A 70916-nucleotide genomic window follows, 5' to 3' on the forward strand; every position below is an offset into this window, starting at 1 on the left:
TTAAAGTTTTTTTTATTTAATTCGACTTGATCAAATATTCGCTCCTAATTTTTTTGATCTATTAAATAAATTTTTTCTTGTATCATTAGACTAACCAACCAAACAGACATTAATAATTTAGTCAATGCCTTATTTGTAAAATAAATGTTTAAACTGTTTTTTTTACTTTATATGTTTAAAGTTTTTTTTTGGGTTAAGAAAGATTTCTAATATTTTATTTCGTTATCATTTTAAGATCAAATTATTAACCTTAACAAAAAAACTCATCATCTAATGAATGCATGACACACAATCAAAATTTTAATTTTTTTTAAAATCTTAATTTTTTTAATTTTCTCAAACCCCTAAAAACGTCTCCAATCAGTGGCCGATGTATGTATACTTCAAGGTAATCACGTGTCGACCCTGAAATCTAAAATTTTTATGTTAATTATTTATTTTACTGAAGATGCCTACCCTGAAATTTTATTTATACATAAGTGTCTACCCAAAAAAATATTTCTAAATCTGTCACTACTTAAAGTCTAAAGAAACCCTAAAATGCTAAAAAAAAACTATTCTCGTATTTCATATTTTATAGGATTACTACAAAAATAAGTGTCTAACTTATACCTCAAAATACAATTTGGTGTTTGAAGAATTTTTTGTTAAAATAGGTGTGTAACGTTTTCTCTGTTACACTTTTAGGTGACTACTGTTATATTTTTTAATTTTCTAATTTTTTAATAATAACAATATTATTTAAAAAAAGAAAAAAAGAAGAAAAAAATCAAACCACAGGTGCACCCTCTCGCGTCGTCTCTCTCCCTTCCATCCCACATCTTCGATGGTGAAGGGTCTAGGTTTTGTTCGGAACAAGATAAAAATTTCAATGGTGGTGGCCGTGTAATATACGAAGGGTTGTAGCCGTCAAAATCGCTGGAAAACAACAACGAAAAACCTAGAAATCCAATAATCATTCGTGAAATTTTTCACAACGATTAGCGTAGTTTTACGGTGGGTAGGGGGTTGGGTTTTGGTCGCGATGGCAATACGTTTCTCATGGTGTCAACGGTGACGACCACATATTGACGTTGGTCGATCAACGGTGGAATATGTAAATTTTGGGGTTTTTTATTTTTAAATTATAATATTATTTTTTTAAAATAAAATAATTTTGAAATTTTATATTCGTGATAGACAAATATAACGATTGTTATGGTCTAGACACCTAAAAGTATAACGTTGAAAACGTTAGATACATATTTTTAACGAAAAATTCTTTATACACCAAATTATATTTTAAAATATAATTTAAACACTAAAACGTGTATTAAGCCTACGTCATAACCGAATTAACTACCATTGCCCACCTCCTTCAGCCAAAATTCCCTCAGGTGGCGTTTGGTTTGCTGGAATGTTTATGAGGGAATTGGAATATGTGAAGGAATTGGAATCTGTCAGGAATTGGAATTCAATTTCATATTCTGTTTGGTTGGCAGGAAATGAAATTGGAATCTAATTTTATATTTTGTGGTTCGCAGACATGTCAGATGAATTTGATTTCAGTAATGTAAAATGAAAGAATTGACCTTCTTGTTTTTTGCTTTATTTTAGTTTGTTTTACAACTTACATGTAGTAATATATTATGAAAAATTAAAAATATTAAATTTTCATTTTATTGATTGATTATTCATTTTAATAAATTATAAAAATCATGCTAATAAATATTATAAGTTAAAATCATCGCAATCAAAATATGTTAATAAGTTACCAAAAGATAGAGCAATATTTCGATACATTCCAATCGGAGTATGTTAATTAGTTACCAAAAATATACCAAAAACTATTTTTATTTAATATATGAATTAGAAACTCGACCCGACACAACACAAAATAATAAAAAAATTATTTTTATTTAATAAAAATATTGACTTAGTTGAAAAAAAATTATATATAGAAGGTATTATTGTAATTATTCCTAAATATATAAGGTAAAATTATATATTTTTTCGGGTCGGACCGGTTTTTTTCACCCTAAACCCGAACCCGACCCAACCCGAATATCACACTTAAAAAAACCCGACCGACTCGATCCGAATATCACACTTAAAAAACCCGACCCGAACAAAATAAAGTTTCACCCGACCCGATTATATGAATTAGAAATCTGACCCGAGATAATAAAAAATTATTTTTATTCAATAAAAATAGTGACTTAATTGAAAAAAAATATATATAGAGGGGTATTATTGTAATTATTCCTAAATATATAAGGTAAAATTATATATATTTTTGGGTCGGGTATTTTTCACCCTAAACCCGAACTCGACCCGACCCAAATATCACACTTAAAAAAATCGACCCGATCCGACCAAAATAAAGTTTCACCCGAACCGACCCGAATATATGAATTAGAAACCCGACCCGAAATAATAAAAAATATTTTTATTCAATATATGAATAAGTTACCAAAAGATTGATGAGGGTAGTATGATCAAATTTCAATTCCCTCCAACAAGAGAATTGAATTCCATCCATTTTTTTGATGGAATTCACTTTCCCTCATTTGATGGAAAGTTGAAGCCATGAGAGATTCTAATTCCCTTGAAAAACTTGAACCAAACATGAAAAAGTGGTAGAATTAGATTCCAATTCCTCCCAATTCCAAGAGATTTCATCCAACCAAAATCCACCTCAATTTTAGTTACCGTAATGTCCTTCGAAAGAAGTTATTGTCTTGAGTACTACGTATACCAATGAATTAAATTTGGTAGGCAGACAGTAATGTATTGCTGTGATTTTTCGAGTGTTTTTTTGCTTTACTTTTTCTCACACGTGGGTAATTTGCATTTACACATTGTTACACGTCAGACACAAATGACTATATTAAAATAGTTTACTTCATCATACAAACTACACAAATTCAATTACAAAATCTTTAGAAAGATTTTGTGTTTACTATTAAATAATTAAAAAATTTAAAATAAATAGTATCTTATAATTATCTCGAATTAATAAAAAAAATATTTTACTTCATTAATTATACCCCATTATCTAACTAATTCTTAGAACTACCGCCACCTAAAATTAGCTTCTTTTAATATTATTATAACTTAAATAAGAAACAATTAGTTTCAAATTTTAAACATGAATTGAGCTATTTATTTGAAAGGATTGGTCTTATAATGGGTTTGTATAATATTTATTTTATTAAGTCGATAGATAAATCAAATATTCGTGTTATATCTAAAAATATTATTATAATATTCTTTTTAATTTTTATATTTCGAGTGCAATTTTAAAATTTTAATTTTACTTTAATTATTCATATCATTCTGATATTATTACCCGCGTAACATTATTTTCTATTTACTTATTACATATTTATCTTTTCAAAAAAAAATATTATAGGTACATATATAACTATATTTATTTAACATGAATATGGTTACATATATAATTTATTTTTATATTTCGTGACGCTTATACTTTGGTTAATAAAATTGAATTTTTTAATGTGACATTAACACCATTAAGTTGGCATATCACATGTCATTTTCTATAATAAATTAATATCATACTTAATATTAGATTTTCCTTTTGATCACCCATCATTAATTTTTTTAAACGTAGATATTTTTTTTAATTTTCACATTATATTTTATGGGAATAAAAAGAAAAGAAAAGGTTATACTACATTATCAATTTATCATCACAAAATAAATAATTTTGTTGGATTCGAGATTTGAACCTTGTACATTTCATAAAATGATTCAAATGCTTAGCCATTGAATTAGGATAAAAAATTGTTCATGTTCCACCAAAATTATTATTTAGCTTGTATAACTGTTAAATTAAAGACTAATTAATTTTCTAATTTTATTTGGTAATAAGAAAATGGTTAAATAACTATTTGTATATTTTTGTAAAATTAAACAGAATCTATAATGGGTGACTAAAAAAACGTAACATGAAGTATGGTTTTAAAAGAAAATAGTTGGGTGACTAAAACAAAAACGTGAGAATAGATGAGTGACAAAAATAAGTAGTTTACCCAAAAATTTATTCTCATCCGAATTACAAGTTGGTTTGGCTTATAAAAGGGCTTAATCTCATTGCTTAGTTTTAACAACAAAAAATCAAAACCGTCCGTATTTGTTTGTTGGGAATCAAAATTTTGCACAACTCCATCAGGTCCGTACGTTGACATTTGCATTGTTTTATTGTTCTTCATTTTTTCCCCCAAGTGGATCTTCTTTTAATTTACTAAAGTATTCGAAATCTTATTTTATGGTTTGGGGTTTACTTTAAGATCGAATACACTTTTCACATTAATTTCTCCAGTTTCTTGGAACCCTCTTCGTTTCTTTCTGTTTTCTTGCTTGTTCATCAAGCTACAGTCGAGTTAGTGATCTTTAGAATATGTTCCCTGCACTCCGAAAAGTAGAACTTTGTCGGTTTTGATACCCAAAGAACAAATTTTTAAGTTTCCATTAACTTGACGTTTAACACTGTTTTCCCATTTGTTTGTACTCTTAATTCTTCTTCTTCATAAATGGGAACTCATTAATTAGTATTTCTTGTCAATGGAATCATTCTTTTCTAACCCCTTTAGCTTTTCTGAATCCCCATTGATGGATGCCCATGCTTGCATGTATTTTTACTCATTTTATTTGTAAATTTGTATCTTAATCCTATTAACACGAGAAAATACACTACACATGTTTGATAAATTGTCAAGTAAAAGTAAATTAATCACATTTTCCTGTTTAAGAACTATACCTGGAATCCACACCAAGTCAAGACTGATGATCAGTTAATTTACTTTCTATTATGTTTTTCATTCTGTCTCGGTAATTACTTTAGATTCAGAGACTTGAAGATAGACTAATTAAGGTAATTATCAGAAAATTAGAAAAGAAAAAATCTGAAAAAGGAATTGTGTGTGATTGGAATATAAATTTTTCTTTTAGTAAACAGATAGACAATCTCATACTTTTTATGCAACTTTTTGTCTCCTTTTCTATTACAAGGAAACATGATGTCTTTAGGGTAATTTCAGCTGATTGGTTCTGGTTAGCATAAATCTCAAATTCTAAGTTTCACATCTATATAAAGGCTTGGAAGAGTGGAGATAAATTAGCTATCCATCACTTACATCACCCTAAACAATGGAGTTGAAAGGGGAGTATGTTAATGGGGTTCGTGGAACCGAGGAGCAAGATAATTTCGATCCGAGTGCACCTCCTCCGTTCCAGATTGCCGATATCCGAGCTGCCATACCAAAGCACTGTTGGATCAAGAATCCATGGAGGTCTATGAGTTATGTTTTGAGGGATGTCCATGTGGTCTTTGCATTAGCAGCAGCTGCAGTCTACTTCAATAATTGGTTCTTTTGGCCAATCTACTGGTTTGCCCAGGGAACCATGTTTTGGGCTCTCTTTGTCCTTGGACATGATTGGTAATGATGCTTAACATATTGTTTTAAGTTTTAATTTACATTTTAGATCAGTTATGATCTTAATCTGGTCTCGGATTTGCAGTGGCCATGGAAGCTTTTCGAACAATGCTCTTTTGAATAGTGTGGTGGGACATATCTTACATTCTTCAATTCTTGTTCCTTACCATGGCTGGTAAGTTAAAGTAGGTAAACATTTGTTGTTTACAATTGCAACTACATAACATCATCATTCGGAAATCTTGCAGGAGAATAAGCCATAGAACTCATCATCAGAACCATGGGAATGTTGACAAGGACGAGTCATGGGTTCCGGTACATCGTTTTCGACCTCATTTTCTCCCTTATAACTCATGATATGTGTCGAGTTTCAAACTGATCATTCATACTTTGATTTCTAATCTCAGTTGCCTGAGAATCTTTACAAGAAACTGGATGGGCATACGCGGTTTCTGCGATTCACTGTCCCCTTCCCTCTATTTGCATACCCCATATATTTGGTGAGAAAGCTTGTTTTAGTTTTGTTAACATAATGGCCACTAAGGAGCTAAATTTTCCTACCTTTGTTTTCTTTTCTTTGCAGTGGTATAGAAGTCCAGGCAAGGAAGGATCTCATTTCAACCCTTATAGCAACCTGTTTAGGCCACAAGAGAGGAAACTTGTGATGACTTCGACTGCTTGTTGGTCTGCAATGGCTATTCTACTCGCCTACTTATCATTTGCAGTCGGTCCATCCCTGATATTTAAGCTCTACTGTGTTCCCTACTCAGTACGTTAGTCGGACCTACTCGTTAGTCGATAGAGAATGGTCGTACGGGTCAAAGACTGAGTCATGAAGTTTCTAGTCCTGTTTTTACATGCATAGGGAATTTCTAAATGCTCAACCATTTTGATTTTAATTTCGTAGATATTCGTGATATGGGTGGATTCAGTGACTTATCTACACCACCATGGCCATGAGCAGAAACTTCCATGGTACCGTGGCAAGGTAAAGAGTATACCCTACCTAAATACATCAATTTCACAATGTATGTATGTATTTATGTATCTGACAGGTAAAAACTCCAGAGATGGCAATAATGAGTTGAAGCTTGATTTTGTTGTATATTTGATAGGAATGGAGTTATCTCAGAGGAGGGCTTACAACAGTGGATCGTGATTATGGTTTATTCAACAACATCCACCATGACATTGGCACACATGTCATCCATCATCTCTTCCCTCAAATTCCTCATTATCACTTAGTTGAAGCTGTAATGTTCTTAAACAACATTCATATCATAAAACAGCTTGATTTCAAATGACTAAAAAAAAGTTTATTTGTTTTAGTCCAAAAGATTATTTTTTTTTGGTTTTGCAGACTAAAGCGGCGAAACCGGTGATCGGAAAATACTACCGGGAGCCAAAGAAATCAGGGTTTGTCCCAATTTATTTGATGAAGAATCTAATCACAAGCCTTAAACAAGATCATTATGTGAGCAACAATGGAGATATAGTGTATTATCAGACTGATCCACAACTATATGAGACTCGATTGCTTTCGCGTGCCAAGTCTAAATGATCTTTACGTGGTTGCTCGAACCTAGAATTTCTATATAAAATAAAATTCCCTTTAATCACTGAAGTCATTTGATGGATTTTGAATACAATTTTTTTGGCATTTAAAGATCTTGTATCCTCTAATAATGATAATAATAACAACAAATATTTGGTGAATTGGCGAGTTACGTTGCATTCTCAACGTGAGAATTCATTCTCAAATTTTAAGCACGAGTTTATTAAAAGAAATAGTCACAATCACTTTACACAATCAATTAATTTATCTAACACGGTGACACATATATTATAATGTACCTGAGATGAACATAATCAAATAAATTGATAATTAATTGAAGAAAAATAAAATTTCAAGATAGACAGATGTCTATCCTGAATACCATATGCATCCACCACTTATTTTAATGCATATCAAGTTTCCATGAACATTTCCCGGATATTTTACAGTACTTCATACATTTTGGAAGTAAGATGAGTGTTAGGAATGGAAAGAATGCATGAAAATTGAAAATTGGTGCATCTGACCTTATTTTGTGCAACTGTGTACAATAAGCCTAGTCAAGTTAAGCATAAACCTTAAATTCTATAAACATCATAAAAAATTGTTGTATGACAAAGACAACACTACAACGAGGAAGAAATGGGTTCACTAGTTAAAATAGGGATAGAAAACATAAAGCTAGGTAAACCCCATAGCTTAGATGTTGACCCAAGTAAGAAAATGAGGATACTAGTTTCTATGGTGTTGGGTTTTTGTAGAAATCTCCATTTTCTAACATTTTTTTTACTTGACCATTCTCTCTTTCTCATGTTGCTTCCTCCATCAACTTTGAATTCTGGTGTTATTATAAGCCATTTTAAAGTGAAAGAAAGAGGTGGAGAACAATCCCAAACTAAGAGAAAAGAGAAAGCTTAGTTGGAGAGACCAAGAAGTCTCCTTTCTTATTGTTTTAGGCAAAGATAGTGTACCCTTATTCTCAGTAAACTCATGTGAACTATAATGTTAAGTACTTATGAGTTAATAAGTATGTGTAACACCCACAATCCGTACCCGACCCGGATACGAGTCTGAGGTGTCACATTGACTTTTCAAACTTTGACTCTTGACGAAAATCAATGAAATTTTAAACTTTCATTAAAATAAAAGTTATTACTTTACATAAGTAGACCAAAACAATACAAAATCGATCAGAGCATTTGTAACTAACATATTTCTTACATGCCAACACACTATACACAACAAAATACATACTTTATCAGTTACTTCCGATCTGGTCTTCTAGCAGTGATGTTGTCCTTGCCACTCCTATTTATGCTCTTCTTGATTCTTGGTACCTACGTGTAAATCACTTACACGCTAAGTCACAGACTTAGTGAGACATAATATGAATATATAAATATAACAATAAATTCATGAACATGCATTCTTACCATTTGATCATGACCTTTCAACTTGCATGTATCTATTACACTATAACAATATATATATATATATATATAAATGCATGTACATGGATATGCAATCATGAATTCAACTATAAGAGATAGACTCATCGCAAGTCTTATCTCTATACGATCTAACTAGGGTTTGCACTCATCTTAGCTTTGCTTGCTTTGACTTGATCCTAATTCTTTGATTGTTCCAAAACGGGATTACGATCTATATCTACATAGTAATACATTGATACATATCAATATACTAATTGATATATTCTAATCTTCTATTTTTTTAACTAAAAGAAAAGTTATTTTCATTCTTATTTAAGATAGGTATCGGTACACTCTATAGTGTATCGGTACATTCCTTAACGTGTGTATCGATACACTACCTATGTATCGGTACACAAATTACATTCGATGTTTTTATTTTAAAGGGGTGTATTGATACACTTCATATGTATTGATACACTTATTGCACTCAATGTTTTCTTTATTCAAGAGTGTATCGATACCTGTTGAATGTGTACCGTTACACTTTGCCTAGAAATCATATTTTGAGCACGAAAATCACTTTATTTTCAGCTCAACACTTCATATTTCATTTCTTCACATATTCTTAGTTCATCTACTCATGTTTAAACTTATTTCTACTCAATAATAACCTCTTTAACCTCAAAATCTTACCCTTCATATGTAATTCAAAAATTACACCAACTTTGCAACATGTTCTAAATCTAATTCTAATACTTCATATTCCTTAATTAGGTTGATGACAGGTCAAATCCAACTTCCAAATATAATTATGAACTCTATTTCAAGATTTCATTCAATAGCTCCTAACCTTTAATCTCTCCTAACTTCATCATCCTTTGATTTTAAGATAACTTAAGCTTTCCTTAGGCTTAATTATCATCCAATGATCATAAACCAATCTTAAATTCAACAAGAAATGAACTAACCATTAACTCACCTTTGATTTTGGACCTTCACGTACAAAGAAGAAGAGAGGAGAAGAGAACTCTGAAAACCTTGTTTTGCTTCCTTCACTTCCACGTGTGACTAATATATAACCCTTCTTCAATTTAATTATTTTACTATCAAAATGACTATTTTATCCTTCTATTTCTCCTTTCTTTGAAATTTGATCCTACACAACATTTCACATATAAGCCCTTATACTATTTAATTATTCTAATTTAATCACCAAATTCTGAAACTTTACAATTTAATCACTAACCCGATATTAAGAATGTTACAGTATGCTTGTGTGTAAATTGGTCATAAAGCTCGATTTGGTTATAATCGATCAAATTCACAATGGAAATTTTTGTTAATGATGTTAGATGACGCATGTATATTCTTGATCACCTTCGGAGATGATTTAGGGGTCAAATAGATCGATTTGGGACATGTTGAAAGGGATTCTTAAGCCTAAATTATCAAATTCTGGATTAGGGTATTAGTACTATTAGAATAATATCGATATAAGATAAATTCATGAAGAATTCTGAGTAAATTATCTTATAGTATCAGTACCAAGAGGGTTGGTATTGATACTGAGACATCCTTCAAAATTTCAGTGAACTATTTTAGTATCAATACCAGGGGAAGTATCGATACTTTGGATGGAGGAAATCGATACTAGGTGAAATTTCCAAAATTTTGAGAGCTATTTTGGTATCGATACCCATGAAGGATAGTATCAATACAAGTATGGAAGTATCGATACTATGACTAAGTAAAAGAAACTTCAAGGCAATTTTTCGTATCAATATCTCTCAGAATATCGATATTAATAGAATGTAGTATCGATACTTCTTCACTATTTAAGGTTATATGGATATCTCAATATTTAAGGAAGATAGAGAACCATCTCCCGACTCTCGGGTAATACTACTGAGACGCCAAAAGTCAGAATTGAACTGCCACGTAATAGTTGAATAATCAATTAATTATAAACGTTATCATTCACCAATGTGACTCGTACGAAAGTACCTAGTTAATATAATATTTGGTGACTTGTACGGGAGCACTGAGTTATTATTAGTTCAGGTGACTCGCACAGGACCACCTTGTTATTACGATATCCAATGACTCATGTGAGAGCACCGAGTTGTAGTCACACTGGGCGACTCGAACTAGAGCATCACAACTTGTATGAATAAGGTGACTTGTACGAAAGCACCTATCAAGCAACATTTATAAATACAAAGGTTAACATTAACTGGCGATGGGAATTAAATTGAGATGTGATATTTATTTAGAACTTGCACTTACATTGTCTATAATAATGTTTCGTATGAATTGCTTAGAGTAATTGTGCATTGTTCGGCTCTCGTAGCTCAATATTCGATTGTTCACTAATTTAAGATTGTAGATAGAAGATTGACCTTCCAAGGAAAACTGTCATGAAGGGATTCCAACACTTGATATTAAAAGTACAATACTGTTTTCTTGTAGAGGATATATGTGTCTACGTGAATCCGATTATGTCAGTCTTGAATCTAAATATGTTTAAATTATGTTATATTTTGTTTTCAACTATATAACTCGTGTTTCGTGTTATGTAATACATTGTTTTAAGAACTCTATACTATCAACATGGTTTTTGCGTAAATGTATCTTGAACTTCTATCGTATAAAGATAATGAGGTATGAATTCGAGTCGCTCTTGAGTCCCAATGTGACATCATAAACCCATTCGAATTGGGTTTAGGGTGTTACAACATGTACTTGGCACAAATGGACAGTCAAAGCTGAAAGGGCAAAAGGGAACAAATTGGAGGGCCTCCACACGCAAACTCACCCTTTTCTCCATTTATCTTTTCTTAGCTTAACACTAAAGTGGGAGGATTTACAAAAGAAGCCCTTGTAGAATCTTGAGGTTCACATATTGAACTTCAAACTTTTACCCTCGCTCAATATAAGATATTTTATTCTATAAAAGTTTTAATTAAGCCACCAGAATTTGATTTTATTCAATTAGGTCCTACCAACTTGACATTTCTTCCAATTAAGTCCCAAATTCAAAAATTTCAAATTATAAAATCTGATTTACTTAGATAAAACACAGAGTTCAGATTTCAAGGCGTTATACCTATTCATCTCGAAACGTCTCAATCGAACTTTAAGAACTCAAGATACGTCCATTTTAATAAAGACTCACCTGCATAAATTCTTATACAATATTAATATTAGATTTTTTAATTATTAAAAATTACAATATTTTATTGATTATCTATTATTAAATTCATTTTAGTACTCTTTACACGTGTTTTAGATAAGTTAGGATTGGATTTAATATATTTTTATTTTATTAAGTGATTTAGATAAATTAAGATTTTTTTTAAATTTTATAATTTAGTTCAAATTTGTTTTTAAGAATTTTACCTAAGTTTTATGTCTTTTGTAGCTTATAAATAGGCACATCTCATATTTAATTAAAGACACCATTTACATATATCAATTATTCTTTTCAAAAGTCTTATCGATGACTTTTTCCTTTTTTTTTCTTCTCAAGATTTTGATCTTACTTTTACAGTGTATACAATTTGTTTTTAGGGTAAATTACTCAAAAGACCACTTAATTATGAGATTAGTGTTAATATGAATACTTTCAATTTTATCAAAATGACCACATAGCTATTTAAGTGGTTTCAATCAAGCCATCTATTGTTAATATTTAACAGAAATACTGACGTGACAATTAACAAAATTGACATAACTATATATTTAGTCTTCAGTACTTACATATTATTGTGGTATGTATTACGTCAGTAATTTGACACATGAAAAAAATATCACGTCACCAGCATGAGTTGACCATTAATCAACTAACGATTTTCATTTACATGATTTATTTTGACTAAAAATTAAATGTTGGGATAAAATACTCCAAAACATAAAAGATAAAGTGACTATTTATGTAAACATTACAATACATTTATCATTATGTTTAATATAATAAAAAGAATCTTTGGAGCTCCTTCTGCTGACAGAAATGGCAGCATCTTAAGACAATTTCACGTGGAACTGATTATATAAAACTAAAAATAATAAGATAAAATTTAGTCAACACCGTCCCATATGGATCAATCCGCAAGTGTGGAAGTCCATGCAAAGGGCATGGTGCCTTTTCCTTTCCAAAGCAACTTTGCTTCAACAATACCGTTGAGGTCGGTGCATTAAATCATAGTTTATGCTTACCCATCACAAAATACAATAATTTAATTATATAATAATCGTAGAGGACCATAACTTGATTTATATATAAACAACAACAAAATTTCTCTCAATTGTATTCCTATCATCCACTTTCAAAGATCTCTTTTTATACACACTCTTCCAAGGGAATTTCAAGCGAGAAAAATGACGGTAAGCATCTCTATAATTCAATATTATGTCAGTAGGATTGAGTATTCGATTGATTCAAATCAAGTCAAAAAGTTTTGAGTTATTCGAGTCTACGAGCTTTATTTTATAACTTAAATTTTATTTGAAATTTTCTAGAGTTGAGTTCTTCGATTTCTATTGAAATGTAATTGTAAATATTTATAATGTTATGATACTATCTGATTCTAATTTAAATGATTTTCTATAATATACAATATACATATATTTTTATTTCTATTTTTTCATATGTGATATAAATAAATCATGCAGAGTTGAATGATTCGACTCAAACTTAAAAATCAATCCAAAAATTGAGTAATTTGAGTTCTATTTTATAACTCTTCTTGAATTTAAATTTTTTTAGTTAATTCGAGTTCATGAAATTACGAGTCAATTAAATTCGATTCGGAAAATTTGATTTTTTGAGTCGGGTCGAGTTTTGTTCATTCTTAGATTTAGATATTTTTATTTCTTTTAATAATTTGATTATTTTCTCAGATCATTGAGATGCGAGTTCATATGGATTGTGCTGGATGTGAGAGCAAGGTCAAAAGCTCCCTTCAAAAACTCAAAGGTTGATATCTTATTAGACCGACTGATAATTAAAATATAATTGATTATTAACATTGTGGGGTTTCAAATGCGCACGCAGGGGTTGACGAAGTGGACGTCGATATGGGCATGCAAAAGGTGACAGTCACCGGATATGCCGACCAGAAAAAGGTTCTTAAAACCGTTCGGAAAACCGGCCGGCGAGCTGAGCTGTGGCAGTTGCCCTACAACCCGGAGCACCATAGTGTTGGTAATCACTACTACAATCAACACCAATGCAATGGACCAATGACATATTATGCACCACAGCCTTCATCATCTTACAATTACTACAAGCATGGATATGATAGCAATTATCCTTCTTACTATCGTTATCCAGCTCATTCCACCATTTTTGGTCATCAAACAGGTTCAGCTTTCAGTGACGAGAACCCTCATGCTTGTTCTATAATGTGAAATTAACCAAAAATATCTAATAATAATAAATTGTTGGAATCCTTGTTTTAGGTCTAAGAAATATGAAATTGTACTTTTGATTTTGGGTTTCTTTTATAATATGAAAACATTTCTTTTTTTGGTACGTTGATGTTAAAATAAATTGCAGCCATAACCAATAAACTTAAATGTATAATTAAAACATTTCTTGTAACAACTTACACAAGAAATTAGTCGCTTAAAGATGATACGAAGGTAAATATATAAGAAAAGAGTTAAAAATTAATTTAAAAATCAAATAAAATATAAATAGGAATATATCTGACTGCATCGGTCAACTAACCACAATAGGAGATCAAACTAATGAAAGACCATAAATATATAATAAAAAGCAGAGTCAAACATCGTGAGAAAACTATCTCCGAACACATATCACATATCCATTATCCAAATTTAATATGAAGATTCAAACAAAAAAATCGTCATGATAATAAATAATCCTATAATATATATATAAATACACAGGAGTAAAATATATTTTATTTCTTTGAATAATACTTATTTTCTCAAGCTATCTCGTAATTTTTTTGCCAACCTCTGTCCCCTTGACTTTACCCAAATCACCATATTTTCTAATCTCTGTTAAAATGTTATGTGACAATTTTAACTAAAAAACATATCTGACTTTAATAAAAAATTAATAATTAAAGTCGTTTATTATTTTTTCAATTTAATCTCTAAAATTTATTATAGTAAATGCATCAAATTGTAGCTAACAAAGCAAGTAGTTAGTTGATATGTTATGTTTGATTCATATTGAAAGTTTATTGTAAATGCATGATTAAGTTGTTTGTGCACTAATGAGATCGTACTAATCTTTATAACTAACTCTTAAGTATTAAATTTTTGGGTAAAGTACACAAATGATCCCCAACTATAGAACGTTGTTTTATTGAATCTCTCGATTATTAAAAATTAAAAAAAAAATATTCTCTAATTATAGGGTGTTGCTTTGTTGAGTTCCCCAACTATTAAAAATTACCTAATAGTCATCCGACTATTCATATGTTCCACACTCAATCTTTTTTGGCAAAAAAAATATTAACGGTCGTCTAAGCTGGACGATAACATTTTCACTGAGATATGCTAAAATTTGATCTTATAATCTCAAACGATTATCATATCTCAATCAGTATGTTGATGTTCAACTTAGATGACCGTCAAATTTTTACTAAAAACTGATGAGTTCGTAACATATGAATAGTCGAGTGATCATTTTGTAACTTTAAATAGTTGAGGGACTCAACAGAACAACGACATATAGTCGGATGATCATTTTATAACTTTTAATGGTCGAGAGACTAAACAAAACAACACTCTATAGTTGGGGAACCATTTGTGTAATTTACCCTAATTTTTTTAGAAGGTAATTAATTGATTCGTAGGTAACATTGACATTCAGTGATCTTGGACAACAGCAAAAACTAATGCACTTATTTCTGGATAGATCTAACAACTTGTATAATGTGCTATTCTTTTGAATTAATCGTATAAATATAAATCATAATCCGTAATCCGTAAGAATGAATGACAAACACAAGACATAAATTCGTACTATACATATCTCATCTAAGTAGTAGCTGCATTTGTTCTATTCTCCATGTCTTTCACCAAATTGATTATTTTCTGCTTCTGCTTAGCCCAAGCAGTGAAAAAATTTGGGTTGGGATTCCGGGTAAGGGTGCAGGGCGGTGTCGATGAAACCGAAGTGACCGCTGATTTCTTAAGTAGTTCCTTTTGCTTCTCATCTGCAAAGCAGAGCAGGGATTCTTCGCATACTTGCTGAGCCGACGGTGGTGGGACTGGCTTAAAGTCTTGCAGCTTTGCATATTCGGAAATCAGGTGAAACATGTAATGGTAAACCTGATCCATGCTCATATTTTGCATCAGTTGTTGCGCTCTTTTTCCGATCGCCTGTGCCTGATTAGCCAAATGAACCAGAAAGAAAGAATGTAGTCATGTACTACTACTGGATTCAAGATTTTAAATTCAGTTTCGCGGTTTCGATCGGTGATATTTATCATAATTGATCATAATCGAATCCATACAACCGATTAATATGCTTGTTAGAGAAAGGTGACATCTATGTTTTACTTGGTCTCAGGGCCAAGTTTAATGCATGTTTCCAGTCTTAAGCTTTTCATAATTTAGAGGATCATACCCCATTACCTATAACAGTTACTACTTATTGGAAATTTAATTGGCAAAAAATCACAACCTCAGATGGGTTTGCATTGCCCCAGTTAACAGCAAACTTGATGGAGCGACATACATCGATGGAAGAGACAGGCCAGTAGTTTAACATCGGAATAAGAGCACGACTGAAGAAGTCTTCATATTGTGGGGAAATTATTAGAGGAAGTGAACCACATGATAGAATATATTTCAAGCTTACAGACCAAGCATAGCCTTCAGCATATATCTTGTAACTGCAGATAAAAGGAAACATAAATGTCAGCATATACACAAAACTATGCAAACTTCGACCTTGTAACTAAATTTCCTCGACTTCCATTATCAGATGCAGCCCTTATCTGTGCATGCAATCCAGGGTGTTGGGATTATCATTTGGTTAAGAAAAAGGTGAAAGAAGGCTGCTATTGTTCATTCTTTGGTCCCAAGGACTAAAATTTAATGTGCTAGTATCATACCCGAATTACAGCAGCCCCTGACCAAGGATCACACAGCAAATCTATGTTGTTCGTATGGGACATCGTGACCCACCAAGACAACCTCCATAGCTGAAACATTCTAGAAGGCTCATCTACTTGAAGCTTGGAGACCAACTCAAATACTACGGTAACTCGTAGTTTTCAAGCTTGTTTAAGACTAAGGCATACAGTCTAGCGAAGTTCGAGGCCCGTCACACTAGCATTTGGCTATGTTCTCCGGACTCAAATGTGAATGATGAATATAAATATGTGTGCTATAGTAATATCAGTCAGAAACAACTTAACTATCTGCTGCAGTAATATCAATCAAAGAAGAGAGCTCACCGATGTTTACATTGATTGGATAGTTTAGACCGCTCATACCCAGCCTTTGCTTCTTCAGTCCAGTTCTACACGGCACAATAGAAAGCAACACCATCAAATAACGTATATAGAATTTAGAAGAACATGTCTTTGCCTGTTACACCTATCATTTCTACTGCAGAGAAATTCATGCATTCACAAAACAATTTCAAACCAACCTGACGAATGATTTCTGTACCCCACAATTTAGAGTCATTGCACCCCATTAGCTCCATACGTATTGGAGACTGAACGTCTGGGTTTCCTTTCCAATAGGCACGTTTAATCTTCGTCGCCCAGGTTTGAGCTCGTGATCCCTTCTTAATTTCTTTGAACTGCTCATCCCATGGCTTTATATTTACTTCCGACCTACAGACAAGTCATTCATAAACCACATCTCGTATACCGCAACAGCAGCTGTGGCTAATGACAATTGACAAATTGCAAGACGAAAACCAAAGAGGGGAACTAAATATATATACACATATATCCCAACACACATAGCATACCAATATACAAAGGATTCACATAACAAGAGAAACCCTTTAAGAAAACATTTGGCTTAACATTTACACTATGACTTACAGGAGTAATCGAACATGAAGCATGGATTGCAGTAACATAAAATGCGGTACAAATATATGCAGACAAATTTGCATAGAGGAACACAATGTTGTTAAGTTTAGCTATGTTCATACAATTAATAATTCCATCCAATGGTCTACTCCATTTAACTTGCTATCTGCATAGAATAATTAACAAATTAAAATCTGGGCCTCATGAGCAATTTAAGCTATTCGTATCATTTCAGGTTTGGGATAAATTTGCTCATTGTTAACACAGATTATTCACATACAATCTCAATAAAAGTTGTGGTTTCAGTAATTCTTACCAGCCCCAAAAGGACCAGTCAGGAAAAGGGATGTCCAAGTGAGCCTCGGTCGTGCAATACCGGAACAGGGGTATCGGCAAAGACCCATTTCCTAATAGATTCCTCTCGATGGTAGGCTTATCCATGCAATCGAACATGATATCGACATCAGGGACCATCCCAGGGTACTTCTTCAAAAGCTGTAAAATACCCCATAGCGTAAACATCATTCTACTTTGTACACAGGCATAATACAAATCAACGAACAGTTTCCCTTCAACAATAACAATACGGAACGCGGCATGCTCCTTGGCTTGAGTTATCAGGTCAATGGAAATCCGGGTATTGAACCATGGTTCAAGATCATTGTCAATGAACTTGAAAAAGGTTGGGCACTTTGGAGGGGTATGAGATGAGACCAAACCCCGCCGTTTCTCCTTCGAGGGTTGAGAGCCACCGTCGGCGGCGGCGTAGGGACAAGTTAGATAGGAGCATTGGATGATCTTGTAAGCACGGGTATGTCGGGATTCCTCAGTGAAGTTCCTAGGCTCGAAAAGATGCCACGGCGTCGGCTCTAAATTATGTCCTACGATTGTTTTTGTTCGTGAAGCGAAATTATCCACCTAAATCTCCCAAAAGGAAAAGAAAAACTAAAGTATCAGAACATTTCTCGTTTTAAAATAAGCAAAGTAAAGCCCTTTATACATAAAGGAGAAAAAAAGGTCGACCTTGTAGATGAGGATGGCAACCAGGGAAAAGACAGAAAGAGCAAGAACGAAGAAGAAGAGATGAGAAGGCGAACGAGGGTGGGAAGAGTGAACCCACGCTTGTTTTTTCGCCATATTTGAATTTGTATAAGCAGAAGCACCCTGGAAATGGAGACCTCTGCTTTGTTTTTATTTTTTATTTTTGTTTCCTAGGGGGAAAAAACTACAAAGAACAAGGAGCTCAAACCATTATTAGTGATTCCTTTCTGTAGTGTAAGTTCATTACATAATTTGTGTCCCGCATGGTGTTCTTGCGTTTTCTGCGCTCGACCGAACCACCCCCCACCATCCACGTGGGTGGGAATTTCTTGCTTCCTCCGATGCCGTTTCCTAGGCCTTCGATTTTGTTCGGTTCTTTTTTTTATGGTTAAATACTTCCTGCAATTCTTCCTAGCAATACCACATTAGCATTTTATTTAGGATTAATATAAAAAAAGGTTTTGCATTAAGTAAAAGAAAAAACCAATCCAACTATGAATATATATAAACTTCGAAACAAAATAAAAAGTACATGGATAAATAGAAGGATGAGAGAAAGAGAGAAAGAGAGAAAAAGAAATAGCAATGAAATGATATATGATTCTATCATGTAAGGTGTCCAAATAATACCAAGGAAAAATGATGTTTATATTTTTTCGATTAATCTAGGCGTCTATCGTTATAAATATTATTATTTTAGGTGTCTCGATCATAATAGACGTTAAATTCCATCGTTAAATGACAAGTGTCGCGCTCTAAAAAACTTTAAAAAATTTATTATATTTATTAAAAAATTCTAATTTCTCTAAAATTACAAAAAAAAATAAAAGCCCTAAAAAAATCCCTAAAATCAACCCTAATCCTTAACCTTAACCTTATTGTCACTATTACCGACAACGATTGCCGCTACCCTTGGCATCTCCCTTGTCAATCGTCATCTCACTTGTCGTCGAGTTGTTTAGGTATCGTGATTTATTTGTTTGGGGTTTGACTTTGTCATTCTCTTCGCCGACTGTTTGTTGTGGTTTTTATGGGTTATGAGTCGTCGTGTTTGGTTGTTCATCGGGTGGAGATTCTGGTGGAGCTCCGATCGACGGTAACGATGGAAAATGGCTGTAGTAGGTGTGGATATATGGATTGAAATTAGATTTTTCAAAGTTTTGGAGATTTTTTTTAAGATTTTTAAAAATTTTGGATTTTTAAAAATATAATTTAAACTTTTATTTTAAATAAAAATTCGACACATGTCACTTAATAGAATATTTTAATGGATGTTACACCCGAGACACCTAAAGTAGTATCATTAGGCACTTAGATTGACCGGAAAAAAGTTTATGCACCATTTTAGAAAAAAAACAGTATAATTTGGGCACTCTTTTTATTATGTCTTTTATTTATATTAGTTTATATTTTATCATGTCAATCCATTAAATAATTTAGATTATGTGCACGAATCAAGTGACCTCAGTAATTAAGCGATTTGTTGTTATCTCTTAAGGTCTCGGGTTTGAGCATCGTGTATGCAATGATATAAACATTTATTGTCAAAATGATTGAGAGTTTTTGAACAAGTATTACCTTGTATTCACTAAGATTTATCAAAAAATATTTATATTTTATATAATTAATGTGGTTTAAGTATGTTATAAATTTTTACATGTATATCTAAGAATTAATGTTAGATGGCTGAAATGATGTACTAAAATATAAAAGAACGCGGGGGTGTCTAGAAAGAGAAAAAATGAATCGCTAATTTCAAATAGTATATTATAAATCATAAAGTTTATAACTTATATGTATAAGAATAATACTTTAAGAAATTATATGAAATTAAGATAATTTTATTTCTTCAAATTTGAAATGTCCAATTAATACAATATATCGGTAATCATAAGAATTAAAAAAAACTTAATCAAAAACATTTTTGAGTAAAAGTGTTTTTACATCATAACCTATAATTTTGTGGTTATAATGAGAAAAGCTTGATGAATCTATCGACTCGAAAGGATGAGTTTTATACTTTAATGAATTCATAGTCCAGGATTTAGATAGTCTCGGTGAGACAAACTTGATTAATTTATTGACTTAAGAGATTGAGTTTAGGCTCTTAATGAGTTCGTAGCCTATGATTTGGGTGGTCTGTGTTGAGATAGACTTGATGAATTCATCAAATTGATATGATGAATTGTCAAACGTTCTTAATTAGTTCATATCTCAAGCTTTTGGTGGTCCTTGTCTGATGGACTCAATGAATCTTAAATTGTGAGGTTGAGTTTACTCATTGTTCTTAATGATTTTATAACCTTAATTAGGGTCGTTTATGTTGAGATAAACTAGATGAAATTATTTACGTAAATGTAAAGGATTAGACACCTTCTATAAAAGACTGAGTTGTCTTTCAAAACACTTGTGTGTTTTGTGCATCCCAAGATATTATTTTGAAAAGTTATTGAAATATCGTGAAACTCAAATATATCTAAGATTAATAGTGTGTTATGATTTAACCTTTTATCTTAATAATATTTATTTAAATTTCAAATTCATGTGATATTTATAGATTTTCTTTAGTTCTTTCCTAATTCTGTTTACTGATTTAATCTAAGACTTCTAGAAAAAATAATAACGGACAGCTCAAAATAGGGAACATGGGACTACCTAACGGCTTGCCCTCTTTTAAGACTTGTGCTAAACAGGAATGATTTTTTGTTTAAAAAGAAAAAAAAAAGGAACTTATTATTTCCAACTATAAACCAAAAATAAAATTCTGTTAGTTAAGCAATAGTTTCATTGGAAACATTCATAAAAGATGATTAGCCTAATAGAATGAAAGCCATTTCAGAAAAAAAAAGTGAATGGTACAATAGTAACTAAATAAAGAAAAAAGATAATATGGTAAAATGCGAATGATATAATTGAACTATATGAATCAAACACTGGCATAACTTGGCCATGCTTTCTTTTTGCCTCGATCAGGAACAACAATAGACTTTGATTGCTGTATTCCATAATATGTACAAATCACACATGAAAATGACAAAAACCTTGTTATGATGTTGCCTACTACTCTTACACCTTCAAATTACAACTTTATCAAAAGCATTAGCAGCCCTTTCCTGCTCTTTTTGTCTATTCTAACAATGTTGCAACTTTTAAGCCTTTTCAAGCCCATATTCCCCTCTGCAACTTGTGCTCTCAAGCTACATATATACTCCAAAAAGAACAAGAAAAAAAAATCTTCACCTGTGAAAAGGCAGCACCAGTCAGTCCATTATATGTGAAAAACACACACGTGAAGAATCTAACACCAAGACATTAGATCCTTGCACAGTAGCAAAATTGGGTTTTTTTAAACCAAAAATATACTTAACGTTTGATTAAATAGTCACTTTGACACCTATTCTTTTTTGGAGTATTTTGGCCTCTCAACGTTTCATTTTAGGGCAAAAACCCCTATTTTGGAGTGTTCACAGTTTGTTGACTAACAATTTCCATCCATAAAGGAGCCTTTTTGGCCTAAAATGAAATGTTGAGGGCCAAAATGCTAAAAAAAATAGGACGAAAGTAACTATTTAGTCAAATATTAGGGAAATTTTTGGCATTATGCCTTTGTTTAAAAACAAATAATCTATATTCCAAGGACAAGGAGAAATATCAGCACGAGTAAACACAACAATCTCTTTGGCACAATCACATTATATAGACATCCATACATAAAATACCAAACAAATTCTCCCACCCACGCAGATAAGAAAGAAAATGTATTCTCCGACCCAAGTTCAGTTCTGCACACAAACCCCAATATTGCAAAGGTAGCATTAACTCTCAAACCAGTACTAAACAGAACCAGACAACCGTGAGTTCAAATTAGACTAAAACTCACTTCTTTCTAACTTGATTATGCATGTCCCAAAAGAACTCATCATACCAAAATGGTTCAGTAAATTGGTCAAAACTCTAAGTCTAACTTAAAATTTGGCTAAAGTTATTTAAGATCCATTCGGAAGGCTATATGCTTAAAATCCATATAGTCAAGTAAAAGTACATGAATAGCAAACATAAAGATAGTGTCATTACATATTTGCACGAAGTGGCAAATGAGACTACAATGACAAGATAATTAGATTCATCTTCATTCAATACAATGTTTAAAGAAAGTTCACCACCATTATATAAGGTAAGGGATCTTTGGATTTGGCTGATTATATAGGATAATGCCCCATAATTTTTAGCAAATTTCAGTTATGAATGACTGAGTACAGAAAATTCAAATGCATTGCAAGCTTCTCGAAATGGTAAGTCCTAGATTAGCAAAGTAATATAACAGAATAGCAATGAACAATATGCAAAAGAGCAAACAATGAAATGGCAGAACTAAATGCATCCCCAAAACAATGATGGATAGAGGGAGACTGCTGTTCACCCCTGAAAATATCAATTTAGTATATTTAGATATTTTCTTTGTATTTTGTATTAATAAAATGTTTCGCCACCTACAATTCTATAACTTCGTTCCCCCTGAAATTTTAAAAGTTCGACCCCTACCATAAAATCCTCAACCAATGGTATCAATTTCCATTCACCTACAGATCATGCCACACTCTTACAACTACAAGACTCTCCAGATTCCCATAAGAAGAAAAAAAACACCTACCTTTAAGATTTCGATACCCAAACTCAAACAAGAAAGGAAAGCAATAAAAAGGAAGGCTTACTCACCAGGAAGAATCTCAATCTCTGAAAATGAGGGAATCAGCAATATGCATCAAGGGTCTCAAACAATCAGGCGAGAACTTCCGTGCAAACAAGTAAGAACTCGAATAATTCGACTTCCTCAACTCATGAATCAACTCGGGGGTTACTTCTTTCGGCTTATACATATGCGGGTGCCCTTCTACGGTTCCAGTCCAATTAACCCGAGTTAAAGTATAGCCAGTCACCCCATTTGGATCTTGCATTGATAGCAGGGTCGGAAAATAATGCTCCTCCGCGTAACACTCATCGGCTCGGAAACATGGCAACTTAAATTTCCTCCAAAGCGTCCTATCTTTTAGTACCAATAACGCGTCTTTCCGAGTCAACACGAAGAACTGAGATCCAGCCCGGAACTCCTCGAAAGGCACCTCCGGCATCATCACGAACCGCCCACGCGCTGCGTATCGTTTCCACAGTCTGGGTTCCTCGGAAATGATCTCGATGTAAGATTTGTGCCTCAAGACACCGTACTGAGTAAAGCCGAAAGAGTCGGGATCAGATTTGGAGGTTCGATCGAAGTTTTTGGAGGTGAAGAGGGATCGGTAGATGTAATTGAAGGAATGGAGAGGGATGCAGTACTGCGAGACGACGGCGAAGTAATCATTGGCAGGATCGTCGAGTATAGCGGTTGCAAGGAGGCGTCGGGTGGCGGAGATAAGCGTTGCCGAAGCCCGGAAAGTGCGTTTGGCGTTTGGGATGAAGCGGTCGCCGAAAACGTTGCCGGGAGGGGGTCGGGTCACGTTGACGGTGGGGTCGGCGTGGATGTAGATGTTGAAAAGAGAAGTTTAGCGTGTCGAAAGAAACGGTTCCAAAGGGGAAGGAAATGGAGGTCGGTGTTGGTCAAGAAAAGGAAAGCGATTTTAGGGGAGGAAGAGGAGGAGAGGTGGGATGAGGCGGACGGAGAGGCGGTGGCGCGGTGAAAGAGACGGAGATCGTCGAGTTCATCGGTGGTGGAAATGGGCGGCAGAGGCTGAGGATTCAAACTCGGGCCTAACAAGAAGAAAAGAATTGGGATGAAAAGCAGGAGAGAAAAGGAGAGAATGAAAGGAGTGGAAAACATTGAAGAAAAAAAGTAAAAAGATTGAAGCTTTACGCCTTTGAATTGAAGAAGAAGAGAGGGATTCTTTTGCTTTTTGTGTGATCCATCACCATTGCCATTGATTTGAAGGAGGAAATTGGAGTGGTTGCCGTTAGTGGGCTTGAAGAAAAAGACACATTTTAGATGTGGGTTATTGAAGGGGTATTGAAACTGAAGGAAAGTAATAGTTACGAAACGGCGTTCTAATACTAATAACGGAAACGGGGCCGTTTTCGTTCTTGTTCCACCTACCACTGCAACAGTATATACAGCTAAGATTGATGGATTTCCCGGGAACATCGCCTTACATTTTCTTTTGTTGGTTTCGGTGTTATATTTTTGGTATTTAGCACAAAATAATCGATTATTTATTGATTCACACTCTCTCGTGTTTGTACGATCGGGTTGAGTCAGATTTTTATTTAATTTTATTTGACTTAAAATATATATATTCTTTATTTGACATAAATTAAGAATCTAATTAAAAAAATTTAGGGTGAGATATTTAGCAATTATCTATAAATTTATATAAAATTATTCTATTATCTCTTAATAGGGTTGGCTAAAAGGTTTTTCACTATCCACCTAAACTTGACTCTACCTAATCTTACATAAAATTCGACTCAAATATGAAATTTTAAAAATTAATTCTATCAAGTTGAATCGAATCGAAACCTATCAATTTTGCATAAAACTGTGATCCTTATTGTAAGGTTTTCTTAAAGAAAATGATAATAATGATAATGATAATAATAATGAAATGTGTCAAATTTAAAAGTTATTTAGTGAACTCGAACTCATTAGTGAATTTTAAAGAAAATGATAATAATAACAATATCGGAATAAGTGGATTGTTTCGACGATATATTTTACCTCTATCTTTTCTTGTAGATTTATTTTCATTGTTTGATGCACTAAAAAATAAATTGTTTCTTATTATTTTCTTCCTTATTATTTGAGTTTTATCTTTTACATTCGAGTGTAGATTGTTAAATTTGTGTTAATTTTATGATCAATTCGATCACATAAAATCAGTTTTAAGACAATGGTTTAACCTATAACAAATAAATTTAGTTTATTCCTTTCGACTTATTTGATAATAGCTATGTTTTATTTTTGCGACATTGTCATTTCTAACCATTTAAAAGATTATTTACACTTAGGCTCAAGTATAACAAAAATTAAAGTGAATCTAATTCAAAAGAAGACAACGTTAGTAACACAATCTTGTTTGTAACATGGACAGACGTAAAATACTATATTATGAGGTGAATTTGTAAAACTTTAAAGGATTAAAATAGATCAATTAAAAATACAAAAAAAATATATATTAATTTAAATTTTTTAAAAGAACAATTGATCGTGGATCCATCCTGACCGTACTTGTAGTTTATTGATTTGCCAAATTTGCTTTGAACTCGTTGTTGAGAGCCTCTATGCTTACAGTAGCTTCGTATGAGTTCCCAATGCCCAATCTGATTCTACTAAGTGAAGCTTAGTCTCTTATTCTTGTCATTCTCTTTTCTTTTCTTTTCTTTTTCCCCCTATTTTTCATTACGCCAAAATTATATTAAAAGTTAGTTTAAAGAATATGCAGCATGAGGAATAAATGTGAAAGGTTCATTTATAACACAATGGCTTAAATATCAATCTATTAAATAGGGGCGGACATACAATTTTATGTTAGAACGATAAATTTATAAAATTTTATGAGAATATAAATTTCTAAAGTTTTAAGGATGAAAGTAAATTATTAGTAAAAGATAAAAAAAAATTAAATTATATAAGAGTTTGAAAATTTTAGAGAGCGATTATCTCAACTGCCCTCTCGATACATCCTTGATTATAAAGATATATTACCTAAGCTTATTTGCATGCTTATTGCGTAATTAAACTGCCATTAAAATTGAGTCAGTTGGCAAGGAGGGACTAGCCAACTCACTCTATTAAAATCGAAATGAAATTTTTTGAGATTTGAATTTAAATCAAAAGGTTTGCTATGAGGTTTATTGTTGGGTTAGACTTTTCGACACGTTTTTATTTATTTATCTCTCGTTCATGAAGATAGATCAAATTAAACCATGTTACATATTATCTCTCGAATGTGTTTTATTTTTATGTTGATTTTACGCTGTTTATTTTCACTTCCACGTTTCTAACAAGTTGTATTAGATTTATATTTTGAGTTATGAAGTTTTGAAAGACAAATTTTGTTAGTGCTTTTTGAGATATATGAGAGGAAATTTGGTACAACAAATACTTATTTGTAGAGAGAGTAATTCTCAATCGATCTAACGGTGTTTCAACAAATATTATGTGAGAATTGAAATTGTTGAAGACTTAAAGATTAATGTACAAATATAATTTGTGTCAAGAGAAAGGTTTCAAGATATTTACTCAAATTCTAATTGGTAATTAAGTTAAATATTATTATTATTATTATTATTATTCTAGTGGTTGAGAATTACTCAATAATTGAGTTTATTTAAAAAATAAATTCTCATATAGTAAGGCTTTCGTGTTTCCCATTTCATGGTTATTAACTTTTGTTTTTTTATCCCAGGCTCCTTCAAGGCAATCAATGATGAGGGGATGCCTCTGTACCAGAAGCCATTCATGAAGGGCAAAATGTACATTCACTTCACAGTTGAATTTCCTGATACTCTGAACACTGATCAGCTCAAGGCACTGGAGGGTATCCTGCCGCCGAAACCGACATCGCAGTTGACGAATATGGAGGTAGATGAGTGTGAGGAAACCACACTGCATGATGTGAACATAGAAGAGGAGATGAAGAGAAAGCAGCAGGCAGCACAGGAAGCTTATGATGAAGATGAGGAAATGCATGGTGGTCCGCAGAGGTTGCAATGTGCTCAACAGTGATGATGATGAAGAAGAAACAACAAAATTTGAAGCTCATCTCCATACTTGGATTCTATAGGCTATTTTTTTCTTCGATCATTCCTCGTTTCCTCCTGATAAATTACCATCGTTTGATTTAATTAAGGTTTATAGGCCGATTCATCATGCTTCCTCTCTCAATCATGCTGTCACGGTCAACGATCGTGTACTCTTTGTTTATCAGCTTCAGAACCAAAAACCACGAGGCTCGGCCGACATGCCCTAAGACGGATTACAAAAAAAAGAAATCAATTTAATTACTGTGAGACCGATTCTCGTGTTTCATATATTAAAATTATATTTGAACACTTCAATTTTTTTTAAAATATATATATTTGATATATTTTTGTGGTTAAAAAAGAATGTTATTCTCATATCTACATGTATATGTGCGTTATCAATTGTTGAAAAATATTATCTTATAATCATCCTAAAATTATTAAAAAAAACATTAATGTTAATATTGAAATTTTAATCATTAAATTATATTTAATACATTGTATCTTAATCGTAATAGACATATACGTACATAAATATTCATTTAAAATAATAACCGATTTGGAAATTTTATATTTTGGTGTTAGGGTTGTAAACGAGTTGAGTTCGAGTACGTTGAGTTTGACTCGACTTTAAAAGTTCAAAATTGAACACGACTCAATTGGAGAGCTCGCATCTTAAGATTGTTAAGTTCGACTCGAATTTGAAATGAAATATTAAAGTTGAACTCGAGCACGAAAAAATTTGAATTCAAATTATTCTCACACTTAACTCGGTTGAAAGTCAAACTCTAACTTATTTCAAACTTTAACTAAGTCAAACTCTAATAACTTATAATTTATCTGTCTCATTTATACTACTATTCGATAGCGCCCTCTCAGTAGCTCCTTTAGATAAATATCCCACCCAAACATCGATCCCTTCGGGCGAGTGTTAATCGCACATGGCAAAAGCTTTCTCAAGTACCAAGTTGTCCACGTAACAAACAAATTAAGCAGGGACAAACACATTACACATGATATTATATTATGAGCCGATATTTTACAATTTTAAAAAGATGTGAATTTGTAAAATTTTGGGATGTGAAAATAAATTTTTACTAAAAAAATATTTTTTAATAATTTAAAATTGCAAAATCTTTCTCACATGGCAAGAACTTTCTCCATCAAGACTTTACGGGTCTATGATGATGAAAAAAAGAACAAATTCTTCATTATTGGCTATTGCAATCTGGTGCATCGCTCTACCAAGATTGTTTCAGGAGATGTACAAGTCTTGTCAAAACTCCATGAATGAATAAATATGAAATTCCGTACATCAGAAAGCTCAAGATCACTAACACTTAATCTCTAGGAATTTGTACCTTCTTCTGCAGAAATCGAAATACCTGAGGGACAGGAAATTCCGGGTTATTCTTAGATTTTAAACATAATCTTGGTACAACTAGAAGCTTCTTAAGCTCTTTAGAATCATAATTGTTCCCTAGGTCCGGATCGATCATCATATCGATCGAACTGCTGAGACGCGACCCTTGGACCCATTGGATCAAATCAGTGCCTCCTTGCTCCGATGACTGCCCTGTTATTAGCTCCGATGACTGCCCTGTTATTAGCTCCAATATCAGAACTCCAAGCTGAAAGATTATGTTCCCACATTTTTGTCCCATACATTCTGCATGCATAGAAAGGATTCGGATCCATAAACAAACATCGGACTGGAAAGCAACTCTTGCTAAACTCACAACTCACCTTCTGAACACGACGAATGAGGCATTTGAACATAAGTTCCAATGGAACTAAGAAGGCCAACATCGGTTAGCTGCAATAAAGAACGAATGATTGTTACTTTCATAGTGGCATTTTAGGTTCAAATGCTAACATCAAAAGGGAATGAAAGCCGACCATAGCCGTAAAGTTCTCGTAGAGCATGATATTGCTTGAGTTGATGGAGACATGATAAACCGGTGGATTACTGAATAGAAGCAAGTATTCCTGCCATACAGGGCATACTTTATGTTCCAGGGCAAGATAACCGAGAAGATGAATTCGGGTTTTAGCTCGGCAAAGTTTGTGACTTACCAATGCCGCTGCCACACCAACTGCAATTTGTAGTCTTGTTTTCCAGTTCAAAGGAGTCTTGAGAGGATCTGTCAAGAGCCAATGTTTAAAAAACAAAAAGAAAGTTGTTTTCATTCCTGCATATACCATGCTTTATAGAGTTACCGTTAAAATGCTCCTTTAAGCTTCCATTTTCGATATCGTCAAACACTAATAGCCTGCAAAGATGAAGTAAAACTATGGCGAATCTTTATGCATATACAATGTCTTTATTGTAAAGCAACACAAACACACATGAATCTAGGAGGGTATGAAAATGAAAGTTAAGACTTCAACCTCTTGTTCCCTGTGGAAAATCACGGAGTGCAAGAAGATGCCGATGATGCAGTCGCCCCAAGAATTGCACTTCTCGATAGAAGCTCTCTTTTCCTTCATCAAAAGCTCTTGCTTCTTTTACCAAAGCAACTTCACCACCTTCGAATCTGGCCTTATATGCAGCCCCATGGGAATTGCTGTATACTATCCTATGGAAGCCATCGGTTGCCCTCTTTACATCTTTGTAGGAGAACTTCTTGCTCCGAATTTCATAGAAACCAGAGATCAATATAACCGCAGAACTTGAAGAGACCTCACAAGTGATGAAGGAATACAACTGAAATCTTGCTCTAATGAGATGCTGCTCTCTAAAGGAAAATGAGAATGAAAAGGGAGCTTGTTTGTACAACTGAGAGCACTCTTACTCCCTTTGAAACTGGAAAATGGAAGCCTAATCATGTAGACAAGCAGATGTTGTACAACTTACAATGATACCATTATCTTACTTGTTATGGAATTCCTTGATCTAATTGCAGAATAATCAGACAAAATATAATCATATATAATCAATAAGTATGACTATATTGTTATGTTAAATCAGGAAATTGAAACCTAATTGATTTATCATCCAAGCACCGTTGAAACTGATAATTCTTCATGATTTCCAACTTTTAAAAATGTTGCGGAAACGACTATCGGATAGAGTAAAATCGTAACTAATAATTTGAGAAAATAAAAATGAAGATAAAAGAGACACAAAATTTACGTGGAAAACCCCTAAATAATATAGGGTAAAAACCACGGGCAACGGTAGAAAAATAGGAATTACAACCTCTCTCGATCTACCAAGGAGAAAACAATGATAATTCTCTCTTGATAAAAAGGAGAAAACAACTCTCAAGAAACTCTCTAAATTCTCTCTAGTATTGGAAAAAACTAGAATGCTTTGGGATGATTTTGAAGCTAAATGAGCTAGGGTATTTATAGTTGAAGCTTTAAGGACTAATTGTAAATACCCTAAATTACAATGACTAATGTATAGTTTTACCATCCAAAATTTTCAACAATTTGGTGGCAAATTTGACCAATTTTGCCGCCCCATTAATGCCACCATAATGTTGACTAATGATGCAATTTGGTGTGCTAATTTTCAACAATCTCCCACTTGAAGATTTGATTGGAACAATCATATCTTCACATTCTTTCTACCTTGTACATTTCATGTTGCTTACGTCTCTGACAGGCCAGGAGGATCGACACCAGGTAAATTATCAGCGTTGATACCTTCGTCATAAAATTGCTATGTTGTCTTTGGTATGGATCTTCTGCATATCTACTGTCCCTTCTTCCACCTTTTCACGAATGAAATGGTACTGAACTCGTATGTGCTTTGTCCTAGAATGAAATGCTGGATTCTTGCTAGATGCAAGGCGCTTTGACTGTCACAAAACAGAGAGACATACTCTTGATTGTGCCCAAGCTCCTCCAATAGCATCTTCAACCATATTGTTCTTTACTGGCTTGTGTAGCTGCTACATATTCTGCTTTGTTGTGGATGTAGCCACAACTGACTGCAATTTTGAAACCCAGCTTACACTCCACCAGCAACTTTAACACATATTCTGTAGTAGATTTGCTTTTATCCAAGTCCCTGCATAGTCAAATCTACATACCTATTGATTAGTAAGTTTGATCCTCCGTAATATAATGCAACATTGAGGTCCCTTTATGTATCTCAGGATCCTCTTTACTGTATTCCAATGCTCTTTTCCTGGATTCGCCATGTACCGACTAACCACTCCACTGCTTGTGTAATGTTGGTCTTGTGCATATCATAGCGAACATTAAACTTCCCACTGCTGATGCATACGGTACTCGAGACATCTCCATCTCTCTTCTTCACTGCTAGGACTCATACTGGAGGATAATTTGAAGTTAATAGGAAGAGGGGTAGAAATTGGCTTACAACATGTGAATCGTGACAAGATTTTCTTCAAGTAATTCTTTTGTGAAAGCCAAATCTTCATATTACTTCTGTCTCGGTGAATTTGCATCCCTAGAATCTTGTTTGCTGATCCCAAGTCCTTCATTTCAAATTCCCTAGTCAGTTGTGCCTTTAATTCTTCAATATGATCTTTGTTGGGTCCTACAACCAACATGTCATCAACATAAACAGCAAAATAACAAAATCGTTATCACCAGACCTCTTGAAATAAGCACAAGGGTCTGCATTAAGTCTGTTGTATCCAAGGCACATAATGAAAGAATCAAATCTCTTATACCAACACCTCGGCGCCTGTTTTAGACCGTACAGAGATTTGTTCAACCTGCAAACCAAGTTCTTCTTTTCTTTTTCTTCAAAACCTTTAGGTTGGAGCATATAAATTTCTTCTTCAAGATTTCCATGAAGAAAAGATGTTTTAACATCTAGCTGCTCTAGATGTAAGTCCAATGTAGCACACATTGCCAAAACTACTCGAACTGTTGTTAGTCGAACCACAGGAGAAAATATTTCATTGAAATCAATACCTTCTTTTTGCGCATATCATTTGACCACCAGTCTTGCACGATACCTTTCAACTTGATCGTCACCATTTCGCTTGATTTTGAAGACCCATTTGTTACCAATTGGCTTCCTTCCTTGTGGTAGTGGCACAAGGTCCCATGTATTATTTTTATGAAGGGCTTCAATTTCTTCTTGCATCGCCATCATCCACAGTGAAGCATCTGAGTTGTTTATCGCCTCTTGTATGTTGATGTCTCACCGTCCTCTGTTAAAAGACAGTATGCAATATTACCTTCTATAACATAATCTGAGTGTCAATTTGGACGTCTTCTCTACGATCTGATTGACGAGTTGTTGGATCTTCAGAACTCTCTGGTTCTTGTTCATCATGTGCTGGTTCTGCTTCATAAGAATCTCTTTGTTCAAACTCTTTTTCCACATGTATCTGAGTAGTCTCTGACTTTTCAGCGCTATCATCGTCTTCTTTTCTTTGTAGTTTATCTTCTACAAAGATAACATCTCTACTGATGATCACTTTACGGGCAGTGGGATCCCACAAGCGATACCCCTTTACTCCATTAGCATACCCCAAGAATTTGTATTTCCTGGATTTTGGATCCAACTTTGAAATTTATTGGGAGTTGTACATCACGTACACTATACTTCCAAATACATGGAGGTTCGAATAATCAACTGGTTTTCCAGTCCACATCTCCATTGGTGTCTTCAGCTCTATTGCAGTTGATGGAGCTCGATTCACCAAATAACAGGTGGCATTGACTGCTTCTGCCCAGAATGATTTTTCTAAGCCTGCATCCCTCAACATTGCTTTTGTTCTTTCTAACAAAGTTCTATTCATCCGCTCTGCCACTCCATTTTGTTGAGGAGTGTTCGCCACTGTGAACTGTCTTTTGATGCCTTATTTCCTGCAAAAGTCATCAAATTCTTCGCTTGTCTATTCTCCTCCATTATCTGTTCTGAAACACTTGATCTTATTTCCAGAATCAAGTTCCACTCGCACTTTGAAGTTTTTGAAAGTTGAAAATACGTATGACTTCTTCTTAATAGGGTGCACCCAATATCTCCTGGAGTAGTCATCAATAAATGAGACAAAGTATTTTGCTCCACCTAGGGATGTTACTAGTGCTTGCCATACGTCAGAGTGAACCAATTCTAGAACACTTTGCCTCTAGAATTTGATGTGTTGAATTTCAACCGGTGCTGCTTACTTGTTATGCAATGCTCACACAAAGTAAGTGATACATTTGTTAAGCCTGAAAGTAGCTTTTGCTCCACAAGGACTTTCATTCCTTGTTCTGACGTGTGTCCAAGCTTCTTATGCCATAGCATTACAGAATCTGAACTATATGAGGCAACAGAGGCTTCTGCTTCTAGCAATGTCTCTCCCTTCAGCATGTACAAGTTTGTAGCCATCTTTTCACATTTCAGCACCACAAGCGCTCCACGGAACACCTTCATAATTCCTTTTCGTGTTTCAATCTTGCTAGCATTATTATCCAACAATCCGTAGGATAATAAATTTTTCTTCAGACCTTTCATGTGCTGCACATCTCGAACAACTTTAATTGTTCCATCATATATCTTCAATTTGATGGCTCCCACGCCAACGATCTCTAAGGCATGATCATTGCAACTATACACAGATCCTCCTGAGACAGGTTCATAATGATGAAACCATTCTCTTCTTGAGGTCATGTGATATGTTGCTCCCGAATCAATGATCCATATATCTGTAAATTGTTTTATTCCTTCCACGGTGGTTGACGCTTCACAGCATAGAGCATCTCCATCATCTGAAGTGTTTGCAGTATTACCTTGTGGATTAGAATTTTTATTTAGACTCCAACAATCCTTCTTCAAGTGACCCTTATTTCCACAGTTGTAATACTTTAAATTCTTCTTGCTTCTCAACTTCGATCTATCATGTTTGTGACTACTGCTTTGGCCACGTTCTGTTGATCTTCATCTCATCGTTGTCATCGTTGTCAACGCTTCTGCTTGTTGCAGATTTACTTGTCTGTCTTCCTTGTTCTTGCGTCGATTTTCTTCTTGTAGAACAGCAGCTGCAACGTCATCGAAGACTAGACTGGTGACATTACTGTTTGTCAAGTTGATGATGAGTTGATCATACGAATCCGATAGACTTTGAAGTAGAAGTTCAGCACGTTCTTGTTTTCCTATTTTACAACTTAAGGATGTAAGCTGAGAAAATAAAGTGTTCAGTGTATTTAAGTGCTCCGTCACTGAAGTAGATTCTGGCATACGGAGAGTGTACAATTTTCTCTTAAGGAAAATTTTATTGTACATCGATGTGGCCTCGTACAGTTTGGTGAGATGATCCCATATCTCCTTAGCTGTCTTCTTCTCCTCGATACTTGACAATACTTCATCTGCTAATGCTAGATGAAAGTTTGCCATAACATTTCCGTCCATTTCGATCCATTTGTTGTCGTCTGTGAAATCTACTGGTCTTTCGCTGATAGCTGCTAGACAACCGTCTTTTCTCATGATGACCTTCATCTTCAATTTCCACAATGAGAAATTTCTCCCATTGAACTTTTTAATATCAAATTTCGTTGTCATTGCTTCGTTTACGGATAGCTCTCACTATTTCACTATCGTGAATAGTTCTCTGAAACCTTCAAATAATGGGTAATAACTTCTTACTTTCTTATGTTGGAGGATCCACCTTTTGGTGGCAACCACAAAGACAATAAGCAGATATTACACACTCTAATCTAGCTCGGATACCAATTGTTGCGGAAGACGACTATCGGATAGAGTAAAATTGCAACTAATAATTTGAGAAAATAAAAATAAAGATAAAAGAGACACAAAATTTACATGAAAACCCCCTAAATAATATAGGGTAAAAACCACGGGCAACGGTAGAAGAATTTCACTATGAGAAAAATAGGAATTACAACCTCTCTCGATCTACCAAGGAGAAAACAATGATAATTCTCTCTTGATAAAAAGGAGAAAATAACTCTCAAGAAACTCTCTAAATTCTCTCTAGTATTGGAAGAAAGCTAAAATGCTTTGGGATGGTTTTGAAACTAAATGAGCTAGGGTATTTATAGTTGAAGCTTTAAGGACTAATTTGTAAATACCTAAATTACAATGACTAATTGCATAGTTTTACCATCCAAAATTTCCAACAATTTGATGGTAATACCATCAAATTGTCACCCATAATGTTGACTAATGATGAAATTTGGTGTGCTAATTTTCAAAAAAAAAACCAATCTTCTTAGTTTTTATAGTCTTTCAAAACCTCCAAAACCAAAAAAGACGAACTTATTCACTAGAACCCATCTTTAAACCAGAAAGTTCAAGCTAAACTCCACCAATCTCCATTAAATTCATGAACAATTACAAAAGAAAAAACCCATTTACCCTTGGTAAAATCCAACCTAAAAAGGCCATAACTTTCCCCAGCAAACAAAACATAGTTAATCTAAAAAGCATAACAGTGTTAACAGACAAAGTTGATGTTTTTCTTGCAATAAAGAAATGAAGAAAAGAAGTTACCGGAGCGAGATCGGTGAAGCCATGCAAGAAGACGAAATCTGAGTTTCCGGATCATAGGATCCATTCCCAAAAACAACTCGTGTTTCTTTCTGAAAACACCACTTTCATTTGTTCCCTTCAGTTATCAGCTTCTATGACCCCCCTGCTACTGCAGCAGTCAAATACATAATATCTGATTTCCATGCCTTTTCTATTATCGAGGATTCCAAAATTAATACAAAGGGTTTCGGTGGGTATTTAAAGTGGAAAAGGATGAGTGGTCCTTTAATCAGTTAAAACTCTTCACTGAAAAGTAGAAATTAAACTGCCAAAAACTGTTAACAGTTGTTTTATCAGTTTTAGAAGTTTGCTAAATAATTGTTAACTGTTCATTTAAATTGTGTTTTTTACTATATAACTTATTTAAATTAATCGATCAATAGTTTAAATATCTAGAGGTTAAAAAAATTGTGTTACTACCTAACGGCCAACGCTAGCAAAGATACTTTCTTGTTTTGTTTTGCTTATTTTTTTTAATGATGTTTGTTGTTAAGTGTGAACATATTGTTTGTACAGTGTCATCTCCTAGAAGTTATGGGACTTGGGATTTTGTAAAGGGGTGAGTATTTTGCTAGAATTGAATTGATTTGTGTCGAAAATTTAGAGCTAGTTAAATTGACGAGTCATATTTAAGATTTAAATTATGTTTGAATTATTCCAAACGGAGTTATAAAATTAGAACCGAATCAAGTTAAGTTGAGCTTTTGAGTTCATATTCAAATTTAATTGTAAATATTTATAATATTATGATGTGAATTGATCAAATTTAGTGACTTTATATAACTATATAAGACATACATATATATTTTTTCACACCGTAATGTTAATCAATAAATTAAATATTATCCAAAATTATAAAATATATTATAACTTTTTAAAGAATGTATTTCGAGAATAAATTATTGATGAGAGTATAAAGTAGTTAAAGAATTTATAGAGAGAAAAAATTTATAAAAAAATTACAATAAAAAACATATTAAAAAAATTAAAATTTGAGACTAAATTCTAAAAAAAATGTAAATTTATTATTAAAAATAAGATTTAAAGTTACATATATATTTTAAAGTAGTAGATGAACATGTGATTCAAATTTGATCAAGAATAGACTTCAAATGAAGGAGAAATTAGGGGTACTAAGAATTAGATGTGAGTATTCAATGAAGTCGAGTTTAATCGATTTCAAGTTAGTCTAGGTAACGAGTCATACTTTATCATTTAAATTTTATTTGATTTTTTTTAACAAATTCGAATGTATAAAATTTAAAGCGAATATTTTTTTTTAAATTGAATTGAAATTCATTAACTTATATTTCTAAATTTTAAAAAATATTTATGGATTAAGATGCTGTTATAATTATATTCAAAATCACAGTAGTTCTATTGTGCGGCGGAGAGACCTAAGGTTAATTTGTGACAAGTTTTAACTTAAAATATTATTTTTTTAACTCTAAAAAGTTACATAAGTGATAATAATTTTGATTACAACTGAGAATATTATATTGTGTCGAGTTTTAACTTAAAATTTATCATGTCTACTCTAAAAAGTTATACAACTGATAATAATTTTGGTTAACTGAAAATATTACATGAATTTCTTAAATTTAACTTTTCATATTATAACTAGAGTAGTTATGTTATTTACATGATTTGCTATGAAAAATATATATTTTTTATTTCAAAAATATTATTCGAATATTTTTAAAAATTTACTCAAAAAATTTTTTAAACTCGAAACATTAGTCAAGTAATATTACAACGAAAATTATTACATTTGTAAAAGTGAAGTATTGGCCATGATTTTTTGGGGGATTGTGCATGGCTGCAGCAACAGCAATCAATGTATCACATTGCTTGTCAATATTTTCAACCACATCAATCATCCAATTTTGTGTATCTATCGGTTGATTGGGCGATATTACCTAAAGGTTTAATATAAAAAATAAATATTAAAATTATATTAAATTTTTAATAAGTGTTTAAATTTCTTTAATTAATTAAAACATTTAATGTTATAAATATTATCATTTTAGAAATTTAAATTATTTCAATCGTTAAAATATTATGCTAAAAGACATATATCATATTTATGGTAATTTTAAAAATAATATTTAAATATCATACTATACATTTTGAGAAGTACAGGCACCTCATTCTATTTTTTCTAAAACAAATCTAAGAACTACATTTAATATTTTACCAGAGTGCGTGTACCATATTAAACATTTTCATTAAAAACACCAAATTAAATATTTTAATATATATATATTGCATTGAATATTTTATTAAAATATATTATCAAAATATGATATTGTTTTATATAAGGGTAAAGGGGTATTTTTCTTTATTTTTCCATCTTAGTTAATAACTTCAGAAAATAAATAACTTTTCTTTTTCAAACAGAAAAAAAAATGACTTTTGTGGATAAGAATCCTTTGGATGCTCTTTTGAAATAAAACTTGGGTTCTCATTAACTTGTTCCAAGAGCAATTTAAATTCCAAGAGAAATAAAATATTTATATTTAATTAGAAAATATAAATATTTTATTAATATAATACCAATATCTGATAATATAAGGGATAATATGAATACAACCGCTTCTCTAGGTAATCTTATACTTACTACTTTGATAATGTGAGGTTTTTGTCAATTTTATCTCATTTTTAATGATTTTAATTAATTTTACTATAAATAAAATAATAATAATAAACCTAATGAATAAAAATTTCTAATTCTTAGAAATATTTAAGTAGTATTTCAACTACTACTACTACTAATAAAATTGAAGAAAACTTAAATATTGCCTATTATATTACATTTTGTCTATTACATTCAGCTTGTAATAAAAAAGTTCAACTTTACTATATACTTTTTTTTTGTATCATTTTAGTCAAATTTACGCTTAAATAACATAAATTAGTAAGAAGAAAAGCGTCCTTCTTTCTTTTTCTTATCACTTTGTTAAAAATATAAACCTAATAATTTATTATCCTTTATAAAATTCAATTCAGTTATTTGAGAATGAAGATATAAAATTTATTTATTTACTAAAATACTATAAATTTCAACATTTATGTAATAAATATTAAAAAAGTACGATTTTTACAATTTAATAAGGTATTTTAAAATAAATTTTCATCTGATTTGATTGGGGTAGTTTTTTTCTTAAATTCAGATTTAGGGTATCAATTCTTTTTAGAGGGTGTGGGTCAAATAAGATTTAAGATGAAAAATTTGATTCGACTTGATATAATATTATAATTATCTTTTATATATTTAGGTATAATTATAATAATATTTATCTTTATGTTATTTTTAATAAGTTCTTATCTTATCTAGTAAAAATAAATTATATATATTTAATTTAGATAGGTCATATTAAGCTTTCGACCTTACAAATTGATTCGAGTTTAGGTCAAGTAGAATCCTCCCCAATTCAGACTAAATCAAGTGGAAGTTTCTTTACCTTTGAGCTTTGGGCGATGGTAATACCTTTCAGTTTTCTCGTGATTTTATCAAAGGAAGCTGCAGGCCTAGACCCAGATCCAGAATCAGCCCATGTAACTGGTTTTATTTATTTATTTATTATTCAATGAACATGGGTCACCAGATTCTGGGTTTTGGCCAGACACTGATAATTTTGCAGTGTCAATAAATAATATTTACAGATCAATTATTCTCTCTCTCTCTCTGTCGAGTAAATTTGCAATCTTTTTAAGTCCAACACAAACACTCCTCTTGCAAGTAATCCTGCCATGGACACTGTAGCACCTCAATTCAAGCTCACCCTTTTAGCTATTTCTTTGCTTTTCTTGCCTTTTCTTCAGGCCACCGATTTCAAATATTGCGGTCAGTTTTCTTCTTTCTTTCTATTAGCTTATTGTTGGGGTACTTTCATTTTTCCTCGAGTATCTACTGGGGATCTTATATATGTTATTCCATAGATTCTTAATTGCTCTACAGTGTTTTCTTTTTATTTGTTCAATTGCTTTGCTTCTCGTTCTCTGATATATGCATGATCAATTCCTGGATCCAAATGAATGCAGACAAGGAAGGTAATTATGTTGTGAAAGTCAGTGGAATCGAAATTTCACCTAATCCTGTGGCTAGAGGCAAGCCAGCTACCTTCACCATCTCAGCTTCTACCGGTAAACTTTCCCTTCTTGCAATTTTTCTAATGGTTCTTGCTTTGAGTTTGATTTCATGTTTGGTGGTTAACATTTAATTATTAAAAAGAAGAGGGTAGGGTGTTGAACTTTAGAAATCAACGAAATCACTTCATATTTTCTAAGGATTCAATCCTGTTGAACTTTAGATGCCGAATCTTTTTCAGATTAAGTAAAACATGAATAGCTGGATCAAAGGGTTTAATTATTCAGTTAGTATTGTATCAAGCCAAGCATCAGAGATTTCTATAATATATGAGTCTAAGGATTGTATGTTTGTGGAATAAGAGTTGCTTTATGGAAGAAACATAATTAGTTTACTGGTTTGGATCTCCGGTATGTAGGAACCTTCTTTAGGGTGGTACAAAACTATCCTAAACATAGGCTGAATCTCTGGGAGGTTAAACACGAAGCTTAATTAAGAATCAACCTTCAACCCTCCATATGAACTGTACCGGCATGACCATAAAACCCTTAAAATGTTCTCTGGCAGTTGAGAGTACCAGTGTAACACCCCAAACCCGTATCCGACCCGGATCCGAGTCTGAGGTGTCACATTTACTTTTCAAACTTTGACTCTTGACAAAAATTCAAGAAAATTTAAAACTTTCATTAAAGTAAAAGTGGTTTATTTCCATAAATTGACCACAAAAACCAAAATCGATCAGAGCATATTTAACTCAATCAATTAGTACATACCATCTATATTCAAAATAACCAAAACCATTTAAATCATCTATTTTCTGATCTGAAATTTTGTAAGGAAGATGCTGACCTGTCTTACTCTTCTTCGCTTCTCTTCTAGCTTCTGTAACCTACGTGTGAAACAATCACACGCTAAATCAATGACTTAGTAAGGCATAAAAACTTATAATGCACTTTATAACATATATCAATACATGCATGCTATGTTCTATCATGCTATACCAAATTACATGATTTCCTCGTATCATGTACAATCATATCAGATTAATTAACAATAAATACATACATACACATAAATCATCATTAGCAGTTTATCATGTAATCACATACTTTTATGCTTAACCTTTTCAATCAAACACTATACACACAACGTCATATCATTTCAATAACATTTATCATATCACTAACATATATTTATTTATATCTCTTGATTAGCCCATGTATATATGTGAGAACTATAGATATGTGAGTCTATGGAGGTTGTGCACTAATGCTGTCACCACAGCTCATATAAATGCACCGAAGTGCCACGTAGAATTGCACCGTAGTGCCGCGTAGAATTGCACCGTAGTGCCATATAATAATGTCCATAAGGACCACATATCATTCCTTAAGAATCATATACATATACTCGGGATCAAGTATGTGTCTCACAAGACTTCAAACATGTTCCAAAGAATATATATATATACCGAAAGACCGCGTAGACCCTCGACTTTTGGCATGCCAACTATACCCCTAGCTCTCATGACACACAACATGGACATTGTCATTTATATCATTTCATATTCACACATGCATATTAATTATCTTTTATCACATGCCTGATCTCTTATAATCATGTAATCACATAGCTCATGTCATTTCTTGTAAAATCACATATATCATGTAGTACCTATAACTTATACACTTTCTCATATGTTCACATGGTTCACATTACATGAATCATATCTTTTTATATAGTTTATGTTTTATTCTCTTATATTCCCATACATGTAATACATATCAGGCATGGTTACACAACTCCTTTCTATATAACTTGAATGTACCTATATTCTTTTTTATATACTCACATAGTCATATAGTATAATATTTCATATAACCTCATGAATCACCTCACATGGATACATACTCAAATACTCATAGTTACATATCACTTAAATTATTCATATTTACCTAATCCATGGTCATATAGCTTCTATCACCAAGTCACTTATCTAATCTCTTATTCTCATATGTTCATATTTATCATATAACACATAAGTTTTATTGCATATTTATATCTCATTCCTATATCACTAATTCATAATATAATTTACATCATATCATCTACCTTATTATGTATTTCTTGGTATGCACTTGCATTACCTAACCTACATTATACTTATAAACCTGAATATATTACTTCTATTATTTCTTTTATATACAATTTAATCTATTTACTTAATTCAATTCCGTACAACTGTTATAATCATTTCATATCACTCCATAGCTTCTATTATACAATTAATGTATCATAATTTTATTTAAGCATATGAATCTTTCTCCTCTATCTTATCTTATATGCTCATAGTATCACTGAAGTTCAAGTCTCCTAGTTAATATATTATTTATGTAACTTTTGCTTACTTAGTTCATATCCTTTCTCATAAACTCACTTTTACCATATTCTCATATTATTACTTAAATTATCTCATAGCATGTATTGACGTAGTAATATTTCATTTATATATATATGCATATATCAAAGATCTTATCACATAACTTATCTTTTATATTCATATAATTTATTATCATATCATATGATTTATATCATCATAACATAGCACATATTCACATCAACCATATAATACATATATACAATAACATGTCAACACATATAAATCATACACATATATACTTCTATTTATGAATTCATGCATTTTACTATGGAAAATAGACTTGTCGCAAGTCTTTTTTCCATTTAACATCATATATTACTAATATGCACTCACCTGACCTCACTAGTCCATTCCAATCTCTTATCTTCCCTTTTTATCGATCTTACTTGTCAATGATTCCGGAACTCGTTTAGGCTCTGAATCTACATAATTATACATTTTAAGGCAATTATCAAGATACCTACACCTTGTAATTTGATACTAGCAACTTAAACGAACTTATTAAACCAATATTTACAATTTTCCTTTAGGGGAATCGGTTCCCTCCTGTGGGGGTATCAGTTCCCCCATGACATTCTGGAAATTTTTATTCGCTTGAAGGGGTATCGGTTCCCCTTGAATGGGTACCGATTCCCCTAGCCCAGAATTACATTTTCAGCACGAAAAATACTTCATTTCAACTTAAACACTTCCTATTTCAACCTCTTTTATATACTAAACTCAAACACACATACTTAAGCCCATTTGTACTCATTTACCCCATCTTAATTCTCAAAAACCTTTCCTCTTTTGAAATTCAATAATCATACTCGAATTTCAACATGTTCTAAATTCCTTTCTATCACTCCAAATCTCTTAATTTAACTATTGACAAGTCAAATTTAACTTCAAATTCTACTTATCAATTCTTTTCCAAAATTTCATATATAAACTCCAAATCTTTAATCTCTCTTAACCCCTCCATTCTTTGATTTTACCGTAACCCAAGCTTTACTTAGGTTTATCCATCAACTAAAGATCAAAACCAAACTTAAAATTCAAATAATAATCAACTAATAAAACTCTCACCTTTGCCTTGCTCTCCCAGGCATGAAGATCTTTACCCTTTTATATTACTCAAAAAGGGAGGATAAAAATCTTTCCTACGAAAAGACCATTTTACCCCTTTAGTTAATCCATCTTTACTATTTAATCCAAAATCCTTTACTTAAGTCCCTGAACTTTTAGCTTATTTCGGAATTGAGAACAAAGTTTCCAAATTTTACATTTTAGTCACTGACCCGGCTTTTGGGATGTTACAACCAGCATAACCCTAGACCCGTATCATGAAAGCTAATTCTTCTCAGTGTTCCTTTTGATTTAGAACCTTACATCGGTATCTGATTTCTTAGGCAAATATATTTCAAATCTTGGTGGATATGCTGTTGGTTACAAAGTTAAATCCAGATTGCTAGACTGGTGCTGTGTTTTGATGGCAAAACCATTTCTTCTAAATCTTTTTCTTTTTGAATAAAAAATATATTTCGGATTTAATAGCTTAGACATGAATTCTTGACGTCCTGGAACTTCTTGGTCCATGTCATCGAATGCCTTTATTTATACAGTACCACATCTGTATATGTATCTAAAAATTGCTCCATGTTTTTATGTCCATGGTTCACAGAGCCTATTGTGGCATTTCATGAGTGTGTATTATTTTGTAGGTCAAGCAATATCTGGAGGCAAAGCGGTGATTGATGTTTCCTACTTTGGGGTACATATCCATCAAGAAACTCATTCTCTTTGTCAGGAAACAACCTGTCCTGTTTCTGTCGGCAACTTTGTACTCTCTCACAATCAAGTTCTACCTGGATTTACTCCACCAGTAAGTTTCACTAATAGCGTTAACTTTTTTTATTTTGAGAATATTTATAGGATTATACTACCTGTGAGGTGCCCTTATAAATTGACTTGAACATTGAAATGTTTAATTAGCCTATCGTCTGACATATTCAGTTAAATAAAGCATTGCTTGGTTGCAGTGCTTCATGATTGATCTAGTATCTCACTTTGTAAGGTCCCACTTGAATCTTTATATCAGCATTTTTGTTATCTTTTATAAAATGAAACAGTCGCGTTTCTTTTTGTTGTTCGAAATAGAAAAAGAAGTGAAAGTGTATCTTAGTTTGGTTCTTCTTGGATGTTTAAGGCATAATACAAAGTGGTCTCAAAGATATTTATTAACGACTCATTGTCCTCAAGTCTCATGCAGACACTATAAGAAATCTCATAGACACCTTTGTTTGACATTTATGTGAGTTCCTTCGTCAATTCCTAACCATTTAGATGTTGTCATCAAATGGATGGTTGCGTCATTTAATTCCATTTCTATGGTTAATTTCGAACCAGATACATTCATATATCTATATGATCATACCGATTTTCTTTTCTCCTTCAAGTAAGAAATAGAAGAAATAGTAGCTTGTTTCTATTTCAGATTGTGCTACCGGGTTTGTATTTTAATCCTTTCCTGTTTGATGTGGACGTCTCATGTCGATGATTATCTTAGAGACCTTTGAGCGACAACATCATGTTTCCCGAGGCCTTTTTTCCTTTTTTTTGGGGAGGGGGGAATTTGATCTGAACTCACATTGTGCCCTTCAGCATCCCACTGCTGATCTGAAACACATCCATGCCTGACGTGCTTTCAAAGTTTCAATTTATCTGTCTTTGCACATATTTATTTTTCCTGCATTTCGCTTGTTTCTTCATATATTTTCATGTGCCCTGAAAGTGTTGATGCACCATTTGGTTGCATATTTAAACCAACATGGTTCTTAACTATCTGTAGAGATCAGAACCTAGATTTGCTCTTTCTAGAGTGGGGAGTACAAATGGAAAGCGAAATCCCATGCACCGGTTTCAAACTCTAGAACTCTTAATTTGGATTTTTCAGGACTCATTTACTTTGTATGGCTTTTGCAGGGTTCCTACACACTTAAGATGACAATATCAGGCGATGGAATCCCACAGTTAACCTGCATTTCCTTTGATTTCAAAATCGGTTTCGGCACTTCTGGATCTTCGGTTTCCGATATCTAAGCTATCAAGTACATGTGTGGATGACTGTCGACGTACGATGTAGTGGAATGTTTGCTTATTTTCATACGGACAGATCTCAAGTTCTAAAATATTTGTACTTTTATTGTACTAATAATAACTAGGCAATTATTCCACATGCACTACTAAATGTATGTTAAACCTCTCAGGAACCCCAGATTTTCCCGGAAAAGAAAATCACTAGGCAACTATTTCGAACATAAAAAACTAATACCTACAAAACTTGGTAATTGAAGAGAGATGATAAGCAAAGTAAATAAATGTGGCAATGAAGGACAAATAATGAGACAGATTGCCAACTTGTAAAATTTTAAAATATATAAAACATTTAAAATATAAGAGAATTTTAAAATTTTAAGAGACGATTTTTTCACCTGTTGTCAATCCTTGTCCCTAACAAAGTACAAAATTCCCACACTACTGTTCTCACAATTTTAAACGGAGGAAGCTTATATCAACCCACAATTGGGCTGATTCTTCACCCTCTTGTGTTGTTCACCGGCTTTCATAAGCCCTTAGATACCCAAACTTTTCTTGCCACCAGTAAGGCGGTAATGTGGCAGTAAACGAGACAAATAGATTACGAGTTATTCGAGATTGATTTATTTAAAGTTTGATAAACACTCAAATCAAATGGACTCAACTTGAGCTCGAACTCTACTCAAGTTTTTAACAAGTCAAAGCGAGTTACTTGATACTTAACTCGAAAAACCCATGAGCAACTTGAAAAAAAATAATATATTAAAATTTTGAGATTTTTAATTAAATTATTATAATATTAACATATATATATATACATATATTAAAAAATACAATATAAGACTTTCATGTATTTAATGTTCAGGTTCAAGTTCAAGTTCAGGTTTAAGTTCAAGTTCAGTTTCAATTTTCAATTTCGAGTGGAGCTTGAAAAATTTTAAGCTCACAAGTTTTCGAGTTGATTCAAGTTTAAATTTTTTATTTTGAGTTCAAGTCGAACTCAACAATTTTAAATTCACGAGTTTTCGAATCAAAACGAACTTAATTTTAGAATTTCCCAAATCGAATCGAACTCAACAATACTCAAACTTGACTCAGCTCGTCTCGTTTATACCCCTAGCTCCCATCAGTGTTTTGGCTGGCATTGCCCTCTCCCTCTTTCTTGGCCTAAGGTAAAATTTCATATTTTTTTACGCTTTGTTTATATATGTCGGAAACTTGGAATTTATGGATTATATTTGGTTGGGTTTTCAGGGGTGATCCTGTCCCATGTGATGGATGTGCTGGAAATGGTAATTCTTTTTTGGGTTCTTTTTTTTAGGAATATAATAACAAGGCAAAGTAGTATACATAAAATCATAGCCGTATACAAGATTTTATATTAAGATATACGAATTTAAGAATTTATATTAGAAATTTAAGGATAAAAAATTAGATTATCAATACAAAAAAAAAATAGGCATAATGTCAAAAAGATCTTTTTAACGTTTGACTAAATAATCATTTTGACTTCTATTCTTTTTTAAGAGTATTTTAACCAAACGTTTCATTTTAGGGCTAAAATGTCCCTCCATAAATGAAAATTGTTAGTTAACAAACTGTTAAAACTCTAAACTATGAGTTTTTTACCATAAAGAGGGTCAAGGGTCAAAATGATTTAGGGAAAAAAAGAATAAATGTCAAAGTGATTATTTGATCAAACATTGGAGTTTTTTTTGCCTTAAAATGAAACGTTGAGGATTACAATGCTTTAAAAAAGAATAGTACCCAAAATGACCATTTTAGTAAATATTGGGGGACCAAAATCTCAAAAAAAAAAAGAGAATAGGATCCAAAATGATCATTTTAGTAAACATTAGGGGTTAATTTTGATATTATGCCCGAAAAATACAAAAAATACCTAAACTATATTAAAATTTAAAATTATCAAGGATGTGATCGCACCTGACACTGCTCGATTTATCCCGCTTAGAATGGTCTAGGTTCCAAATAATCATAATCTTTGGCAGTGTCAACAACTTTACTAAATCTTTTTGAAAGCAATACTATAACATTCTCTGATAACTGTAGGCTGTTGGACTGAAAAACACAAATTGGATCCCCATGTTTAAACAATAGTTTAGACGAAGAAACTATAGCTTGTTTCTTGTAAGTTTTGGTGATGGATGTAGGAGGTACAAAATGTGTCTTTAGCTCAATTCGTTATTGAAAGTAAGTACGAACGCATGATTTTATGACATACATGAATTTAAAAAATTATATTAGAATTTTTTTTTGGCAATACTACTTATTTATAATACCATACCAATGAGAAGTACACACCTACAAGATGTATACCACAGTTGCTCGGTCGAAACATTTCTACTTTTCAATGACAAACAAAGCAACATTCAGAATGCCAAAGCTAATCCAAATCATAAACTGCAATAAACGGCATTAGAACACTACCTAGCCACAGCTTTCCGTCTCTCTCATCGACTTCGCTAACGGCTTTCACGACCTTCCCTTCGCTGTCCTCTAGAACTCGTAAAAGCTTTCCATCCGGACCGTATTTCACAGCTTGTCCCAGCGGCTTACCCCTCAGGTGAAGCAGGCGTTGAACCTTTATTGAGATGGGGAGCTTGAGAATGAATGTTCTAAGTTGCGGGTGTAATCCTAATATATGAGAGTACATGGACCTCCGAGAGTGAATTGCGACCCAAAATTCACCGTTTTCGTTTGTGCGGATGTTGTCGGGAAATCCTGGTAAGATGGCAAATACCTCTGAAGTCCCTGATTTCTCACCTTTCAACCAGTATTTGAGTAATCTGTACAGATATCAAACCATTACATAGGAATAGTTGGTCTTAGAGTAATTTAGAAGCAAAGCTCACCTGCCAGAACATCCTTCACAAACTACAAGAAAAGAACCATCTTTGCTTAAGGATACACCATTAGGAAATTGGAGATTTGTCATAAGGATAGTGGTTTCCTTTGTGTGTGGATTATACTTGATAAGCCTCCCACTATTCTCACATGAAAAAATTAGCAGCATGAAGTTCCTGAAATGTTAACGTGTCAGTATAATAGTTGTTTGATTGTTGACTTAATGAAAATAGTGATGTGATATAATATAATAATAGTTTTTGTCTCAAAACTTATCATCAGAAACCTACCTTCTTTGGTATTTGGTGCTGCTATCAGTAAAATATATGTTTCCTTCATCATCAATGTCAAGGTCATTGGTAAACCTGAGGGGCACCCCATCTGCCTCGGTTACAAGTGATGTTGCTAATCCGCCTTCCGGAACGACCTTCATCAACCCGAAATATGCATCGGCAATATACAAATCACCAGTTTTCTTATCGAATCGGAGTCCCAAAGGTCGGCCGCAGATATGCTCATTTGGCAGGTAACTCAATGGTGATGGCTTTGGCTCACATAGTCCTGACCTGAGCTCAAAATTAAAAATGGTAAAATATTTTGACCGCAAGTGCTGAAAAAACTGCTTGAAATAGGAGAGAATTTCCAAGAAAACCCCAACAACTAATATAAATTATCAAGAAAACCCCAATAACTAAGATAAACTATGTAAAATAAGCCAATTCTGCAACAAAAAGGAAACATAAACTCCATTAGAAACAAGTTGGAAAATTCACCTATTGGTGGAAGTATGAGCAAAATCGTTCCACTTCTCACCATCCCAGAAGACTATCCGACCATCAGCAACACTAGTGTAAGGACCGCGCCCCAGAGCGTCAAATGCGATGCTCTCAGGGCCTTGAACCTGATTCAAGAACTTAATCTCTGATTTCTGAAGAAAATCATATTGGTCCCTAACAGTTGGAACCTGTTCCCATGGAGGCATATCCACCTTGTAAGCCTCAAAGTCAGGGAACTCATAGATTGCACTGTGCTTAAAAGGGTCGGTCCCGCAGTATAGTGCAAGAAGCAGAAACAGAATACCGAGAATTCCCATCGGCGTCATTGCTACAAAATTTGAGAAACACAAGAACAAGAAACCAAATCTTGGAAACGGAGATGACAAAAGAAAAGAAATGTATTATTGCTCCAGCAGAGAGGAAAGGGTTTGTGGTTGAGTTAACTCCAATGGGGGACCTGTCTTTTACTTCAAGTTTTCCTTCTTTTTTATAGTAAGATACGGATTTAATATAAAGGCAATAATCAATACTACTATCACGTACCTAACCTTTTTGTTTTATTTTCTAATTTTGTGGATTCACAGTCACTATCAGGATTCAAGAGTAGATGGATCAGTCACTAAAACCTAATCTAATGTACAATAGCTGAATAAGAAATTTGATGAGGAAACTGACAATACTATTTATATATTTGTTTTTTTAACATGTTAGAAAATATTTATATATTTTCTTTAAAAAATTAAATTTATATAATTTATATTTTTTTTTCAAAATTGAAAATATAAAAAGGTTTAATGAAAGGGTAAAATTTTATTTTAACCCCTGAATTTCATATAAAATTTTAATTATAGAATTTTTTTGTAAATCTAAAATAGTTTAAGGATAAATTTGTAATTTAACCTTCATAGAATTTTTATTATTCAATGACAGAATAATGATATTTTTGAAAGAAAGAAAAAATTAAGGGCATTTTAGTCCAAAATACCGATAATCCAACAATACCTAAGAAAATGGATGTAATGACATTCCTGGTAATATAACCTAAAAAATCCACTATTGGTAATGTAAGATTCCCGGGAATGACATTTATGGCCAACCAAACGGGGAAATGCGGATTTCATTCCCATGAGAATCTCACATTCCCCCAACCAAACACACCCTTAAGGGTGAATGTTAAATCGAGTGGATTCAAGATAAAAAAAATTGAGTTAGTTCAATCGATGAATCTTATCTTTATATTCAAATTTTATTTTAAATTTTAAATGAATTTGTTCAAGTTTTTGTTCAAATTAACTGTAATTATTTATAATAAGCATAATGTCAAAAAAGACCCCAAATATTCAACTAAATAGTTATTTTGGTCCCTATTTATTTATTTTTTAAACATTTCACTCCAACGGTTCACTTTGGGGGGGGGGAAAGACCCCTCAATGGATGAAAATCATTAGTTAACAAATTGTTAACACTCCGAATAAGAGCTTTTTATTCCTAAAATAAAATGTTGAGGGTCAAAATAATATAAAAAAAGAATAAAGATCAAAGTAACTACTTGGTCAAACATTAGGGGTTTTTTACCCTAAAATGAAAAAGGGGAGGCAAAATGCTCTAAAAAGGAATACAACCCAAAATAATTATTTTAGTAAATATTAGAGGTTAATTTTGACATTATGCCTTTATAATATTATGCTACAGATTGGTCCTAATTTGTCAAATTTCTCTAGTCATACAAGTTAGACATATATATATTTTTTCATTTTCTTTTTCACATTGTAATGTTATTTAACAAATTAAATATCATCTAAAATTATAAAATATATTTGTAATATTATTTTTTAAAGAAGATATTTTGAGAATAAAATATTGATTAGAGTATAAAAGAGTCAATGAATTAATGGAAAGAAAGAATCTGCAAAAAAATTATAGTCAAAAGATTAAATTGAATAAAATGAAAAGTTAGATAACTAAAATTTAAAAAGAGTTTTTTGTTAAAAATAAGAATTGAAGTTACTAGATATTTTATAGTGGTAGTAGAGCACGTCGTTCAATTTTGATTAAAAAATAGACTTAAAATGCGGTGACTGAAGAAAAAAATATACAAAATTAAGGGATTAAATTAAAAAAAAAAGATAAAATTTTCTATAAAAAAATAGACGTTGAAGGTACATAGTATTCAACGATATTTGAGGAGCATATGGTTAAAATTTGATCAAAAATATACTTAAAATGAATGAGGAAATGGAGAAATAAGGAAATGAGAGACACAATTGTAAAACTATCAAATTACTTAGCTAAATTTTAATTTTTTTAGTTATTCGAACTTTATAAATTATTCATCCTCATGTATGGAAATAAATTATTCAAATTTGAATGGAAAAAAGAGAAAAAATTGTGAGAGATACAACTTTGTTCAAAACTAAATATTTTTTTAAAAAACTTTAGTTTTGTCTCATATTTTCAACCCTACTAAGCAACGAGTAGAAATGAAAAAAATATTTTTCTTTCGATTTTTCATATTTCTACCAAATACACCAACGAAAATAAAATACTTAGTTCCTAAATTAACTAAATTGTTGATGTAAAGTAAATTTATCTAATAATGTATTTAGTTCTTATTATTTAAATATTATGTTAATTTAATCCTATTTTTAATTAAAAATAAGTTAATAGATTCCATCCTCTCATGAAATTGTAATACATGTAATTATCTAATTATATAAAAATAAAATAAATAAGAATGGGCAAAGAGGGACTAAAATCTTAGTGTTTTGGGAATATACTTATATAAGCACGATTAAACCAAGTAAAATATTTCATTTATGGTTGAAAATATTTATATATACATATAAACTGTAGTTATGGCAAATTTTAAAATAAAATTGAATTTAAACTTTTTAATATTTAAAAAAATAATTTTTTTGTTTTTATAATGGAATATGTATAATCGTTGAATTAATTTTTTTAAATCAATTAATAATTTTAAAATTTTATATTTGTATATCAGTTATGGGAACAAGTTGATTACGTTAGTGATAGACAATTTATTTCTTCTCATTTGGATAGAAAGTCACGAGCGATGTTAGATTGACTAGTTGTCAATAATATAAGTGATAAAAGAGAATGTAAAGAAATAGCGTAAAGATGATGATTAGGGGGAGAGAAAGCCGATCTCTTTCTACTTGTCATGAGGCTTTCTATGTTGAACTTTAGTGTTGGTGTTAAGTGTATGGTCATGATGATTACTCGTCTGATGGTAAGATAGGTAGGCTCAATTGATGTGGTTGTCTTGTCAATTGATTTTAACTCTAGCATATCATGTGGAACATTTTAAGAATTATGTCAAGGGATTACGATTTCCCGAAGAGGTATAAGGCTTCGAGTCATATTTGTCTCATGTCCAGATCTATTCTTCTATGGAACAATTTCTCTAGAGGTCTTGATTTGTGAAGCAGGTGAGATTTGAAAGGGTGTAACAACTAACAATTGTCCTCCTTGATCAAATGAATTCTATAAAGTGGCTCGACTAGAGACCATGAATGCTTTGACTGTTTAAAAGATCGTAGGGATTGGTTATCCCTAATTCGTGGTGTCCATATTCAATCACTTTTAAAAGTTCATTATTCTTGGCTCGTGTTTTCCTTCTTCGAATATGGAACTGAGTGTTGTTCATGCGAAAGCGCCATTAGAAAAATCGGTAGATTGAAGTCTATCGACGGAAATAGAAAACGTCACGGTAGATTGCAAGTCACGAAGATTAAATTTGAGATTATCGGCATGTCGTGTTGCGACCGAAGTTTTCAGCGAAGACCTCGAGTGGTTTTATCTTCTGTTGTTCCCTTTGTAGACTGATATCCATCTTTCAATCCATCAGTTTGTGAAAGACGTGTTGAACATTTATGTGATAGCACCAGGTCAACTGGTCGAGATTTCTTGATGAGTACTCATTGTCAATTTTTTTTTTTTACTTTCGGCGGTGAGATTAATTGTATTTGGTGAAAAATGATAAAGGGAGAAAATTAAAGAAGATGAAGAAGAGTTTAAATTTTGAAGTAAATTATTTCAAATAAAATAAAATTAATAGAATACATAAATTTTAAAAATTAACATTATTATTATATCAAATCAGGTTGTTATTTTTGTTAAATTTCTATCGATCAATTATCAAAATCAAATAAAAATATAATATTTGTACGAAAATATTAAAAAAATCTGATGATAAAAAATTAAAAAATAATTAAATAAGTGAATAAATATTTTACTTAATAATTTATTAAGATATTTATTTGAATAACTTCATTTTGTAGAGTGCAACACTTTTTTTTTTTGACAGTTTACCAACAAATGTAAATACAATAATCAAAATGGTTGACGGTACACCAATATTTTGATGAATAGAAATGTGGATATTAACTATCGGTGTTAGTTCAAATGATAAGTAATTTAATATTATTTAAATGGATTTTGAATTTGAATTTTTGTGTAGATAAAATATTTTTATTAGAAGATTCATAATCAAAATCAAATGTGTAACTCAAATCAATCTAAATTAATTAAGACAAAGTCGAAAGAACTAAGAGAAAAAAAATGTCGATAGGTTAATAAAAGAACATGGACTATAATAATTAATGATATGAGCATAAAAAATATATAATATACTTCTACACGTTTTGGCATTTGGAAAGGGTTACTTAAAGGAGCACAGCTGACGCTTTCTATATATTGATACAAAATTTAATTGAGTAAATTGTTCGAATGACCATTTAATTATTTTCTTTTTTAATTTTGATTATCGATTTTAAAATTTTATCAAGTACATTACTTAACAATTTAAGTGTCAATCAAGCTACCAATTTTTTTAATATAATTACGTATTTGATCCTCAATATTTAAACATTCTATCAATTTAATCATAATTTTAATTAAATTAAATAAATTTAATCTCTAATTAGGTAATGACACATTTCACTACCTGATTAAAGGATATTTTTTTAATTTTTAAAAATAAATTGATGAGATTATGCATTAAGCAATAATTAAACCTAAGACCTAAGAATTAACATGCGTGCACTCATTTGGATTCATATTACAACACTTTCTATATATCTTATTCCACTTAGTGATATGATTGTTAAATTTTCAGAATCAATAGTCAAAATAAAAGGACAAAATAGTTAAGTGATCATTAGAATAGTTTACTCAATAAATATTTTTTCAATATCCATAGATGTTTATCCCATAAATAGTGATTATGATACTCCACTTTTTAAAATTTGAAGTTGAAAGCCAATCATTCAAGAATCCCAAATTTCTCATTAATGTCAGCTTCCACCAAAGATCTATGGCCAGCAAACGGGATTGTCACAGGAAAGGCAGATTAATATACGGTTAATATATGGCGTTACGAGATATATTAAAAGATATTTGATAAATTTGATTTAGCGCTACCGGAAATATCGAGTAATAATAATGTAACAGGTGAAAATCACAAAGAAATATTAAAAAATTTGGCAACCGACAAACTTAGCTTGTCGGTTTGTATCGATACTTTATAAAAATATATTGAATCATAACAATATAACAAGTAAAAAAATGATAAAACCGGTCTATAAATGATAAAACAGGTAAAGCGCTACCGGATATATTGAAAGTGTCGATACTTTATAAAAATGTATCGATCCATAACAATATAACATGTAAAAAATGACAAAATCGGTCTATAAATGACAAAACATGTAAAGCGCTACCGGATATATTGAAAGTGTCGATACTTTATAAAAATGTATAGATCCATAACAATATAACAGGTAAAAAATGACAAAACTGGTCTATAAATGACAAAACAGGTAAAGCGCTACCAAATATGTTGATAGTGTCGATACTTTATTATAAGTATCGACACTTTTGGAATTTAAAAGAGAAGAAGTTATAGCGCTAATAGAGTGTCGATACTTTATAAAAATGTATCGATCCATAACAATATAATATGTAAAAATATGACAAAATCGGTAAAGAGCTACCGAATATGTTGAAAGTGTCGATACTTTATTATAAGTATCGACACTTTTGGAATTTAAAAGAGAAGAAGTTATAGCCAATAAAGTGTCGATACTTTATAAAAATTTATTGATCCATAACAATATTACAGGTAAAAATATGACAAAACCGATCTCGAAATGAAAAAATCGGTAAAGAGCTACCGGATATGTTGAAAGTGTCGATACTTTATTATAAGTATCAACACTTTTGGAATTTAAAAGAAAAGAAGTTATAGTGTCAATAAAGTGTCGATACTTTATAAAAATGTATCGATCTATAACAATATAACAGATAAAAATATGACAAAATCGGTCTCGAAATGACAAAACCGGTAGTAAAAAAGTGTGCTTGTGTGTTCATTTTTATTTTAGAATTTTCATTTTTTAATACAAAAAATTGGATATTATAACCAAAACTCAGTAAGAAAAGAATAAAAACTTTACGGTAACAAAAGAATAACATTGGGAAACCCACCATGTTATCAGTTTCTCAAAGAACAAAAACCCAGAAACATACATCTCTCAACGCAAACTTATGATATACTCTTATTATCTCCATAGGATAAAGTTAAGTCAGTTTTAGTTTTATTTTTTTTGTTAGGATTTTGTCATTAAAACTGTTAATTGAAGAACTCAAACTAATGCACGCATAAGTGTCGATGCATTTATGAAAAGTATCGATCCAAAAAACATCAAAACTGATAATTATTATGTAATATGTAAATTTACAATGTAACCGGTAAAAATATAATGGTTAATTAGCAAATAGGTTTACATTATGTATCGACACTCTTTAAATATGTGTCGATACTTTTTTCCCAAAATGAAAGCACAATGAGGTGCACGCATAAAGTGTCAATACATTTAAAATTGTATCAATCCCAAAAACATCAAAACCGATAATTATAATATAATAGGTAAATTTGCAATGTTACCGTTTAAATATACTTGTTTAGTTAGAAAATAGGTCAATATAAACGCTATCTATTACATTATATAATCGCTACCTAATATATTATTGTACTTAATAATATTTCCAGTTAAATGATATAACATAACCGATCTAAATTTTAATCAATCACTTATTTAATAAATCACATCATTTTTTAACTGTTTTTTAGGTGCCGCACAGCAGAAGTTTCCAACCAAGTTTTAATAAAGCCTTAAACTTCAGCTCAAAAACTAATCACTTTCTTAGATTTGGTCTTGTTCTTGTGTTTCTCAAATTTTGTAGCGATGACGCCGATGGGAATTCTCGGTATTCTGTTTCTGCTTCTTGCACTATACTGCGGGACTGACCCTTTTAAGCACAGTGCAATCTATGAGTTCCCTGACTTTGAGGCTTACAAGGTGGATATGCCTCCATGGGAACAGGTTCCAACTGTTAGGGACCAAGATGATTTGCTTCAGAAATCAGAGATTAAGTTCTTGAATCAGGTTCAAGGCCCTGAGAGCATCGCATTTGACCCTCTGGGGCGTGGTCCTTACACTGGTGTTGCTGATGGTCGGATTGTCTTCTGGGATGGTGAAAACTGAAAAGTGGAACGATTTTTCTCATACTTACACCAATAGGTGAATTTTCCAACTTGTTTCTAATGGAGTTTAGGTTTCCTTTTTGTTGCAGAATTGGCTTATTTTACATAGTTTATCATAGTTGTTGGGGTTTTCTTGGAAATTCTCACCTATTTCAAGCAGTTTTTTCAGCACTTACGGTCAAAATATTTTACCATTTGTAATTTTGAGATCAGATCAGGACTATGTGAGCCAAAGCCATCACCATTGAGTTACCTGCCAAATGAGCATATCTGCGGCCGACCTTAGGTGAATTTTCCAACTTGTTTCTAATGGAGTTTAGGTTTCCTTTTTGTTGCAGAATTGGCTTATTTTACATAGTTTATCATAGTTGTTGGGGTTTTCTTGGAAATTCTCACCTATTTCAAGCAGTTTTTTCAGCACTTACGGTCAAAATATTTTACCATTTGTAATTTTGAGCTCAGATCAGGACTATGTGAGCCAAAGCCATCACCATTGAGTTACCTGCCAAATGAGCATATCTGCGGCCGACCTTTGGGACTCCGATTCGATAAGAAAACTGGTAATTTGTATATTGCCTAGCAACATCACTTGTTACAGAGGCAGATGGGGTGCCCCTCAGGTTTACCAATGACCTTGACATTGATGATGAAGGAAACGTATATTTTACCGATAGCAGCACCAAATACCAAAGAAGGTAGGTTTCTGATCAAAGTTTTTTTCATTCTAAAGTGTGGACAATATTGTTGGTCGTAAAATGCTTGGTGCCTTTGAAAAACTTGTGGATTGTTGAAGCATTTTATTGAACCACAAAGACCTTCAACTGCCACCATAGGCATGGTGGAGGACCATTTTGTTGCATATTTATGCTTATTTTAGTTGAAATTTGAACATGTGAGAGTACAGCGTGCAAATTTCCATTCGCAGCAGAAATGTTGTAATGTGTACACACATGCATACATATGATGTTTATTTTTGTTAATTATGTTCACCTTAAAATTTTATGTCATTAATATACAAGTGTCCACCCTTAGAAATATTTATGGATCTGTCGTCACTGATACTGACATAGTAATATCTTAGGAACTTCGGGCAGATAGTGTTCTCATCAGAGAAAAGTGGGAGGCTTCTGAAGTACAATCCACACACACAGGAAACCACAGTTCTTATGAAAAATCTTCAATTCCCAAATGGTGTATCCTTGAGCAAAGATACTTCTTTTCTTGTATTCTCTGAAGCATGTCCTGGCAGGTGAGATTTTCTTCCAAATTTACAAACTTGTGAGAGTTCATAAAAATCCATTTATCACTCTACTATCATCAAGCAGATTACTCAAATACTGGTTGAAAGGTGAGAAAGCAGGGACTTGGGAGGTGTTCGCCATATTACCAGGATTTCCCGACAGCATCCGAACAAACGAAAACGGTGAATTCTGGGTCGCACTTCACTGTCGTAGATCCATGTACTCTCATATATTAGGATTATACCCAAAACTAAGGAAGTTCATTCTCAAGCCCCCTGTCACAATAAAGGTTCATTACCTGCTTCAGGTGGGGGGTAATTTTCATGCACAAATTGTCAAACACAGCCACCAAGGGAAGCTTTTACGAGTTTTAGAGGATGGTAAAGGGAAGGTCGTGAAAGCAGTTAGCGAAGTCGAAGAGAGAGATAAAAAGCTATGGATAGGAAGTGTTCTAATGCCCTTTATTGCAGTTTACGATTTGGATTGAGTTTGGCAAGCCTTTGGTATTCTCAATGTATTAGTCATTGAAAAGGTGGCATGCTATTTAAGGTTCAAACTCTGCAAACTAAGGTACCGGAGTAAGATTAGTTCTAGAACGTAAAATTATATGACATCCTACTGTGGATGTTATATTATATTTTTTTATTTGTTTGACATAGGTATAAGATTGTATTTTACTGGTAGAATATAAGATTAAATGAATGTATATTTTATTAAATTATCTCTGTAATTTATATTTTTTTAACAATTTAAATTTGTAATATTAAATTAAAAATATTTGCACGAAGATTTATAGAATTATTTTCGTTGTATTATCTAAATTTTGTAAAAATTTTATATTTGACATATTATTAATATATTAAACAATGATTAATTTTTTGCATCAAAATTTTGATTTTATATTACCCTTCGTCTAAGAATTGGTATTGCAACTCATATATATCTCTGATCCAGTTTAGATGTTATGGCTAAATCTAGAATGTCACCTGAACGATGGACCAATTAAAAGCACATATTAGTCCAGAAAGACCATAATAAAGCATATATTACTATTCAAAACAGTATTAATCCAGATTTTACTTCGATTTTCAACTTAAATGTCGTGTATTTAATTCAAACTGATTTTGATTTGTTCCAATTTGATAAATTCGATTTTTTTAAATAAAAACTAATCAAGTTTGGGTCGGATCAGGTCGAATTTTATATAGGAGAGAGGTCGGGTCAATTAGGTTTGAGTGGAGGGTGAAATATTTAACCCGACCCGACCCGAGAGTAATAGTGTTATTTTTTCACATAAATTTATGGATAATTGTTATAATACTCATCTCTCTATAGTTTTTTTTAATTAGGTCCTTATTTTATACTTAGAGTTGGATCAGGTAGAGGAAATATACTCTTCGAGTCAGATGGATGATATATATTTTTCGGGTCGAGTCGATTTCGGGTGTGGGATATGTATTTCAGATCGAATCAGGTTGACCAAAAATCTGATTTAATTCGACCCGTTGCCATCCCTATGTAAACCCACCGAAATGAACTAGGGTGTTGCACTAGCAAGAACCAAACGAGCTCGGTAGTAAATGAATTATTGTTGTTCTTTAAGATCCCGTATTCGAGTATCATGAATGTGAGGGGTGTGAGCGTTCAATATCAAATGGTTAATAGTTCTCTTTAAACAGATATTGTCTTATACTTACACTAGATCAATAAAAAAACCGACTGGAGTGTTATACTATGAATACTAAATACTACTATATATATAACAACAGGGGTTGGTTCAAGTGACAAGCGATTTGATATCGCTTAAGCAATGTCTCGAGTTTGAGTCATTGTGTATGCGGAAAATTCTTGTTGGGAGATTCACCCACCAAAATCAGGTGTGTAACGCATGTTGGCCCGGATTAGTCGATGTGAAGCCTTGGAACCGAAACGCCAATAAAAGAAATACTAGTATATATATATATAATATAATCATGAATTTCATTCCTTTATTTTCATGAAAATTGAGAAGTTGGTTCCTTCACTTTTATTAGTCAAAATTTGGTCATTGCACTTTATGAAAACTAAGAATTTAGTCTATTTGGATAACAACGATAAACCTTGACGTTAAAATACGGACTTGAAAAATTAGCAATTTTTATAAATTTATGCAATAAACAAGGAAAAATAAGTAATGTAACAATTATTTGTAAAAAATTAATTAAAATCAATAGTTCAAGAATCAGAATCATGCGTCCAATAAAAATGATTAAATTTTTTTTATAAATATAAGGATTAATAACACATGATAATTTTTATAATTTAAGATAATTATAAGATAATTTATGTTTAAAAATTTTCTTAGTTATTAACAATACATACAAATCATATATGATTTTATGTTAGGAGCGAACTTCTAAATTTGTAGGAGATAGTAAACTTATAAAATTCTAAAAGACGAAAATAGATTATCACTAAAAAATATAAAAAATATAAAATATATAATAATTTAAAATTTTAAGGGGGTGAATGCCCCTTGTCGCCTCCCTTCGTTCCATCCCTGACAGAAGTAATTATTCGAGCTTAAGTTCTCTAAATAGAATAACATTCTGTTAGAAAATTATTGATTAATCAAATAATATTGATGTTATTTATCCTAAGTAACGTCACTTGATGAATATACCTGTTAATAATAAATCGTGTCACTTGATAAATAGACCTATTTTTTGTTTAAAGTTGCATGGATGCATGCATGCATTCAATCATATCTATTAACTTTTTAAAAATTATTTTCATAAAAGGTCAAGTATTTTCATCAAATGATCTTAACCTTTCAATTTATTTTCTCTTCAATATATATGGACTAGTTGAGACATAACTTAGACATAATTTTGAAATAAGTAAACAACTTAATAATAGGAAAAAACTTAAAAAATTAATTCTAAATTCATTTTTTTATAGAGAAAGACATATTTATATTTGACTGATCATTATTATTGTACTTATTGTTGTGATGGTTTATTGTTATTTATGTCCAATTTTACTCAAAACACTGAAAAAAATTATCTAAAAAATTTGTTTATATATGCTTCAACAAAAATTCTTTTTTCATTTATCCGCCTATACTCGTCCTATTCCATTTTTATGCTTTGTTGTGTGACTGATTATCCTAAAACATTCGAAAGCATTAATATCGTCCTCAAGACAACGCAAGGAGATGGAGATGGGGGACTTCCCACCCACTCATTCGCTCAATCATAACAAAACAACCCTTTACTCTCTCTTCCTTTCCCTTTGATTTCCTTCATCCTTCCTACCCCGTATTTACTGCACTACTCTCTCCCCCCATTACACTAGACTTGTCATATCATGTTTTTGTACACTTTTGAAAATCTGTCTTACAATTAATTCACATAAAAATACAACCAAAATCCAATAATTTCCTTGTTCTTTATCGTCCCACTGTCTTCCCTTTGTTATTACTATTCACCTTTTTATTCTCTTCATCACCTCTTCAACCTTGATCCATTTTATGCTTCTTTCCTTTGTTCTAAGGGAATACTTTAGATTTATGGGAGAAAAGTATTTAAGAAACTAAAAAGAGATGTCAATGGACTTGATATCATCTGAACGTGTTTGGTATGTTCAGTGCAACGTCTGCAACACCATTTTAGCGGTACAGAACTGAATTCAATTACTATACATATTTATCTATCAATTTATGCATTCTTCTTCTTCATGTCTGCCTTTTTTTTGTTAAAAGAAGTTGAATTTGCCCTGGCTGGCTGGCTTATTTCAGTGTTTACCCTTTTTGTTACCCGAAATCGTTTTGGTTCTTTTCTCGAAGATTAAAGTGGGAGAGTTCTCTTTGATTAATTTGGAAAATGCCCTTTTCCTGTAAAAAGAGGGGGGGAAATCCACTTTACCTATCATGGTTCAGGCCAGGATTGATGGGATCGTGAGATTTTTCATGATTTAACTCGGAATTCATATTTTATGAGAAATTTTAGTCTGGTTTTGGCTCAAAGTGTCCAACACATGATCCAGAATTCCCAACTAAAACAAGCACAAGGTGTTGACATATTGGTTGGTGCACAATGAAAGCATCATGGAAGGCCAAAGGCAATTTTAGTGACTGGGAGGAGTAGTAAGTACCCTTTTAAAGCTTGGTCTCGCATGAACAGGCAAATGAAAGGTTGGCCAAATGATTTTAATACACCCTTTGAAAGAGAAACCAAAACACCCAAAGACTTTTTTGTGGTGATAAAAATTCTTTTCCAAGAGAGCTACAGGTAGTAGGTTTGGCTTAGGGTTCTTCCAGGTCAGTTCCAAGTCAGAAGATAGAAGAGTTTCTTTATCTTTATTCAAGATCCTAAGCAGTGCACAAATTAAGTAATCAGTAAATCAATCACCACTCGTGAATTTTATCTTTATCTTTATTCAATGACATGCTTAACCTTTATGGTTTCCGTTCCGGTCACGTTCTTTTCATCTCTCTCTCTCTCTCTTTCTCCCACTCTGGGCTTTTATATATATATATTTATAACAGTGTCCGGCTGAAAAAAGTCATGGGCACCGAATGGAAAGCAGATATCGACAGAATTCCAAAAGTGACCCTTACAGAAACTTGAAAGGATTACTTCATGAATGATGTTTCCTCTTATGCTTCAGACATTATGAAATTGTGTTTGGTATTGGTGGATATGGCAGATTCAGGGACTTTGAAAGGAAAATGTATGGGATCTATTCTAAACAGATATGAGGGTTGGGAGGGCTTTGATTTCTCAATTAGGGTCTGTATTTGTTCTAGCAGATTCAACTCTTTGTATGACCAAAAATATAAAGATTGGGTTGGCTGATGTGTTTAACAAAGCTCAAAAGCTTCAAACATTTTTGCTTGTGATCAGTTATGTCTGTAGTAGTAACCATTAACATTTCCGAAGTGGTAACCTTTTATGTAGGTTAGTATTCCATGCGACAGTGGGTTCAATCTGGTGACTGTTAGATGTGGGCGTTGTGCCAATCTGCTGTCTGCAAATATGGGAAACTCTCTTCAAACAGTTCCCATTCAAGATGCTCAGGTATTTTCAGGTCCTTTTGGCAGCCCCTCCTTTTCTGTGACTTTCTTGTGACTTTCTGAAACACTAAATTCAAAAAAGAAAAAATAATAATAGTCTAGTACAAAAAATGGGATTTTGTTTGGGTAATTGACTTGTTTGTTTTTAGAGGACTTGCAGAAACAGCAGGTAGCCAGTGATGAAGATCATTCAAATAAGGAATGTGGGTCGTCTTCCAAATGCAACAAGTTTTCTGCAGAGCATGAACCAACTAGAATGCCCCCTATTCACCGTTAGTTTCTCTGTCAATCTCATATGATATACATGCTTATGTATCATTCAAATGCATTGAGATAGGTGCCCTTATGTAAATGCTACATGCATAGCCGATACCAAAGGATGTTAATTGCCTGAACCAACGACCAAGGTTTTTTTTAACAACCGGTATCGGTTCTATTGATGAAGGGTCACTCGAAGAACCTTTCACCTATCAGAAACACCTTAGGCAACTCATTTGATCTCTCCTCTCAAATCCTAGCCCCTTCCAAGATGGTGACCTTACACACAAATTCATACCAACGCTATTTGCCTTTCTGGGTTGCTTTGCATGTTGATAGACCATCATTATTGAGTACATCCCCAGGCTGGTGTCCTATACCTATATATACCTGACTATTTTTGTGAAGATTTCACCAGACAAAATAAAAGTCGATTGCCTATAGCTAGAAAAATTCCCACCCATTTCGATTGTATGGTCTAACATATGCCTGCACCATAAAATTATATGCATTTAACAAATGTTTTGTTTGATTGAAGTAGATGTTTAATTAAACTACATGATATAAAATGCAGCACCTGAGAAGAGGCAACGTGTTCCTTCTGCATATAACAGGTTCATTAAGTAAGCTTAACTCAATTCTCATGGTTAACTACTTTGATGATGGATCATAGCCCGTATCTCTCATTCACTTTCCTCTTCTGGGTTCTTACTATTTATAGGGAGGAAATCCAAAGGATCAAGGTTAGTAATCCAGACATCAGCCACAGGGAAGCTTTCAGTACAGCAGCAAAAAATGTAAGCTTTTATATATATATATACATATACATACAGGTTCTGCAAATAGTCACTGCTGCTTTTATCAGTAATCCAATTTTGTTTGATTGAAGATTGATTACAAGTAGATAGATCACTACTGCTTTTATAATGATTTGTCAAAATGATGCATTGGACCTTTTTCAAGCTAGTTTAACTCAGGGCTAGAAAGGCCTAAGAAATAGGCATGGTTTTCATGCATCTTATCCTAATTAATTTGGTTATGGTAGTTCAATCATTAGCTATCTATAGATATTAGGTTATATGTAAAAAGAAAACCCCAAATATCATATGCTTCATTAGGTCAAGTGATAAGTAACGCAATAGTGCTCAAGAAAGATTTTAGGTTCAAATTATTTTTAGATGAAAAAAGAATGCTGTGTTAGAAGATAATGATAAAATGATCGTACAATAAAATAGACATCAAGATTTTTCATGGAAAACATTTTCGAAAAAACTATAAACAAAAAAGAAGAATTTTCATTAATATCAAAAATAGAAGAATATAAGAAAATTCGACTTGTCAACTAACCCTAACCTCTTGTATCTATAAATAGAGATAATTAATTGATTCTTATTTAATAGAAATATGCTGAAACTATATTTTCTACTTTTTAATAAACCCTAATTCCCATGAACGACTTGTCAACTAATCCTAATCCCTTAACATAAAATCTCCGTCTGTCCTTAGTTACCCTTAGTTACGTAAGAAAGTTTTGAATAACCACATAGTTGCAGCGATTCTTTCCCCAACTAATTATGATAGAGTGTAATTAACAGTGCTAGTGTTTTTGCAGTGGGCACATTTTCCTCACATTCACTTTGGTCTAAAGCCGGATGGGGCAAGCAAAACTTGACCAGGGATTTGCAGATCAGGGTCCTCAAAAGTCTAATGGGTACCACTGAAACACAATGCCAAATCTCATCACCATCATCATATATATCATATGTATAATTACTAAATGTGTGCTGATTTTCACATTCTATCCATTACATGCAGTTTCTTTCTACCCTACTGAATGCATTTATATATGTTTAATTAAGATCATATTTTCATTTAAACAAACAATCTCATGGAATAATTATATTATTTGTGTAATCTCTTTTAGTATCAATAATGGTAAAGTCTCAACCTTTTATCCCTGTGCTCTTTTATCTGTTTCTCTTCACTGTATCTACCCTGCAATTTAGGACCACTTAACCAATATTTGACATTTCATTGATTTGCACAAAGGACAATGAGCTTCTCCCACCTACATTTCAAGTGCATGCATGCTTCTGACTCAAGGATGTACTGGGAAGGTGATTCGGAGTAGTCGTTCTCCTGAAAATTTCAAATTATTCCAGTTATGTATTTTTTATTAATAATTTGTTTTTTTCCTTTAATTTATAATTTCACTTCTCTTAACACAAATCTTGCATCTGTTTCTCTAATTTGACTCATTGTTCTTTGTTAAAATATAACACTAGCAAATATTGCAATAGCAAAAATAATTGCAGTTCATTAGTAATTGGTTGTTTTCTTTTTTGGTTTTCACCAAATTTGATGGCACAGAAATCATGCAGCAGTGTTTTATCGCAACACATGCATTAAAAACACCACCTTGGGATTCTCAAACACAAATTTCTACACTTCTTTTAGGTTTGGCCTGCAAAACCCTACAATTATTCTTAAATGGACTAATGTATTGAATTTTGTTCTAATAGATCACGTGAGATTTAATCTAATCATGAGACTATAGCGATATGGAGATTATGAAACTTAAGTTGAATTCGGGGAACAGATATCTTCGGAGATATAACATATATGCTTGTGTCAGTCTGAGGTAATGAAAACCCTAGTATCAACCAATGAAAAACCAAGGTGAATGAAGCACGACCATTGTCCATTGTTGAAGAAATTGGGGGTCTCTTTTGCATGGTGCAATCCCCGATGGAGCACACAGTAGTACACTTGATGCCCACTCAAGCCACCATAAAGTGGGGCCATGAATTCACCACCAAAGTATCAAATTCGTGAATTTTTTAATTAACCGGAGAAAGTACTGGTGGTAATGTGGGGTTTGTCTGTTGGGAAAGAAGCTAACAGTAGAGAATATGTGATGTCAAATCATGAAGTTTGGATTTTGGATGTATATAAATGGTGGGTTTATTGAAACCAATGTTTTTAAAATCGGATCGGACTTTGATCTGGTGAAGGTACTGGTTCACTGATTCAACCGGGTTCAATCGCGGTTCAACCGGATTTTATTTAAAATAATATATATTTTTTTTAATTTTACATAATATTCAAAGCAATATTAATATATATATATATATAACATTTTTTTTAAGTTTACAATATTAAAAGGTATAAAAATATCACAAGTCATAACATATATAAGTTTAAAAAACATAAAATCAAGTGAAACAAAATGATTCAAATCAATTACAACATAATATTTAAGGTAAAATATATTAAATAATAAATATAATTATATAACTATAATAAAAAAATTGGGGCTGAAAAAATCATAACAAACGATGTCGTTTGGTTTAATTTTTTTTTAAAACAATCCCACATGACTAAGAAACATAGAAGAGCATCCCAAAAGTCTAAAGAGTAAAAATATGATATGTGAACAAAACAATCCCACATGACTAAGAAACATAGAAGAGTATCTCAACTTACTTCTATAAATACTAGAGGTAATTTGACATTCAAAATCATGGATCATTTTGGTGAGTACATAGTGAATTATTCTTTCGCTTCAATTGAGCTCGAATTTCATGCTTTAATCGAGCTTCTAATTTTTTTTTGAATTTGAGCATTTTCGAGTTCAAGTTTCAATATTATATTTCGAGTTCGAGTTGAACTTGATATTTTTTAGCTCGTGAGTTTTTTAGTCGAGTTGAGCTTACTTTTAAAGTTTTCGAGTTCGAGTCGAGCTCAGCAGTACTCGGGTTCGACTCGGCTCGTTTAACAAATGACTTTGTTTGGTTTAATTTTTTTTAAAGAAAAAAAGAGAACCGGCGGTTCACACTGGTTTTCAGTCGGTTCACCCCGGTTTTGCCGGTTCTACCGGTTCTGTGCTCATCTAATTTTGGGAGTTAACCGGACCGGACAAGCCACCGGTTCACAGTTGAACCGGCCGGTCCGATCCGATTTTGATAATACTGATTGAAACTCTTTTTTGAAAATGACACTACTAAATGTACCAAGTTAACTCATCTGTTCAACACCCAACTCATCATTTTAGATGATGGACAGGGGAGTTAGGTGTGGGCCTCCACTTGTTTTCTTGTCATATTCTTAACACTTCTCTATCTCATGTTTTGTAATCTCAACATTCGCCCCCACCCAACATTAATTCAAATTTAAATTCAATTTAAAAGTTTAAATTGATTATAATAAATAAAAATATTTTAATAGAAAACTTTAATAATGAAAAAGCTTTAATAAAAAAATCTATATAGATAAAATTTAATATTATTTCAATATACTTTTAAATATTTAAAATATTCATATAGATAAATCATTATTTTAAACTAACTAATAGATTTTATATTTTGAAAAGGAAATATAAAAACTAAATAAAATATTGTATTTCTAAAGTATCATTCTTTAACGTCCAAATTTATATTAAAATTTCTCAATATGTGTAAATAAATATAATATTATTTAAACATCGAAGCTTTTAAAATAATTTGACACAATTGCTGACTTAAAAACATAGAATATTAAATAACATAGAATATAAAATTATATATGTATGTATAATTAAATAAATAAAAAATAACAAAAATTTAAAAAATATTAATTAATATTTAATTATAAAAAAACAAAAGACATAATGATAAAAAAAAATTAATAAAAAAATTGGTGAATTTAATAGATTTACTTGGTATATTTAAACTTACCCTTTTGAAAATTATGTAAATACTAAAGTAGGCCGTCATGTCACAGATAAGGGCAGCTAAGATAAAAGCCATATCTGTTTATATATCTCTGTGGGTATTGAATTCGAGACGGGAAAAGAAAGAACGTAGCTGCTAACTTTTATTGCAAACAGCGGCGGCAGCGGCAGCGGCAGAGAGAGACACATAAACAAAAATAGGTAAACTACACACTTAGTATCTAAACTATTAATTTAATTAAATTTTGGTACCCTAACTTTATTTTTTTTCAAAACCATACCTAATATTTACTTTAAGTAACAAAATTGGTGACGTGATTTTTTACTTTTTCAATGATGATGTGATATTATCATGTGGTAAAATGTCAAAATTTAATTAAATTTTTAACAGCGGAACACCAAAATGAAATATAAACTAAACGTTAATTATAGTTTGATAAAAATAAAGTTTAGATACTAAAACGGAATAAAAGTAATAGTTTAGGTATTAAATTTATAGTTTACCCAAGAAAAATAAATTAATCAAAGCAGTAGTTGAGTGAGCGAGTCATCAGTAACATAACTTTTTCTTTCTTTCTTTCTAGTTACCAACATCGATGCTCTGAGAAGATGCTTTGAGAATTCCCACTATATGTGTATCATCCTTAATAACGGGTTAGTGATTAAAGTGTAAGATTTTAAAATTCGATGACCATATTAAATAAATTGAAAAGTGAAGGAATTAATTGAAAGATGTTGGTGAAGAATGAATTAATAAATGAATGAAGAATAAAAGGGTAATGGGGTCATTGAACAAGGGGTAATAATTAAATAATTAAATAATAATTAATGGGTATTATAGTACCCATGTGAATCATAATTTGGGGAAACATAGTTTCTAGAATTATTTTTTTCTCTTCTTCTTATCCCAAACGTGAAGCACCCAAGCCTAAGGTAAGTTTGATTTCTTTTGGTTAATCCTTCAAATTCAAGCATGGTTTTGATTCATAAAGCTTTAGGAAACATGATGGAATGAAAAAGAGATTTAGAAACTCAAAGATTTGTAAGTTATGAAGGATTAAAGATAAGAAGTTGATAAGTTAAATTTTGAATAAAGAAGTATAAGTGAATTTAGAAGTTGAATTTGACTTGTCATAGGAATGAATAAGAAGTTACAAGTGTTAGAATTAAGTTTGGATAACATGGAAAATTTGGTAGGATTCTTAGCTTTAAGAATTTGGATGAGATATGGAAGATAATAAGGTGTGAGAATGATAGAAATTAGTTAAAATGGTTGTAGTTGAGTTTGGTGGTATGAAAGGAGCTTTGTATGAGAAAATTCAGTGAAGAGTTGATGAATTTTCGGGTGAAAAAACCTGTTTTGGGCAGAGTGTATCGGTACCCTATGTATGTGTACCGATACCCCCTTGAACGAAAAATCACAGAATGCAATAAGGGTACCGATACCCTAAGGAGGGTATCGATACCCCCTAAAGGAAATGTTAAAGTTTGGTTCATTAAATTAGTTTAAGTTATTAGTATCAAATTACAAGGTTTAGGCTTCTGATAATCATCTTGAAAATTATATTTATGTAGATATCGAGCCTAAACGAGTTCCGGAACAAGTGACAAGTAAGATTGATCGAGGGAAAAACAAGGAGACATAGGTGAGTGCATATGCATAATATGATTATAGAAATATATTCAGTTATAGACTTGTGATAAATCTAGATTTAATACTTTGATATATGATTCATTTCATATTATGAAACATGACATGAGTTCATACCATATGCATTATGTGACATGAATATGCATGAAAAGTTATATGAGCTATGTGATAAAGGTATGAAAATGATATGTCTATGAGATACACTATGTGAATTGTGAAAGCCCATGTTATGTAGATGAGAACTATAGGTATAGTTGGCATGCCAAGAGTAGAGGGTCTACGCGGTCCTTCGGGATAAATTCTACGTGGTCATTCGGGACATATATGTATTCTTTGGAACATGTATGAGGTCTTTTGAGACACCTACTTGATCCTTGGTATATGTATATGATTCTTAAGGAATTTATATGTGGTCCTTATGGACAATCTTATATGGCACTACGTTGCATTTCTACATGGTCCTTCGGGACAAATTCTACGTGGCACTTCGGTGCAAATTTATACGAGCTGCGGTGACAGCATAGTCCACAACCTCACAGTACTCACATACCTCAGGTTCTCAGTATTATATCATGGGGTAGTGAACTTATTATATGAATTCATGATAGTTAATTTGATGAGATTACAGGTAATATATATGGTTATGTAACTTGCATGGATTAAATATGTAATTTTGTCACACTTCATCTCATGACGACATTATCGTTATATTTCATTGTCATTATTATTATGCCTCACTAAGTCGATGACTTAGCGTGTGAGTGTTTCACACGTAGGATCTGAGAAGATAGACAAGCAAGGTTAGACAGCTGGGACAACATTACTTCTACAACTACCAGATCAGAAGAAACTTGAATAGTATGTATTATTATGTGATAAATAGTTTGGCATGTAAACAAAGTTGTTAAATTAAGTATGTGTGCTCTGATCGAGTTTTGGAATGTTTTAAACGTATTTATGTAAATGGTAAATATATAATCGATACCAATCTAGCATTCTGGAAAATTTTAGCATTTGGTACTGTTCATTACTTTTCATACCGTATAGTACTGTTCATAAATACATTTTTGCCTTAAAATTTTATAACGAACATAATTTAATGGTATATTATTGTATTTTCTTAATATAAGTTCAAATATTTTGATATTTTGTAAGAATATTGTTTTAAAAAAGTCAATATGACATCTCAGACTCGTATCCGGGTCGGTTACGGGTTAAGGGTGTTACAATATGCCTTAATTTGTCACTGCAACTTTTATATGATAAAACCATGTAGGTATGTCCCCACACCATAGGGACTTATTATGTGAATGTTCCTTTTTTTCAATTTCATTAACTATCGGTTATCTCCTCGTTCTCCATAATTTCCACTTCACATCGTCGTTGATCCATCCTTCATCATTCAACTTCATTTTTATTTTTCATCCGTCGTATGTTACGCTCCGCAATTACTTTCTAGCGATATCACAATAACG

At 32.2% G+C, this 70916-nt stretch overlaps 8 protein-coding genes, 1 long non-coding RNA gene and 2 pseudogenes across 12 annotated transcripts; 7 read left to right on the top strand and 4 right to left on the bottom strand.

Moving 5' to 3' along the window:
• The first annotated feature begins 4991 nt into the window (after positions 1-4991).
• On the top strand, positions 4992-7009 carry LOC120116384 (acyl-lipid omega-3 desaturase (cytochrome b5), endoplasmic reticulum-like). Of its 3 annotated transcripts, XM_039136889.1 has the most exons (8): positions 5000-5444; positions 5527-5616; positions 5690-5756; positions 5849-5941; positions 6025-6210; positions 6349-6429; positions 6557-6694; positions 6802-7009. In XM_039136889.1, the coding sequence occupies exons 1-8, from the start codon at positions 5155-5157 to the stop codon at positions 7000-7002; spliced, it is 1146 nt and encodes a 381-aa protein (XP_038992820.1). In that variant the 5' UTR covers positions 5000-5154; the 3' UTR covers positions 7003-7009. The 3 variants fall into 3 exon arrangements, with proteins under 3 accessions (XP_038992821.1, XP_038992822.1, XP_038992820.1); XM_039136890.1 differs by lacking the exon at positions 6802-7009 and having other exon boundaries at positions 4992-5444; positions 6349-6485; positions 6532-6651; XM_039136891.1 differs by lacking the exons at positions 6557-6694; positions 6802-7009 and adding an exon at positions 6526-6544 and having other exon boundaries at positions 4992-5444; positions 6349-6485.
• A 6325-nt stretch (positions 7010-13334) lies between these two features.
• LOC120116388 (heavy metal-associated isoprenylated plant protein 28-like) lies at positions 13335-13838 on the top strand. The gene is made up of 2 exons (XM_039136894.1): positions 13335-13404; positions 13483-13838. The coding sequence occupies exons 1-2, from the start codon at positions 13338-13340 to the stop codon at positions 13836-13838; spliced, it is 423 nt and encodes a 140-aa protein (XP_038992825.1). The 5' UTR covers positions 13335-13337.
• Positions 13839-15446: 1608 nt separating this feature from the next.
• On the bottom strand, positions 15447-18669 carry LOC120116409 (O-glucosyltransferase rumi homolog). Its single transcript, XM_039136917.1, has 6 exons — positions 18491-18669; positions 17784-18385; positions 17071-17260; positions 16874-16938; positions 16096-16306; positions 15447-15797 (listed from the first exon to the last, which is right to left on the bottom strand). Exons 1-6 carry the CDS (start codon positions 18602-18604, stop codon positions 15447-15449), a joined length of 1533 nt encoding a protein of 510 aa, XP_038992848.1. The 5' UTR covers positions 18605-18669.
• A 2761-nt stretch (positions 18670-21430) lies between these two features.
• LOC120116386 lies at positions 21431-24462 on the bottom strand (annotated as a pseudogene).
• Positions 24463-26881: 2419 nt separating this feature from the next.
• On the top strand, positions 26882-27265 carry LOC120116387 (dnaJ protein homolog). The gene has a single exon (XM_039136892.1). It carries the CDS (start codon positions 26931-26933, stop codon positions 27219-27221), a length of 291 nt encoding a protein of 96 aa, XP_038992823.1. The 5' UTR covers positions 26882-26930; the 3' UTR covers positions 27222-27265.
• A 1161-nt stretch (positions 27266-28426) lies between these two features.
• Positions 28427-30106, bottom strand: LOC120116410 (probable receptor-like protein kinase At1g49730). Its single transcript, XM_039136918.1, has 8 exons — positions 30096-30106; positions 29751-29976; positions 29630-29649; positions 29459-29511; positions 29315-29382; positions 29138-29227; positions 28985-29054; positions 28427-28907 (listed from the first exon to the last, which is right to left on the bottom strand). The coding sequence occupies exons 1-8, from the start codon at positions 30104-30106 to the stop codon at positions 28579-28581; spliced, it is 867 nt and encodes a 288-aa protein (XP_038992849.1). The 3' UTR covers positions 28427-28578.
• Positions 30107-39391: 9285 nt separating this feature from the next.
• Positions 39392-45468, top strand: LOC120116389 (putative phosphatidylglycerol/phosphatidylinositol transfer protein DDB_G0282179). 2 transcript variants are annotated; one of them, XM_039136896.1, is made up of 4 exons: positions 39392-39555; positions 39753-39854; positions 43942-44214; positions 44322-44688. In XM_039136896.1, exons 1-3 carry the CDS (start codon positions 39462-39464, stop codon positions 44190-44192), a joined length of 447 nt encoding a protein of 148 aa, XP_038992827.1. In that variant the 5' UTR covers positions 39392-39461; the 3' UTR covers positions 44193-44214; positions 44322-44688. The 2 variants fall into 2 exon arrangements, with proteins under 2 accessions (XP_038992827.1, XP_038992826.1); XM_039136895.1 differs by lacking the exon at positions 44322-44688 and adding an exon at positions 45203-45468 and having other exon boundaries at positions 39401-39555; positions 43942-44102.
• Positions 45469-46451: 983 nt separating this feature from the next.
• LOC120116417 lies at positions 46452-47512 on the top strand. Its single transcript, XR_005515546.1, has 3 exons — positions 46452-46488; positions 46571-46608; positions 47488-47512. It is a non-coding gene; the product is annotated as an uncharacterized LOC120116417 (long non-coding RNA).
• A 145-nt stretch (positions 47513-47657) lies between these two features.
• On the bottom strand, positions 47658-49375 carry LOC120116390 (protein STRICTOSIDINE SYNTHASE-LIKE 3-like). The gene is made up of 4 exons (XM_039136897.1): positions 48955-49375; positions 48472-48747; positions 48190-48357; positions 47658-48123 (listed from the first exon to the last, which is right to left on the bottom strand). The coding sequence occupies exons 1-4, from the start codon at positions 49281-49283 to the stop codon at positions 47721-47723; spliced, it is 1176 nt and encodes a 391-aa protein (XP_038992828.1). The 5' UTR covers positions 49284-49375; the 3' UTR covers positions 47658-47720.
• Positions 49376-56137: 6762 nt separating this feature from the next.
• Positions 56138-58252, top strand: LOC120116411 (annotated as a pseudogene).
• Positions 58253-61297: 3045 nt separating this feature from the next.
• LOC120116392 (putative axial regulator YABBY 2) lies at positions 61298-65038 on the top strand. Its single transcript, XM_039136899.1, has 6 exons — positions 61298-61420; positions 62706-62825; positions 62982-63093; positions 63654-63702; positions 63801-63876; positions 64692-65038. The coding sequence occupies exons 1-6, from the start codon at positions 61349-61351 to the stop codon at positions 64749-64751; spliced, it is 489 nt and encodes a 162-aa protein (XP_038992830.1). The 5' UTR covers positions 61298-61348; the 3' UTR covers positions 64752-65038.
• The last annotated feature ends 5878 nt before the right edge of the window (positions 65039-70916 follow it).

This window comes from Hibiscus syriacus, unplaced genomic scaffold (genome assembly GCF_006381635.1).
Source record: "Hibiscus syriacus cultivar Baekdansim isolate YM2019G1 unplaced genomic scaffold, ASM638163v2 tig00110294_pilon, whole genome shotgun sequence".
NCBI lineage: Eukaryota > Viridiplantae > Streptophyta > Magnoliopsida > Malvales > Malvaceae > Hibiscus > Hibiscus syriacus.

Excerpts from the sequence above, each read along its gene's own strand:
- LOC120116384 (XM_039136889.1), top strand. The coding sequence starts at position 5,155 with ATGGAGTTGAAAGGGGAGTATGTTAATGGGGTTCGTGGAACCGAGGAG. Across the intron at positions 5,757-5,848 it reads AGGACGAGTCATGGGTTCCG|TTGCCTGAGAATCTTTACAA; the intron begins GTACATCGTTTT and ends TTCTAATCTCAG. Across the intron at positions 5,942-6,024 it reads TTGCATACCCCATATATTTG|TGGTATAGAAGTCCAGGCAA; the intron begins GTGAGAAAGCTT and ends TTTTCTTTGCAG.
- LOC120116388 (XM_039136894.1), top strand. The coding sequence starts at position 13,338 with ATGCGAGTTCATATGGATTGTGCTGGATGTGAGAGCAAGGTCAAAAGC. Across the intron at positions 13,405-13,482 it reads CTCCCTTCAAAAACTCAAAG|GGGTTGACGAAGTGGACGTC; the intron begins GTTGATATCTTA and ends ATGCGCACGCAG.
- LOC120116409 (XM_039136917.1), bottom strand. The coding sequence starts at position 18,604 with ATGGCGAAAAAACAAGCGTGGGTTCACTCTTCCCACCCTCGTTCGCCT. Across the intron at positions 18,386-18,490 it reads TTGCCATCCTCATCTACAAG|GTGGATAATTTCGCTTCACG; the intron begins GTCGACCTTTTT and ends TGGGAGATTTAG. Across the intron at positions 15,798-16,095 it reads GCAATGCAAACCCATCTGAG|GCACAGGCGATCGGAAAAAG; the intron begins GTTGTGATTTTT and ends TTGGCTAATCAG.
- LOC120116387 (XM_039136892.1), top strand. The coding sequence starts at position 26,931 with ATGCCTCTGTACCAGAAGCCATTCATGAAGGGCAAAATGTACATTCAC.
- LOC120116410 (XM_039136918.1), bottom strand. Across the intron at positions 29,055-29,137 it reads ACGAGAACTTTACGGCTATG|CTAACCGATGTTGGCCTTCT; the intron begins GTCGGCTTTCAT and ends TCTTTATTGCAG. Across the intron at positions 28,908-28,984 it reads TCATTCGTCGTGTTCAGAAG|AATGTATGGGACAAAAATGT; the intron begins GTGAGTTGTGAG and ends CTATGCATGCAG.
- LOC120116389 (XM_039136895.1), top strand. The coding sequence starts at position 39,462 with ATGGACACTGTAGCACCTCAATTCAAGCTCACCCTTTTAGCTATTTCT. Across the intron at positions 39,855-43,941 it reads CACCATCTCAGCTTCTACCG|GTCAAGCAATATCTGGAGGC; the intron begins GTAAACTTTCCC and ends ATTATTTTGTAG. Across the intron at positions 44,103-45,202 it reads TACCTGGATTTACTCCACCA|GGTTCCTACACACTTAAGAT; the intron begins GTAAGTTTCACT and ends TGGCTTTTGCAG.
- LOC120116390 (XM_039136897.1), bottom strand. The coding sequence starts at position 49,283 with ATGACGCCGATGGGAATTCTCGGTATTCTGTTTCTGCTTCTTGCACTA. Across the intron at positions 48,748-48,954 it reads GCTCATACTTCCACCAATAG|GTCAGGACTATGTGAGCCAA; the intron begins GTGAATTTTCCA and ends TTTTGAGCTCAG. Across the intron at positions 48,124-48,189 it reads TGTGAAGGATGTTCTGGCAG|ATTACTCAAATACTGGTTGA; the intron begins GTGAGCTTTGCT and ends ATATCTGTACAG.
- LOC120116392 (XM_039136899.1), top strand. The coding sequence starts at position 61,349 with ATGTCAATGGACTTGATATCATCTGAACGTGTTTGGTATGTTCAGTGC. Across the intron at positions 61,421-62,705 it reads TCTGCAACACCATTTTAGCG|GTTAGTATTCCATGCGACAG; the intron begins GTACAGAACTGA and ends CCTTTTATGTAG. Across the intron at positions 63,094-63,653 it reads TAGAATGCCCCCTATTCACC|CACCTGAGAAGAGGCAACGT; the intron begins GTTAGTTTCTCT and ends TATAAAATGCAG.